This window comes from Vitis vinifera, chromosome 7, assembly GCF_030704535.1.
Source record: "Vitis vinifera cultivar Pinot Noir 40024 chromosome 7, ASM3070453v1".
In the NCBI taxonomy this organism is placed as follows: domain Eukaryota; kingdom Viridiplantae; phylum Streptophyta; class Magnoliopsida; order Vitales; family Vitaceae; genus Vitis; species Vitis vinifera.
This window is the reverse complement of record NC_081811.1, coordinates 7020370-7092458: the sequence shown is the minus strand read 5'-3', so window position 1 is coordinate 7092458 and position 72089 is coordinate 7020370. Positions and strand designations below refer to the sequence as shown.

At 34.9% G+C, this 72089-nt stretch overlaps 4 protein-coding genes across 10 annotated transcripts; 1 reads left to right on the top strand and 3 right to left on the bottom strand.

Moving 5' to 3' along the window:
- The first annotated feature begins 8324 nt into the window (after positions 1-8324).
- LOC100256658 (piriformospora indica-insensitive protein 2-like) lies at positions 8325-10175 on the top strand. The gene has a single exon (XM_002272279.4). The coding sequence runs from the start codon at positions 8584-8586 to the stop codon at positions 9979-9981; it is 1398 nt and encodes a 465-aa protein (XP_002272315.1). The 5' UTR covers positions 8325-8583; the 3' UTR covers positions 9982-10175.
- A 114-nt stretch (positions 10176-10289) lies between these two features.
- Positions 10290-11919, bottom strand: LOC104879817 (CRIB domain-containing protein RIC6). Its single transcript, XM_059738812.1, has 3 exons — positions 11871-11919; positions 11466-11569; positions 10290-11060 (listed from the first exon to the last, which is right to left on the bottom strand). Exons 1-3 carry the CDS (start codon positions 11914-11916, stop codon positions 10566-10568), a joined length of 645 nt encoding a protein of 214 aa, XP_059594795.1. The 5' UTR covers positions 11917-11919; the 3' UTR covers positions 10290-10565.
- A 6277-nt stretch (positions 11920-18196) lies between these two features.
- LOC100251529 (rab GTPase-activating protein 22) lies at positions 18197-32575 on the bottom strand. Of its 4 annotated transcripts, none has more exons than XM_059737969.1 (12): positions 32014-32575; positions 31576-31776; positions 30821-30916; positions 29267-29370; positions 24174-24433; positions 23407-23529; positions 23239-23327; positions 20748-20853; positions 19168-19265; positions 18745-18999; positions 18571-18654; positions 18197-18468 (listed from the first exon to the last, which is right to left on the bottom strand). In XM_059737969.1, exons 2-12 carry the CDS (start codon positions 31699-31701, stop codon positions 18454-18456), a joined length of 1356 nt encoding a protein of 451 aa, XP_059593952.1. In that variant the 5' UTR covers positions 31702-31776; positions 32014-32575; the 3' UTR covers positions 18197-18453. The 4 variants fall into 4 exon arrangements, with proteins under 4 accessions (XP_059593952.1, XP_010652388.1, XP_002272358.3 ...); XM_010654086.3 differs by having other exon boundaries at positions 31576-31737; positions 32014-32574; XM_002272322.5 differs by having other exon boundaries at positions 31576-31676; positions 32014-32573.
- Positions 32576-39225: 6650 nt separating this feature from the next.
- LOC100246385 (probable serine/threonine protein phosphatase 2A regulatory subunit B''delta) lies at positions 39226-67414 on the bottom strand. 4 transcript variants are annotated; one of them, XM_002272358.5, is made up of 13 exons: positions 66742-67414; positions 48445-48687; positions 48195-48300; positions 47926-48025; positions 47144-47249; positions 46969-47059; positions 43537-43678; positions 42672-42819; positions 42431-42540; positions 41371-41527; positions 41159-41284; positions 40902-41052; positions 39226-39966 (listed from the first exon to the last, which is right to left on the bottom strand). In XM_002272358.5, exons 1-12 carry the CDS (start codon positions 66889-66891, stop codon positions 40912-40914), a joined length of 1620 nt encoding a protein of 539 aa, XP_002272394.1. In that variant the 5' UTR covers positions 66892-67414; the 3' UTR covers positions 39226-39966; positions 40902-40911. The 4 variants fall into 4 exon arrangements, with proteins under 4 accessions (XP_002272394.1, XP_010652386.1, XP_010652387.1 ...); XM_010654084.3 differs by having other exon boundaries at positions 47926-48079; positions 66742-67401; XM_010654085.3 differs by having other exon boundaries at positions 47926-48076; positions 66742-67401.
- Positions 67415-72089: the final 4675 nt, after the last annotated feature.

The window sequence follows — 72089 nt, the reverse complement described above, 5'->3', positions numbered from 1 at the left end:
TTTATTAAGTCACACTTGCTTTTATGTCTTCTTGCAGTCGCATCATGAGTTTAGGAAGACATGATTGTTATTTATTTATTATTTCAAAATTATTTTCCAACATTTTAATACTTAAGTTATTTATTACCTATTAAAATCAAACCCAATCCAACATTTCAACGAGTTTAGACAATTATTTTTAATAATTAAGTTGAGTTTGAGTTAAGTTTTTCCAATTCGAACTTAATTTAGGTTGAGTTTAGGGATAAAGATATAAACAACCCAACTCTAATTCGAACTTGATCTCGATTATATATATATATATGTGTGTGTGTGTGTGTGTGTGTGTGTGTGTGTGTGTGTGTGTGTGTGTGAAATCAAGGTTTGGTTAATCTTGATTTTGATGATAACAAAACAAGGTTTAAAACTAATGATCATATTTCAAGTGTGATTAGGCAAGACGATTTCCAAAGTGGCAATCACAAAGACAAATCATGCCAAAGAGAAATCATGAAGAAGAAGACCACCTCAAAGAGAAGAGTTTTTCAAGATCCAAGCTTCATAAGATCTCTTTGTAAGGTTGTTGGTGCACTAGGACTTTCATGCATTTCATTCTTTATTTATGCACCAAAATCATTCAAGAGTAATATTGTTTTAAATGTCTTAAAGAATTGGATGATTTCATGTTTTCAACTAAAACCTTGTGTTAAATGATTTTCAAACTTGTGTTAAAAGGTTTTAAGTTGAAAAAGATTGGGTGTTGAGCCAAAAAATGGCTCAACCGGTTCAACTAGTCGATCGGTTGTGCTCGTCCGGTAGAAGATCGGTTGAGGGAGGCTAAAAAGTTTTTCTCTCTCCCAGTGGCCTTCTCTTCCTGGTCAAGGTTGAACCTCAACCAGTTGAGGTCCGGTCGAGGTCCGATTGAGGTCCGGTTGAGGCACAACGGTCACTTGCCAAGCATTAAATGCTAACGGCTAGTCAATCGATCGATCCCTAACTCGACCGGTCGAACCCCCAACGGCTAGTTTGACTTTTTTCTTCTATAAAAAGGCTACAATCTTCATTGTTTCATGAACTTAACCTTCCCAAATCTTTCTTGATTATATTTGAGTCTTGGAAAAGTATTTTTTAGTACACCATTATTTCAAAACTTGCATATCTTTAGTGCACCATTCAATCCTAGTTTTTCTTGTATCATTTGAGGTGGTCTTCTTCTTCACGATTTCTCCTTGGCATGATTTGTCTTTGTGATTGCCACTTTGGAAATCGTCTTGCCTAATCACACTTGAAATATGATCATTAGTTTTAAACCTTGTTTTGTTATCATCAAAATCAAGATTAACCAAACCTTGGTTTCACACACACACACACACACACACACACACACATATATATATATATATATATATATATATATATATATATATATATATATATATATATATATATATATATTATATCCTATAATTATAATTTAATATTTGTCCTTAATGTTTTAAATAAGTAAAATAAATATTATTATATAGGATAATATAAATTATAAATATTATAAAAATATTAAATCGAGATCAAGTTCAAATTAGAGTTGGGTTGTTTATATCTTTATCCCTAAACCCAACCTAAATTAAGTTTGAATTGGAAAAACTTAATTCAAACTCAACTCAATTATTAAAAATAATTGTCTAAACTCATTGAAATGTTGGAATGGGTTTGATTTTAATAGGTAATAAATGACTCAAGTATTAAAATGTTGGAAAATAATTTTGAAATAATAAATAAATAAATAAATAACAATCATGTCTTCCTAAACTCATGATGCGATTGTAAGAAGACATAAAAGCATATGTGACTTAATAAACAAGTCTACAATCTATAGGGAAAAAGGAACAAAAGAGAATAGGATGACGAGTGAGGTGACAATCAATCTCAATATACTTGGTATTTTCCTAAAAAACAAAGTTGTGAGCAATCTGAGTCGTACTCTTGTTGTCATAATTCATCAGAGTGAGATAAGAAAAAGAAATACCTATATCGATAAGTAACCAATGTAACCAAACTATCTCATTGGTGGTAGATGTTATAGCACGATACTCAACTTTTGTGGAAGATTAAGAAATGATAATGTATTTCTTACTATTTCAAGAAATCAAAGAATCCCAAAAAATGTATAAAATTCAGTAGTAGACTTGTAATCTTTGGGATCATTGGCCCAATTATCATTAGAACAGGCATGCAACTCTAAGAGGAAGTGAACAAAAGTAAAAGACTTTAAAATATAGTGCCTTGAAGATACTGTAGAATACAGAAAACGGCAATATAATGAACTATAGTAGAAGAAACAACAAATTGATTAACGATGTGAATAACATAACCAATGTTCGAATGTGTGATGGTGAGATAGACCAAGCTACCAACAACAATACAATATAAAGTAGGGCCTGGCAAGGGGTTACCATTAGAAGAATGTTGGGAACCCTAAATTTATCCATTTCCTGTTCTTAGATCTTGTATGGTGCATGCATCTATCTCTATACATCTCTAAATCTATTGTAGCATAATAAAATGGTAATGAATCGTTATTAACTATAGATCTAAAGATATAGTACTTATACTTACGTTTGGATGTTCCTAGATTAATTCCTCATGGTGAAGAACGTGCTTGAATAGTTTAGAGGTCTTGTTTACCCAAGATTTTTTGTCCAATGACTTGAACCATGATTTTGACACTCCAAATTGTAGGCTTTGGAATGGTGGAAATCTAGACTTCTTTTTTTTCTTTCTTTGGAGGTCGAAGACAACTATCTAAAGTCATGGAAATCCTAACCCTAACCCCTAAAGGGCATTTATAAGGTTCTCTCACCAGGTTTAAGTGACTTAAGCCTATCAAGGCTTGAGTCACTTAATCTAGTACAACTTGGGTCCTAATTAATTAATTAACCTAATAAGGTTGTCTAATTAATCAATTCGCTAAATTCAAATACCTTGTTCACTATCCTTGGTGTAACCTTGTGTAATTGTACAAGAGGAAACCTAGAGTCAATCTAACTCTTATAAACCATGTCAACATGGTATACGAGCTTAAAACAAGGACCACTAGGACCCATAGGAGTATTGGCTCCCTCAAAATCCAATTTTAAAGTTGATTCAACATCTCATTATAAAGAATTAACTACACTCTAGTACCCTATATAAATAACAATGAGATGAAGCTCAGGTTTGTAACCTACAATCCAATGCATGCAGACTCCCCATGAATTGATGTCTATAATTTAACAAAGTACTTCTATCACCTATCAAGATTACCTTTCTAATCCTTCAATTACATATTTCACTTATTATGTGATTAACTAAGATTCTTTAACTCCAAGGAACATAAGTCAAATTTCACTAAAAGAATTGTTGCAACCATAAATTTCATGATCAAATGTCCTTTGAATCACCCAATGTGACATATTGTCTTAATTTTATGAGATATCATGATGCTTTTATTGAGAATACTTGCTACCACCAATCTCCATTAAAGAGTTTATGCAGTATAGTAATTTGGTGAATTATGACAATTGATAATCTTACGTTATGCTTCACTATAGGTCATGTCCAGTGTGCATTACATATACTAGTGTATTCACCATAAAAAAACCCATCTCGACAACTAAGATAAGTCATCCCTCCAATTAGGCGGTGCACTATAGTCTCTATTAGATTACCCAAATCCATGAATTGATTGCAAACAACTTATCTACTTACAAGGAATCTATGACTCGTATCCTCTATACAACTCCTAATGTACATAATTTATGTACAATATAAGAGATATAGACTAAATGCTCAAATTAATGTCAATGCATAAAATGGATGGTTAGAGAACAATTAAGTTTAACCTTATTACATCATGTCTTACTTTTAAGGACTCAATTCTAACAAAGAATAATATTGAACATTAACCTTAAGAGGAGTATTAATTGTTGTGAGCACGATAGAAGATATCAACCATGTACTTAGATTGTGAGAGGAGGTAACCTTTCAGAGAAGAGACTACCTTAATACCTAAAAAATATCGTAGAAAGCCTAAATCATTCTTTTCAAAATGGGAAGCCAAATATGATTTCAACACTGTAATCTCATTGACATGATCACTTGTAATAATCATGTCATCAACATAAAGAGAAAGAAGAATACAACCAACAAAAGTGCATTTTATAAATTGGGTAGGATCATGATAACTGAGGCGAAAGCCAAGAGAAGTAACCAGATTAAAGAATTTTGCAAACCGAGTATGAGGTTTTTGTTTGGGACCATACAAAGATTTATTGAGCATGAAAACTTTTCCTCGGTTAATATAAACACTAAGAAGGGGGACCATGTAGACTTATTCCTAAATATCACTATTCAAAATGACATTTTTAACATCCAACTAAGATATATGTCATTGACGAACAAAAACAACTACAATAACAATGTATGAGACTAGGGATGGCAACGGGGCGGGTTTTTTCGGGTACCCGCCCCGCCCCGCCCCGCCCCTAATGGGATAGGATAAAAATGTATTAAACGGGTTTGGGACGGGTATGAGATTTTTTTTAAAACCCGGGGCGAGTTTGGAGCGACTTCGAGTATTCCCCCGTCCCGCCCCACCCCGTCCCGCCCCCGTTTACATATAAAGTAAACCAACAGCAAAGTGAAGAGCAGCTGCATGTTTTTCCCAATTTTGATCAGTTTTTCTGTCTTCGATCGAAATCTTTGGAGTTTCTGAAGACTTTCAGTGTTCAATTTCAACTCTGGTAAGTCCTCAAGCGTCATCGTTTTAGGCTCAGCTTTTCAAGATGCTATTAATTTCTCTTACTCGTTTGGAGCTCCGGATCGCCGATTTAGGGTTCGATCGATGTGTTTAGGTTCTTGTCTTTTGGGTTTTTGTTTGATTTTCTATTTTTGAGTGTTAATTTTTTTTTGTTTGCTTTTTTTATTTTCTCTAAATCTTTTGGGGTTTAAAGATTGGAATTTGAGGTGCGAGGTGTGAAAAAGAACTTATCTTTGTTGGGTTTGTGAGGTTTAGAGATTTGGATTTGTGTTGGGAGTCGATTGAAGTCGTTTTGTGATGATTTTAGTGAGGGTTTGGAGTGACAGGCCATCGAGATTCTGAACCCCTGTTCTGTATTAGGAGTTCGATTCGTTGATTGGTTGCCCTTTTGTAGAATGTTTGAAGCTTTACATGATCTAAAAACTCATCAATTGTACAGCGGTTCACTGAAGAAATCGCTGAGCTAGTCCAATTCTAGAATGTTCAGAATCAAAGCTTGTTGCTTGGTTTTGGTTTTGTTTGGCTTTCCTCTTGTGTTTGGTAACGCCCAACTCCGTATGCTCAAGCACAAAGCTTCCCCATTTCTTTTGGTGCACAACAAGGACTCTGGAGTTTCTGGCCTTGATTTTGGGTGTAAACTGCTTGATGGGATGAGGGAAATGTCAGGTTTTGCTCACTTTGTTGTGTAACTGGAAGTTTATTTGAATCTTGTGGTGTACTTGAGTGAGTGTTTGTAGATTGTTATTTTGGAAAGATGGTGCCATCCGGGCCACCCACTCCCATAGGTGGAGCCCAACCTGTTCCCCCTTCACTTTTGCGTTCGAATTCTGGTATGTTAGGAGCTCAGGCGGGTCCTGTGCCACCCCAAACAGGGTTCCCTTCGCTTGTGTCTCCAAGAACTCAGTACAATAATGTGAATTTACTTGGAAATGTACTCAGTACAAATTTTTTTAAAGTAATTAAAAAAAAAAAAAAAAAAAGAAGCTAAACGGGGCGGGGCGGGTATGGGAAATTCCCATAACCGCCCCGCCCTGCCCCGCCCCGCCCCGTTTAATTTTTTAAATGGGACGGGGATGGGAATTGATTTTGCTAAACGGGGCGGGGTTGGGATGGGAGCGACCCGTCCCGAACCCGCCCCATTGCCATTCCTATATGAGACTAAACTCTCTTCAATCATAAATCAAAAGTTCCATTAAAAATCAATTTTGCTCTAGTACCATGTGAAATCCAAAAAGAATGAAAGAAAGAAAAAAATGAAGAAAATAAAATATACAGTTTCTTATTATGAGCTTTCTTAAAAATAAGTATAATGCAAATAGAGTTTAAATAGACCTAATAAAATAAAATAAAATAAGAAAATAAAAAGACTAACTTATCCTCACTCTTAAAAAGAAAGATAATAATTTTAATATAGTAAATAAATAAATAGCTCAAATAAATAACTCTAACAATCCAAATATCAAAGACCATTTATACAAAAAATGAATTAATTTTCAAGTTGAAATATGTGAAGCATTATTTTTACCATATCAAGATTATTTCATATCTTTTAATTAAATAATTCTTAAAAATATGATTGAAACAATTATACTTGATAGGTATACTATGTGTGGCTTACTATCACTTCAACTTTTAGGCATTTGATAAGAGATTACAATATTAAAATCGAAATGTCTAACAATTTGAGTTGGATGAGATAGCTAAGACAATAATTCTTCATCATTATTGACGTTGTTAATAAAGAGAAAATTTTCTTTATTTAGTGAAGAGAAATTTGTTCTTGTAAGCTAGCTTGCATTTTTAGGAAAACATGTAGAACATGGTGTTATAACATCAAAACTCATCTACATTTATGGTCAAGTTATGAACCATAAATGTTGTTTAATATTAATTAATGTTGGAAAGCGTCTCAAATTTCAAATTAGTAAAGATTCATTTTTATAAAGAATATGGTATAAAACATTTTCTGATATATTATTATAATATTAGATTTTTTTATAGAATAAGAAAAATTGTTGGAAATATCTTTATATATATTTTAGATCATGAGAGGAAAAAGTCGTGAGATAGAAATGAGCTTGTAGAGATAATATGAGATGGATAAAAATATGAGAAATCAAGTGGAGCGAGAGAGCTTATGGTTAAAGATGTAGATTCAGTATATGATTTTATGGTTTGAAAAATCTAATAAAAGTCTACAGTGTATATAATTATTTTATCTTTATGTTCTCAAATTACCATATTTGCATCGGAGATCACAACAATTAATGATATTATAGCATGATGTTGCATCAATTCTTCACTTTTTCCCCCAATGTCCTCACCATGGTAAACTGTCCTAGCATCATTTTTCACTCCAAAGGAGAATTACTATTTTGATCCTATAAGTTAAATTTTTTCACTTACTCGTATGTAAATGTCAGACCTTCGATCGTGAAAACTCCCAAGTACAATTTCGGGAAAGCTAATTTTGACGGTTCTGTGATTAGTATTGTATATCAAATTCCTTTTTCTAATTATTTTCCCACCCTTTCTTTTCGGACAAGTAAGCCCCTGTACAACTCCCCCTTCTGCAACAAAAAGGTCAAAAAGTTAAAAGGGCATTTTTGACAAGGGACCACTCAACTTCTGGGCCCCTGATTGGACACAGAGACAAAGCTGTCCCCGGAAAATGGATTTCGCATGATCTGTCAAATCCCGGGAATCCTTTTTCCATGCTCCTGTATACGTGTCTACTGCAACCCACTTGATTGTCGACACGTGTCCCGTCATGCCCCTCCACACTTGAACAGTTGAACGTCGCTTTCGTTCCGGACCCTGCGACAAGTCGGCGGCTGCCGGCGCATCGCTGTCGGCTCTCGGCTGCGTTGTCCGCAGGTTTCTGTCGGCTCGGACGGCGCCTTTTTCTGCAACACAGAGCCATCTTTTTCGGGGAGGTTAAAGCTCGACCGGTTTTATGGGCGTTTTCAAAAAATATGGGACAGGTCTAGCTCTAGGGTGGCGCAGTAATGTGTTCGGGGGTTAAGCGAGGGTGGCTGATCATTGGTTGATGGTCCCAGACATCACTGTTTCAACGTGGGAATTGTGAAGCTCTGAGGTTTGTGAATGAAATGTCCTTAATACCCTTGTTATTTTTTTATAATTACCTCGTTTTATGCTGTATAAATAATGGAATGGTGTGGGAAGGATAAAAGGCATAAAATCTAACGCATAGAATGATTTATTTTTGAAAAATAAGTTTGTTTAAGCAAAACTTTTTGGATTAAATAAATTCTAATATTTTAAGGTGGTCTTACCTCTAATTTACATTATCAATTTATAAATCATAACAAGTGATATATGGAAAAATTATTTAAAAAATGAAAGTTAATATATCGCTATATAACCTTTTTTTTTTTTTTTTTTGGAAATTTGGCCAGCTCTTATCTTACAATAATAAGTGGGGTCGGGGTGGGGAAGACCGGAAGAGGTAGGTGAGGAGAAGATGGAAATGGGACTTCTGATGTTCCAAAGGGCCGCTACCCTACCCTCCAAAGACGAGGCCATTTTGGTAAGTGAGCCAAAAATGGTAGGAGAGGCAGGCAATGAAAGTGGAAAGGCAAAACAAAATCGACTCATGCTTCATCCATTTTGTACTAAAATCTTTTGTTTCACCCTTTCAGCCATACTTCCCCCACTGTCTCCTCCTCTGCTCCTTCCTTCCCCTATTCTCTCTCTCTTTATCTCTCTCTCTCTAACCCCTTTTGGATCTTCTGGGTTCTTCATAAATATCCACATACATTCCACTAAGCAAAGAGGCTTCTCCAATGGCTCTCTCTTCTTCTGTTTTTGTTTGTGGTCTTGGGTTCTTGTTAACCCTCATTTCCAGTTTCGCCGTTTCGCAGTCCCAACTCGCTCTCAACTCGGAGGAGCAAGACTCGGTCTACCAGGTCCTGGACTCCATCAACTCCGACTTTCCTTGGCGCTCTATCTTCCCCGATGATCTCTGTTCCTCCGCCCCGCACGGCGTCGTCTGCGACTACTTCTCCGGCGATGCCGATAACGAAACTGAAACGCCGCACATTACCGAGCTCAATTTCGGCTACGTTTCGGACTACTCCCCCAACCCACCTTGCTCGCCCTACTCCACCCTCAACCCACGCATCTTCTCCTCCTTCAAGTACCTTCGCAAGCTCTTCTTCTACAAATGCTTCACCCAGACCAACGTTTCGGTCCCCGAAATTCCGGACAGTTTCGGCTCTTCGTTAGAAGAACTCGTGTTCGTCGAGAACCCATCTCTGGTCGGCTCTCTCAGTAGCATGATCCGAAATTTCACCCGTCTGAGGAGGCTGGTTCTGACGGGAACGGGGGTTTATGGCAAAATCCCAGATGAGGTTGCCAACCTGACCAGCCTCGAAGAGCTCACACTTTCCCAAAACAAATTCAGCGGCGAACTCACCCTCAACCTAGCGAACTTGAAGGAGCTGAAGATTCTCGATCTCAGTCACAACCATTTTCAAGGCAACGTCTCTGATACAATAGGGCGGCTGTCGCAGCTTCTGAAGCTGGACTTAAGTTGGAATCGATTCACCGGAAAAATCCCAGAAAATATAAAGCATTTACAGAGGTTAGCGTTTTTGGACTTGAGCTATAATGAGTTCTCCAGTCCTGGGTTGCCTTTATTTTTAGGGCAAATGCCCATGTTGAGGGAGGTATACCTGAGTGGGAACAAGCTTGGAGGGCAGATCCCGGAAATATGGGAAAAGCTGGGGGGCATTTTGGGAATAGGGTTGTCTCGGATGGGACTAATTGGTAAAATCCCAGCTTCAATGGGGATATTTCTGAGAAACGTGAGTTACTTAGGCCTTGACAACAACAAGCTTGAAGGGACAGTGCCTGAGGAGTTTGGGTTTTTGGAGAAAGTGAATGAATTGAATTTGGAGAACAATGGGCTCAGCGGCAGGCTCCCATTTTCTTCCAAATTTGCCTCTAGAATTGGGGGGAAGCTAAGGCTAAAGGGGAACATTGGGCTTTGTGTGGATGAGGGGCAGAGTACCCTCACTTTTAAGGGCAGTAGGGGTAGTTTGGGGACTTTGAAAATTTGCAGCAAGCCAGATCTTCCCAGCCCTGTCCTGGTTCATGGGGGTTCTTCTACAATTCACTTGTATTGTTTTTATCAGTTGATGCTTTTAGGGGTTTTAGGGTTTTTGTTTGTGTTGGCATGATTGCTTGCTAGAATTAGGGTGTTCAGAGTAGGGTTCCAAGGTTTTAGGTCTAGCAGAAATGACAATATTATATACGGATTTTTGGGATTTGTAAGTCATTTGAGTTGGGATGGGGGGCAAATGTGTAATTATGCAATCTGTTAATGGCAACTGCATATATATGACATGAATATTGAATGGTGTGCATGGTTTTAGATTTGTAATTTTTTAAAGTTCTATAGAAAGAATTATGGGGCATGTTGGTAGAGAAAATTGAGACGTAAAAAGAAGCATGCCAAAAATGAGAGAATTCCAACCATTGATGATACAAGACTTTGAAGAACAAGCATTAATAATTGACGCCTAACAAAAAGTGATGGGCCAAAATTGAAAATACCATGAAATATACACAGAGTGGCTAAGGATTGAAACTATGAACAAAGCCCAGAGGAATTCTGAACTGCAGGCTGTAACCCAGTCGAGGAAAACACCTTTCTGTACATTTGATTTTATCCAAAGCTTCTCCCATGGCATCCAAACAAACCCTCCTTCACCTCAAGCATTCGGGCTTCTTCTTCTTCTTCTTGCACTGCATGAAGATTTCATCAAACTTCATTACATTTTTTCCCTTCTTCTCCAACTTCTTCTAAACCAGCTGACGTTTCATTGCTCAGGAATCTAGACTCGGTTCCACACCCTGGATCCGAGAAGGGTGATGGGGCGTAAGTGTTAGAAGTTTGAGATCTCGCTCTCGCTCTCGATCTCGACGACCCCCCACCGTCCTTGGACGAGTCCTTTGATTTCTTTTGTCGGTTTTTCCTGGGTATATCAGTTGGGTTACGGGAGGGCGACTCACTGCCTTGGCTTCCCTCTCGGGGCTGCCTGGGTTTGGTTTTACCGGTTGCTTCCCTTGGTAGGGAACTAGTTGAAGAGCTAGAATGATGTCTCCTCGATCGCCTCTGTACGTCTGATTGCTCGGAGGTGACGGAGGCGGAAGCGCCTGTGGATGATTGGCGTCTCGATGACCTGGGCATGTCCGGTAAGCGTGAAGCCTGAGAATTTTGAGGTTGGCCGTCTTTCAATCCAGGATCTACGCTCATACGTCAAAACATTCAAAAAACGGTGTTGCCACCTAAACTTCCATAACTACTTTTCCAAAAATACTAATCGGTGCAAATAAATAGGAGCAAAAAGTAGGAGCATTAAACCTTCGGGATTTGGCTCATGGTTTTCCGCTTCCGATGTGGGTTTGAATTCATTCATCTGCACAATTTAGAGTATGGCACAAGCATGAGGCTGTGATTCAAACTACAAAGGGGGCATTTTTGTATTTTCCAGCCCAATCATGGAGTCAAGCAATTTTCACCTCATGGCTATATTGTAAGACTCGTTTAAACTATCACTTATAACAAACCAAAAAAAAGAAGTGAAATTGATGATATTGTTTGCTTAAAATGTTATGATCTCCAAAGGGCTTGATAAATTGAGCTTAAACAAATATTTACCCAACTAGGTGTATTTACCGATGGACCGCCATCCCAGCCTATATGAGCCACATGCTTTACGTCTGTGGGATATCCGATCTCCATTTCTTGTTCCTTTTCATTATCTGCAACATAATTACAAACTTTAGTCTTGATTTTGCACTAAAACTTCGATTATGTCATGATAGTTTTATATTTGAATTGAAAAACTGAAGTTGAAGTCAAAGTCATAATATTGGTACTGTAAAAATTTTATTAAATATTAAAGAACTTCAAAATATAATTTTTATAAAAGTTCTTATTAAATTTAAAAAATAGTTTTAAATTTTTATAAATCACCAAATATGACCGTTTCACCCTCTATGAAATGGTTCCAGAGAGAAAAGTAGAAGCAAGGAAGAGGAAGAGTAAAGAGAAGTTACACACCAAATATTTGTGAAATGTATCTTAGGCCTTTCAAGAGGCCTTTCATCTTTGTGCTCATGATATGTGAAGATTTAAATCTGAAACCCAGAAAGAAAAATAAGAGAAAAAAAAAATAGTACAGAAAATAATCTCCATTTTCTATTATTTTCCCATCTAAGAAAGTATCAAAAAAGGAAAAAAAAAAAAAAAATCACACCTGCAGAAGAAAATTGGGTCCAAAACGAATCCATGAGATGCAGAAGAGAAGTTCAGATTAAGTTCAATGAGAAGGATCACAAAGCAAGTTGAGGTCAACAAACATGCTCATCTTTTGGGTTTACTATGGGAGAACGACTCCAGAAGGGGAAGAAAAAAAGGAAATAGAAAAAGAATTACATTAGTGTGATTGGATGCTAGGAAAAAAGATGATGATGATGAGAAAAGGAATGGAATAGCAAAGAGAAATGGTGTTTAAAGCAAAGCTTTCGATTGTTTGGAGGCGATGAATTGTTAGTCGGTAATGCCCGTTAATCAAAACCAGAAGTTTTACGAAATTTCAGGTGTGATAATGAAGGAAAATATCTTTAAAAGACAAGTTTAGAAAAGTTTTAACAGGTCTTCAATTTGTTTGGGAGGTATAGATTGTTTGACTCTTGTTGGTGGATGTTTGGTTTTGGTTTGTTGGTGTTTTTTTTTTTTTTTTTAAACTAACATGAAAAATAAGTTCATTAATTAGGATCAAATTCCATGCCAATAAACCAAAAAAAAAAAAAAAAAACAAAAACAAAAAGAACAAAAGGAAAAAACATATATTAATGGAATAAAAAAATTTGAAAACATGAGTACTTTTTTTTAGTTTTTAAATATAAAAGACTAAAATTTATTTTATTTAAGATAAATGAGTTTTTTCATTAAAAAAAAATTATATTTATGACCTAATTAAATAACAAGAATTTTTTTTATATAAAATCAAACTTTTTATTTATTTTATTAAATAATCTTACAATTAATTTTTGGGGTTCAAATTTTATTTTTTTAATTCATAACTCTTTTTTCATCTAATCTATTTTAACTTATTTTTTACATCAATTTATTTATTTATTTATTTTTTGTTGGGGGTGTTAATTTTGTTTGTTTGGTTTTTATATGGAGCCTTTTAATATTTTTAAATCAAAATAATTTTTTTTTTCACTAAAAATTACATTTATCGCCTTTTATTAAATAGTAAGAAAAATTTTCATTTTATAAAATCAAAATGTTAATTACAAGTCTTCTCTTCATCTTAAATTGCTTTTTTAATTCATAACTCTTCTTTTCATCTCAATATTATTTTTTGGAGAGTTTAATTTTATTTTTATTTTTTAATTCATAACCCGTCTCTTTAATTTATCCATTTTGACTCTTTTATATCAAAATTATTTTTTTAAGGAGGTGTTAATTTTTATTTTTAATTGGGGGAGGGGTGACTCATCTTTTATATCAAAATTATTTTTTTGAGGGTGTTAATTTTTGGGGAGAGGTGACTTATCTTTTACATCAAAATATTTTTAGTGTTGTACATCCTTCATTTTGTCCTCATAACACATATTTTCGATCTTACCTGGTGTCCACTTACTTTGTGCCCTTGCTTAGTATGCATGTAGGATTCCATTTTTTTTGCATGTTTGTTCTTGTACTCTTTAGTGGTCTAATTGTTACTTGGCCTTGACACTAATTTTTTGAGTCACTTTTAGAGACCTTTTGGAGGAAGTTTTGGATCCATAGTGTGATTTTAGTGGCATCCTATGAGTCCCCATAGTTTCAACGTGTTTGGAGCTTAGATAGGGCTTCATTTGTTTGAAATGGGTCCTTTAACCCTTTTTGGGGGAATTTTTGAAGGTCTAAACCTAAGGCTTTGGGTTTCCTTGGTTGGGTTTTACTTTGAAAAAGTTTTAAAGATAAATTTCAGCTTGGGTAGAGAAAATGACATGTGTCAAGGTCTCTACCCTCCTTTGACTTATAAATATGAGCTTGGGGGTCATTTTCAACATCTCTTTTTCTTTTAAGGGGAAACTCTACCCATTTTAAGAGAGAAAAGAAAGATAAGAGAGTATTGAAAGATTTAGAGGTGAGCTTGGCTTGAAGAAAAAGATTTGTGCATACTAGAAGCCAAGTATCGTACTTAGGGGGAGTTTCTTTGGTAAGTCTTTTTTAATTCCGACTTCATTTTTGGTTTGTCTATTGATTCTTTAGATGATAGTTACATGGGTTGTGGGTGTTGAAAGATCATATGGTTAATTTTGGGTATTTTCTCTTCATCTTAGGGTCCAATATGATTTTCTCCATTCTTTTCACTTTAGGTGCTCATTAAATGTTTGTTTATTTGCTTAAATTGATATTTGGATGTTCTTCATGCCTTGCCTAGTTTTGATTTATTTATTTCTTGGACTAATTTTCTATTTGGAGCCCATTAAGTTTAAGAACATGATGTGAGTGTTGTCTTGATTTGTAACCTATGGATTTTCTTTGTTTACCCATTGCGAATTTCATTTTCTCTAATTTTAAAGATTTTTGGAGATGTCTCAACTGATTTTAAAAGGAAGATTGAGAGGCTCATGTGTTTGATGTTTTGTCAAAATTATTTTCCTTAGAAAATGTTCTATAGAGCTTTTTTGCATTTTTTTTTGTTTGTTTCCATTTTAAAGTTGATTGCCAACTCTTGTTTTCAACTTATTTTTTAATTGAATTTCAAGCTCTCTTTGATAGCTATTTTTATGGCCAAAGGTTAGGTCTATAGCCATAGATTTTAGCCTTACCATTTTACTTGAAAGCATAACTAGTTGCTCTCAATCTTTTGGGTTTTTTCAAAGCTTTTTAAGCTTGATTTTTCTGAGTCATTTTTCAGCCCTTGTGAATATCCTTTCATGATCATTAAGAGCTTGAATCCATATGAGAGCATGCCTTCCCACAAATGCTTTTATGTGCATTTTAGCTACTTTTCTCAAATATGAGTACAGGCATTCCACGCCTCTTATGAACTTAATTCCATGTTCATTTAAGGGTTAAAAGGAATGAGGGCCCTATAGTTGAACAATGGCCGGTGTCTTTAGCCAACATCACTTGTTTTTCTAAACTTTTGATTTTCAATATTTCTTGTTTATGGAAACATTGATCATCCTTGCAATCTGAAATGAATGAGATTATTCCTAGCCCTTATGAGCCTTTTGCTATGCTCATTAGAGGATTGGAATGTTGGATTGTCAATGGAAAATAATTTAGGCTGGTGTCAAAGCCCACATATTTTGATTGCCAAGTGTTGGCTACTGACTTCCTATTTTTGAGTCCTAAAATGTTTTTATAAATCTAGATTATTTGACACAAGTGTTGATTGTTGCCTTATTATTGCATACTAAAATGTTTTTGTGAATTAGTCACAATTCTTTCATTGTTAATTATGTTTTAGGCTTGAACTTTAATCTAGACATCTTAAATAAACTTGGGAGCTTTAGCATTGTTGAAAAATCATTTCTATGGTTGTGGAATAAATTAATCTTTGGAGTATTTGTACATTGCCCTGTTTTTGAGTTATGGAATGTTTATTGAAATTTATACCCTTCGATGTTTAGTTAGACCCCTTTGACTTTTCATATGTATTTCAGACATCTTGTACATGTTAGAGAATTTTTGCCTTAATTTTTATCTTACCTCTAACCTTGTCAAATAAATCAATCTCTTACACATTAATATGTTGTCATGTCTTGCACCTTTTGCATGTTTTGTGAAATCAATCTTATTTGGTATACTTTTAGCCTTCCTTGATTCTTGATTTGTGTAGTATACATCTTGAGCATCATAAATAAGCTCTCCCCTATAGCATGACCACCCTTTAACTCTTTGAAATGAATTTATTTTGTAAGTGCATGTATGTTGTCCTGTTTTAACTCCTTAACATCTTTTTCAATACCATATGATGTTAGCTTAGCTACTTTTGACCTTTGATTTAAGTTCTAGACATCTTGTGCATATTGAGTGATCCTTGGTTTGATGATAGTTCTCTTCTTTTATTTCTAAATTATCTTTTCTTTCTTCTATAAGCTCATTGCCCTTATTTTAGGCATTATTGAGGTACGTTCCTTTCTCCCTTTAATTGTTGAATTCTTTTGCTAAGTATGTTGTGCTCTTTAGTGATCTTTATTTGGATTCATGTGATTTTCTGATTTACAGAGCTCATATAGTCATCATTAGTTTCTTATTCTTTATTACCATGCCTTGTATATTTATGCTTTTATGGTTTCTTAGTATTTATGATCTACTAGTTAACGATCATAATTTCCTCCACTTGTTTAATAGAGACATTTTTAGGGCTTAGATGGGCGTTTCCCCATGGTAAGTAACTTGACTCGAGACTTAGACTTTATTTTTTCATAAACATGTTTTTCTTCAAAAATGAATCAGTTTAGGATTTTATTTCTTATTTTTTCCTTTTAAAAATAAACAAAAATAAGTGGTGACTCCATTTTTCAAAAATCAATTTTTTCACAATAAAAATGAGTCTTGTTATCGAGTGAGGATGCACGTGAAAAATGCGGGTCCATAGGTGTTAATTTTTAATTTTTTTTATTTGGTTTGTTTAGATCATAGTTGTGAAAGGTACATTTTAGGCACGCCTAAGCGTAAGGTGGCGTGATGCAAACTGTCGACGCCTCGCCTTACTCCAAGCAACACTTGTTGAAAGAGGCGCAACTTAAACACACAAGGCGCCCACTTTTGGCTAAACACAAAGTCCCAAAAAGGTACGCTTTTTCTTCTCCCTTTTTCCTTCTTATTCTTATTCTCCTTTTGTTCTTTTTCTTCCAAAAACCTCGAACGAGTTGCAGAGGAGGAGCAGAGAACCCTAATCTAGGCTTTTTTTTTTAATCGGGTCAAAACGCAGTGGTTTGAGCTATAGCTTATTTTAAAGAAAAAAAAAGGCCAAAATGACGTCATTTTGACCCCTTTCTCTTTAAAACATCTACAACCCAAAATGCTGCATTTTGGTCGAACAAAATTAAACAAAAAAAAAAACCAACCTAGAATGGGGTTTTGACCCAATTTTTTTTTTTTTTTTTTTTAAAAAGGTCCAACCCATATTAGGGCTTCAAAAAAGGCCCAACTAGTTTTGACCCAACAAAAATTTGAAAAGAAAAAACGCAACCTAGATTAGGGCTCCCTGACTCATGCTTGCAGAAAAAGAAGAGAAAGAAACCATTGAGTAGAGGAAGAAAAGAAGAAAAAGAAGCAACAACGTACCTTTTTAGACGTACTATATAAAATTATATATGTAAACTAGGGTGCGCCTTACTTTACTAAAGCCTACGCCTTAGTTGCGCCTTAAGCTCCAGGAGGACTTTGCCCTTTAGTGCGCTTTAAGCCTTTTAAAACTATGGTTTAGATAGTGCCTTTTAATATTTTTATATCAAAATAATTTTTTATTGTTAAAAATTACTGTAGACTCTCCATTTTGTCCTAATAGCATACATTATTCTATGTGTTTTCCTCCACTTCTTGTTGCCTTATAGTCATCCCTTGGTGGTTCATTGTTACTCATTTGGTTTACTATTTTTGAGCCCCATTTGGAAATTCATTGTCGATGGATTTTTATGGATCCCAATTATGACCTTAGTCACATCTTAGTTTGGTTCATTTAGATGCATTTTTAGGTTTAGCTCACATTTTAGGTTTAGTTCACTTAGCTACATTTTTAGTTTAGTTCACTTAGTTGTACCTTAAGTTCAGCTCACTTAGTTATACTTTAGTTCAACTTAATCATATTTTAGTTTAGTTCACTTAGTGGCACATTTGGTTTATCTTACTTAGTTGCACCTTAGGTTCAACTCACTTAGTTACACTTTAGATCAGCTCACTTAATTAGACTTTAAATCAACTATCTTAATTACACTTTAGCTTAGTTTACGTGGTGACACCTTAGGTTCAACTCACTTAATGACACTTTAGCCTAGTTCACTTAGTGGCACCTTAGATTCAACTCACTTAATTACACTTCAACCCAACTCACTTGGTTACACTTTAGCTTAACTCATTTGATGACACCTTAACTTAGTTCATTTAATGGCACTTTAGGTTCAACTCACTTAATTGCACTTTAACTTAACTCACTAAGTGGTGCCTTGGCTTAGTTCACTTAGTGACATTTTAGGAAATTTCTTAGTTGCACTTTAAGATAATTCATCTAGATGTATTTTAGGTTGTTTTTAGTTGCACGTTAAAAATTGATGCCTTGTTTTGGCAAGGTCAATCAGCCAAAAAAAAAAAATGAATGAATGAATGAAAAATGGTATATTACAAAGACCAAATAATGTAAAAAAAAGAAAAAAAAAAAAAGGTTCTGATTCTATTGTTTCTTGTTCTTCAAAGATACCAATAGGCTCTACAGATACAATTCGTGACAAAATCTTATGCAGAAGGTTTTTACAGCTAAAATCAACAAATCCTTGGAGAAGAAATGGTAATAAATGTGGGAAAAAGTTCTAAAAATTAAAGCCAAAACCTCAGTAACATGCCAAATGCTCCCAATGCCACCATCAGTTGGGTTAACCTAAAACAGATCAATGCTCTCCACCAACATCTATGATTTCTTTGCCTGCATGGGAAAACAATAGTTAAGAAGCTTGGGTATCTATTTAAATGTTATTTTCATGCCCAGATAGAAGTTTAGGACTGATAAAAAGATGGAGCTTATTACCTTGCTCAGGTACTTTTTGTGAAGTTTCAAAGCCTCGTTGCATGCTTTTTTTGCATCTAAATTTCCAGTAATGTCACCCAAGATCTGGATATGTAGTTCTACCGTTCTTAAGATCAATGTAGACAGAAAAAAAAAAAAAAAACAAAAGGCCATCACACACACAGAGAAAGAGACCTTTACAACGTCATCCAGACCCTTGGCCTCCTTCAAGAATCGCTTGTTCTTGGTTGCAAGGACGCTTGCAACAAGAAAAACAGCAAGAGAACTGTGTTGGTTCTTATATCCGGTCTTCACATTTTTTCTCTCAAATTTCCCACACTTCTTCAGCATCTTGCCATTTGTGTTTTGTGTAGAACTTTTATCTGCAGAAGCACTTGACTCCTCATATGATGAGAAAATGTTTGGGTTGTATTCCATGGCCCACATCAACTGAAATCAAATTTTGTTTGGTCTAAAGATAAGCCAATCAACAGAAAATACTAGAATAGAACCCAGACAAATTCGAAGAAAAATTTTCAATTACAGTGGCTTGTCATTTATAAAAGATAGCCCATGAATGGGAAGGATTCAAACATTGTATTGGTTCTTACTTCTTACCTCCCATAGGTACAATGCATCCACAAAAGAGAACTCCCTACGGAAAAGTACCATCAGCATCCGAAATGCAAATAGATATTCCCCCCCATCTAGATCCTCTGCCAAACAGAACAAAACAAGTATGACCATGAAGGGCCTATTTTGAAGTATATGCACATATATGATCATCTCTACATTACCATGCATCTCTGGCCTCTCTAAGGACCTGTTTTTAAGTCTGCACAGATACATGTGTCCTACGTCACAAGCATCTAGATTCTCTCTGAAATATAACAAATTGAGAATGATCAAGAAGGGCCTTTTTGAAGTGTGTGCACATATGCATCTGTCCATCCATTACCATACATCTATTGGCCTCTCTCTCAGGCCCTGTTTTTTAAGTGTGAGTGCACATACATACATCTTACATTACAGGCCTCTCTCTGTAACAGCAGAAATAGCTTTTGGCATATTTTAGGGAGTTGGGATAGGACCGAATTTTCATGGGTTCTTTTTCATACTTTTCTCATCTTTCGCCATCTCAACAACTTAAGCACAATAAGCAAACTATATCAAGTCAAAGATGTTATTCAAAATTGTCAATGTAACGAAGAAAATATAGTGCTCATGTAAAAAATAGTAACTAACGTACCTGCAATAATATTTAAAAATAAAAATACATGGAAACGCTTGAAACTATAAAATAAGGCCAATTTGGATATCCAACAACACAGCTAAGTGTAATATATGAATTCTGTGAAGACTTCCACACCCACCCCCAAGACAATAGTGCGAAGCCGAAGAAAAAACCGATATCAAGCAAATTTTGACAATACAATGAGCAGACATACATATCAAAAAGAAAAGGAAAAACAAAAACCGTATAAAGACAACATGTATGAATGACATTCAAATATTGGAAGTTCTTTGTTTATATGGTATACCATTGTCACATATCTGTGCATGCACAAAACAGAAAATAGTACATAATCAATCAAATTCTCACAGAAAATTTGTGCAGATTACCACAGCTAAGAAAATATAATTATAGCATAGCAATAGCATTCCCCCCCAGAAAATTTAGGTTACTACATGAAGTTGCATATTTACACCAATTATACATATAAATTTGTCTAGTTGATCTGTCAGTTTATTTTTTGTCAATAGTAATGTTAAAAGGTTTTAATCTTAACTGGTATTGAAAATTGATGAGTAAAAATAAATTAAACAATCAAAATTATCTCTAATGAATATAATTTCTTTTTTGGATCAGAAGCAAACAGATTTATAATTTTAAATACAAGCATAGGACAAGTAATACTTCCAAGATATACAAAAGGAGATTTGAAGAAGGAAGAAGAAGACCAAAAAGAACAACTTGAAAATAGCAGCAAAACTGTCATTCATCTCAAGGATATGACCAGAACTCTAATAAAGATAAAATATACCCAATGTCTTTGTTTTCCTAGAACAATAAAATTTGGAAGTGGACTTCTCAGTAAAACAAGCATTATGGCGAGGATTAAAACTAAGTGTGAATACAACTAACCTGACAAAAAAGCTAAATAAATAAATAAATTTTAAAGGAATGGTCAGCATACCAAGGTGTTGATGGAGCTGAGGATCAACCGCTTTAATTATTTCTGAAAGTGTACCCAGCTGAGATTGCACACCTATAGAATTGGTACTAACCCTGAAATTTTCTCTCTTTTTTGGCACACAAAAAAAAAAAAACAAAGTAAAAAAGGGAAGAAGAGGGATATGAGTTTTAAACTCAAGTAGCCTGAAACATTAAAAAGATTAAATAATGTGAAATGCCATACAAGCCTAAATTGAGGCATAATTCTGAGACAAAAAGCAACAGCAAATAAAGTCACTTCCAATTTTATGATAGGCGAATATAAAACAGTTGCACAATGATGAATCCTAATTATCAAGTAGAATCAAGATCTGTCATAATTAAGATTGAAACAAATACCACACACTGTGACAATCCATATACATGTGCGTGTGTGTATGTGTTTGACTTGTGAAAAGAAATTTTTAGGCACCTGATAATTTAAAGAGAAGGTGGAATTCTCCAATTCTGTTTAAAACTTAATTCCAGCTGCAGTTGGTGTCAGTGCATGTTTGTGCGTGCGTGCGTGCATGTATGTGTGATTCCCACTCTATCTAAGGCAACTGTTTAACCATTTTGATTTAAAAGAAAAGATTTGAAAAAATGAAACAAATTAACAAATTGTGCATGCATTTTCATGATTCAAGAGAAATAAATCTGGATACTTCTTAAAAGCATCATTGCATAAGAAAATGAACAGTCAGTGCATTAAAGAACCATCTTATCAGGTTTAAGGAACCCAATTCAGCACAAATAATTTATATTTGATAGGCATAACAACTCTGAAATACTAGAAACAAGAGATGCCAGATTTTTTGCTTAAAAGTGTCAAAACTAGGATAGCTGTAGAAATTCGAAATGAGCAAAAATAACGAGAAGTACTGGCAACAAATCTATTTAAATCAGGAGTTCCTATAAAGTAACTATTTAAAACAGAAGTTCTAGACACATTTGTTTCTCTCTCAAAAATGCCAAACTTGCTAAGTCTAGTTAAATGACTCCATAGTTTAAAAAATCTAGTTTTCCACAGGTCCAAACTTGGGGACATACTTTTGATAAAAAGAATGATATGATGAATAAATACATGGGAGAAAAGAGGGTTTAGCATGAGCATAGCTCAAGGTCTCCAGTGTTAACGTATTCAATGATTCAAATTTGTTCCATATCCTTTGAAGGGGTTACTTCATATGTAACCCTTCTCTATTAATTGCAGTTGATAAACTGTTAAGCAACCGCCTAGAACCCCTTCCACACTGGTGGGCACAAAACCCCACACCTAAAAACATACATAAGGAGAAGAAAAAAGAAAGGAAAATGTGAAAGATAATAATACCTAAGGGAGGCTAGGAAAAATGATGCTAGTATTCCTGACAGCAGGGGAAAAAACATTTCTTTAAGTATTTCATTTTCACGCAGAATATGAAAAAGCAAGCTTGCACTTTGTAATTGGTTTTAACTTCTAACGTCACTTGTTAAATAGTAACAAATATCAATATCAGTTAAAAACAATATAATGATCTTTTGTTAACTACTGATCACAAGCAAGAATCCAACTCAACTCAACACTCAACTAAGCCTTAATTCCAGTTATTCAGGGTCGGTTATATGCATCTGCCTTTTCAGTATTCCACACTACCTACTGCCATATCAGGTGTCGACTTGTATTATACTATTACATCTTTTTTTCCAATTTTGGCATCTCCTTGTAATTCCTTGATGAATATTGACTTTCTTACAGGTGCGGTCATTGATTTTCACATAACATGAGCAAACCAACTCAATGAACTTTTTCATAAAATTGCTACCTACTGTAGCTACCTCTAATTTATCTTACAGTCATTTGTTTCCATTGTACTTTTCTTGTCTTTCCAACCATCCATCACAGAACCCTAATTTCAACTACACTCACTCTCAAGACATAGGAACCCTTTATCATAGTCTCATCACTAGCAGGAGTTAAACCAAAGTTTGCTTCATGTCATTGAGAGGCTAAATGCCAACAATAAGATCTGAAATTAGATTCATGATTACATGGTAGAAGATTTATGTATTCACCAAGCAACAAAACATAGGAAAAGTAGAAGAAATGAAAAAATCCAAGGAAAATGAATCTTTGGAAGAAAACAAATGGTCTCTTCATTTAATAATGATTTAAGTCAACATAAAAAATGTGTTCAAATAGTTCTTCCATTATTCTTGAAGCAGAAGAACGGGATTGGAGAATAGGACTCCAGTTAAAAGTTGAAGACAGTTTTTAAAGAAAGACCTTTAACTAGACTTCTGAATCACAAAGAATAGAATCAGCTAGACAGTTGATCCCTTTTGATATCACTCAAAAGGTTGGCTACCAGGTATGCAATAATACTGGTATGTCCAAATTATGGAACAGTACCTTGTCAGAATAGTTTGATGAACAAGGAATACTCAATCACATTTGTGAACATCACCTTCAAGGAGAAAAAATAGATGCATACCAATCTACGCATTGCTCGCTCAAAGCACCAAAATGCATCCGCTTCATTTTCAATGAGAATTACCATAGGAGAGCAAATATCATTCATTCCTGCTCAAGAAAGATTAAGCTACCAATGTTAAATCTTTAATTTTTTCAGTCAAAAATTTGGAAATTTACAGTAAATTACCTTGGCAGTAACCAATATCATTGTCCATCCAGGCATAGACTGCAAGAACATCCCAGAGCTTCGCCTGATTGGCTTCACTCTCATAAAACACAAGTGTTCGATCTGTGCGAACAACATCTAAACCTACAGGCCAAATTTCATAGGTCATGTTAAGGATTATTGGACATTGAAAGGATTTAATAGAAAAAAGGGCTTAATTTCAAGGATACAATGGAGAACATATCTGTAGACAAAGCTGAATGGAGAAAAAGAACTGATATAGGCAACTCAAAGTAGTTAGAATTAAGGGCTTTATTGAGTTTGGTATGTCATGATTTATAGGAGACCAATAAACTGTACCAACAATCACAAGATAAGCCCAGTACAATTTGAATGGAAATACAGAAGCCTTTTCTTTTTCTTTTTCTGATAGGCAGAAAAAGAGACGGTATATCCCTATGTAACAAGTTCACTCTCAGTTTGGCATATTCTACTGGGTTAAATGTTTTGTTTGGCACTTCCAACCCAGGTGTAACTCATTGGCGATGAGATATCCATGTTGGGCACTAACACAATGGTCAATATCCTTGTTGCATTGGTGTGTCTAAGTAAGTACAAGTTATTAGCACGAAGATGTTTAATAAGCTAGAATGGAGCTGCATGAAATCGCGTTGAGAGTCACTGTGGCAGGGGCAAAAGCAAATAAAGGAGTAAAAACAATGCAGCAAACCGAAGCAAAATTAACTTCAAAACTCTATTTTAAACGAAGTTTTGCACAATTTGCATACCAATTTGGTGCAACATGAGCTTCCACTGAATCACTTTCTTGTCTGGCACAGCATCATCTACATGTCCCCCATCATCTAAAGGTGAATCGAGAGGAGAGGGTGTTGACGTGGCTCTGTTATCATCCTGTGAATTGTCATTGGTGGAAAGATCTTGTACTGGTCGACCATCTACAGTGACAATCGGTGTTGTAATAAACTTTCCACTGCCAATAACAGGCGCCATCTTTTGACACTCAGCCTTCAGTGCACCATACTGCTGCCTAAAAAGATCAATATAACATATTCAATCGAAATTCAATTTATGCATATACATATGGTTTTCAGTTCTCACTGCAAAATTATGAAGGTCAAAGACAAATAAATCAACAAGAACATAGAGGATAGCATGGCAAGCCACTCACATGACCTCTGTTGATAATTATTTGTGAGGGTATACTGTAATCTGAGTACTAGGGTTATTATTGGGGTGCAGTATATAAAATTTACAAATTCAATTTATTCTTTTCTAGTTAATAACACTTACTCTTCTCCTATTCCTATGGTTTTCTCACCTAGTAATGCTAGCCTTCCCATCATGCTTACACAAGAAGAGTATAATCTTCTTCTCAACCAATGTCTTCAATCAGTGAGTCAGTCATCTAGTTCCACACAGACTGCTATTTTGGGTCATTCATATACTACCACTGTTTTATTTTCTTCTACCTCCCATTCTTCCACTTGAATTATAGATTCAATAGCCTCTTCCCAAATGACTGGTAAGTCTTCAATTTTTTCAAACATTCATAATTTGTCCATAAATTCATTTGTTATTCTTGCTAACGATTCTAAATCCCAAGTATTGGGACAAGGAACCGTCTGTCCTGTTCGTAACTGATAAAAATTAAACCAAGACGATATTCTGACTTATATCTCTTGTGATTTTTAATTGTTCAATGTTGGATGAATTTTTTTTTATATTTATTACTATGTACACTGTGTTAACTTTATTAAAGTAATTCAATGATATCAAGCTATGATCAACTAAATTTTTAAATGCATTCATTATATTTTGGCATAGAAATTTAAATGTATTTTAAATTTCAAACTCAAGTTGACTTTAAAAACCAATTGGACAGACCTAAATTAAATTCCATCCAACCTATCATCTAAACCGAACCAAACCAACCTTAAACAAGCTTAGTTTGGTTAGATTTATCCATTACTAAAAAGTCGGTTCAATTGATTCAAGCATAAACTGACCATGTCGGTTCAATTAATTTTTCTTCAAAAACTGATCAAATCACACCTTTTTACACCCTTAGTTTCTTCAATGTAGTGGCATTCTCAATTGGGTCACCCTCCACTTCATATTCTTCAGTTTATGGAATTTCCAGATGTATCAAAGTCCAAGTTAGAATGCCAAGCCTGCGAGTTCTAGTCCTTTTCATCTAATTTCATTCAGGCATTTAGGGTTCATATCGTGTTCCTACTTCCTAGTATTTTAGTATTTAAGTATTTCTTAAGTTTTATTAATGATTATTCAAGAGTTACTTTGTTACATTTGTTAAAAAGATAAATCAGAAATTGCTTCTATATTTTAGTCCTTTTTTCATACAACAAAAATTCAGTTTAATGTGTCCATTAAAACATTTTTGTTCAGATAATGCTTTGGAATTCTTATATTCTTCTATCACTAATTTTGTAAGAATAATAAGATTATTCATTAGACACCTATCAAAAAAAAAGATTATTCATTAGATATCCAGCTCTTACACTCCCCAACAAGATGGAGAGGCGAAGAGAAAAAAACACATTTTGGAAGTCTTTTCTTCACTTCCTTTTTTCATATGTAAATTCCATAAAAGTGTTGAAGCGATGTTATTTTTACTGTTTGTTTTCTCATTAATAATTTCCTATCCAGTGTACTTGGTAATCAATCCTCATTTTCTGTTTTATATTCAAACCTTTCATTGTTTTCTCTTCATCCATGGCTCAGATGTGTTTGCTTTGTGCATTATAGCGCTTTAGGTTCAGATAAATTCTCCTCGGGCCACAAAGTGCCGTCCTTGGGTATTCCAGAACTAAAAAAGGTTACAAATGCTTTATCTCACTACAGGTGGATACTTGTGTAGATGTAATATCTTTTTAGTTTACCCCTTTTTTTCTTCTGAAGGGTTGATTCTTGATGAATAACTCGTCTTTACCTAATAATCTTCCTCTTCTTATTACTCCTATGTCTGAACTGGTTACATCATCAGTTTCCAAAGTTCACTGGTCTAAGAAACTTTTGTAGGTCTACATGAGCATGAAAGTGACCAAGACTGAGATTGCTCCTCTAGTTGAACAACCTGTCATTCAATAGTCAACTTCTGACAAAGGTTTATCTCCTATTATTGATCCTTTGATTTCATCTAATCTTGATCTCCCTATTGCTGTTCAGAAAAATAAGAGAACTACTAGTCAGTATCCTATTTATAAATGCCTTGATTTTGCGCATTTTTCTTCTCCTTTTCAATCCTTTGCTTTATTTTTGTCAATTATTGTTATTTCCAAGAATTACCAGGAAGCTTTCTATCATCCTGGTCGGAAAGCTACTATGGAAGAGGAGATGAATGCTTTGTATAACCATGACACATGGAATTTAACTACTTTACCAGAGAAAAAAGAAATCATTGGTTGCAGGTGGGTTTTTGTTTTCAAATACCACCCAGAAGGTATTATTGAGAGGTTGAAAGCAAGACTGGTTGCCAAAGGATATACGCAAACATATAGTGTTAATTATTATGAGATTTTTTTCACCTATGGCTAGAGTCAACTCAGCGCACTTGTTAGTTTCCTTGATTGTTCATTTTGACTAGTCTTTATACCAACTTGATGTCAAAAATACGTTTGTATACAGTGACTTGTAGGGAGAAATCGATATGGAGCAACCAGCAGCTTAGGGGTAGTCAAGAAAGGTATGTAGGTTGAAAAAAGTTATATATGGGTTGAAACAATCCCCTTAGGCGTGGTTTGATAAGCTTAATGGAGTACTAATCTCTCGTTGTTGTTCTTTAAAGTTTACTAAGATCACTCACTCTTTGTAAAGAGTATACGGTTAGGTATGGTGGTTTTAATTGTTTATGTTGACGATACATTTGTATATGATAGTTATATATGTGGGATTGAATAGGTGAAAGTACAATAGCATAGATATTTCCTGGGCATTGAGGTTGCTTGCAGCAAGAAAAGATTGGTTTTGTCTCAAAGAAAATATGTGCAAGATTAATGGAGACCGGTAGGTTAGGACCTAAACCCATAAATTGTATGTATGGATCCTAATGCATAGTTAGACAAAGTAAATAGTGTGGATTTTGTTAATACAATAACGCATAAAAGTTCTGTTGGAAAACTTATATATTTGACTACATTTCTTCTTGATATTTCATTTGATTTAGGTGTTGTTAATCAACATATGGAGTCCTAAACAAGTGCATTGAGATGCAGTTTATGCACTTTGCCCTATTCTTAGAAATTTGAAAGGAATAATTAGGATGGGTATTTTATGTAAGATGAACATTGAACTTGGCATTGTCACTTATTCATATATTGATTAGGTCAGTTTCGATGCAACAAGCAATCTACTAGTGGTTATGACACTATCGTGAGACATAATCGGGTAACTTGGAGAAGTAAGAAGCAAAATATTGTGGTCAGAGTATAGTGATATGGCTCATGCTACTTGTAAGCTCATGTGGATACAAAACCTTATGAAAAAACTAGATGTTGAAACTAAGAAGCCAATAGTTATGTGTTGCTACAATAAGTCACTACATACATTGCTAGTAATCCTATGTTTCATGAGCACACTAAATATATTGAGGTGGATGGGTACCAAGTTGAAGGATGGAGAGCCATCAGGATGGTGTGGGACCTCGTTAATAGTAGGGTTGCTTTTGAAGTGGATAATGGAACAAGGTGAAAGTTTTGGAAGGATAGGTGGTATGGGAAGGAGCCTTAGGTGTGTCCTTTTCCTTCTTGTATACTCTTGATTTGTCCAAAGATGCTCGAGTGGTAGATTTATGGGATGAGATAGTGGGGGATCATTAGAATCCGTGTTTCTACCTTGTATTAGAGATGGGAAGGACAATACCCTTCCCATCAGGCATTTTTTGGAATTCATAGGTGTTGACTAAAGCAAGCTTTTTTGCTTAGGAAGCCTGTTAGGGAGAAGTTTTGACATTAGATCAGCTTCAAAGAAGACAGTGGTATTAGAGAATAGATGTGATTTTTATACAAATAAAGGGAACTCAATCAATCACATTCTTCTTCACTATGCCAAATTAATGATTTTATGGCAGTTATTGCTCTCCTTATTTGGTGAAGCTTAGGTGCTCCCTTCTACAGTCAAAGAAATTCTATTAAGCTAGCACAGCTTGTTTGTAGGAAGAAAATGGAAGAAGGTATTTTTTAGACAAAAAAAACCGAAGAGCTTTTAAAAATGAGGAGCAGTCTGATTTGCAATTTTTGTTCTTAAGTAACTTGTTAGTTTGGGATGTGATATACATTAAAGAAAGCTCAATGCCTTTGATTGATTTTGTAGACTAGTTGAGATCATGTTGAGAGATGGCGAGTTGTTTTTTGTGTTCTCCCTTTTGTGGTTTTGTCATTATTTAACAACCTTAGCAACCATGATTTCAAACTCAAACTGGAGGCCACAATTTAAGGTAACCAGTTCACAGGGTCCAACTAGCTGGTCTGTGACAAAAATAAAGCAATAACAAACCAGATGGTCTGTGACAAAAAATAAAAGGAAATCTAATGCATATCATTTTGGTAATTACCTAAAGCAATTTAGTACCACAAACCCATCAAGTAAACATAGCTTACACCCCAAAATATATTTCTCTTAATATATTTTAATGCCATCATACCCCCCAAGAGCAGGACTGCTTGATCATCCAGTAGTTCAATTGTCAAGCCCAAATTGCAGTTGGAAACTTATATGAGCATATACTTTTCAAGCTGAAACCTAAGAGGAAAAATAATAACCTGACAGAATAAAATGATTCCCAACAGTGCTGAACTTGAGCTATGTCCAATATTTACAGTCATAATTTGCATGAAAATATTACCTCCTCTGTTGCCTGAGCTCATTTCGTTCATCAAAGGTGCTGTTGGGATCAAAACAACCCAACAAGAACTCCCAAACTACCCCTTTGATTGATGGATGAACACCCTGGAATGAGCACCAAATTTAATTGAATGTTTTATGTAAAAATATATCGATCTGATACATGAAAAAGCATCAAACATATAGTCCACAAGCATACTGCAAATGGCAAAATCAACAGTTACCATCAGATATTAGCTTATGAGTATGGCAATATGAGTACAATAAGAAGTTAAAACAGAAAAGGGTAATCCCCAAACAGGACAGGATTTAAGATGTTAGGAGGAAAGAAAAAAGATGTAGAGATCCAAATTTCAAAAGAATGTTTATCCATCAGGATCCATTAAGCTCTCCCCTCAATATCAGAATCCGCTAACTCATTCACTAACCTTAGCAATTACAAGAATGTCAGAAGTTTTTCAATGCTTTGTGAATTACAAGAAAACTACATGGACCTTTAAACTGCTACAAAATTAAGAGATAATGCCTCAGATATTGACTCCATCAGCTGCATTAGGATTTTTTATGGTTTATCTGTGGTTTGTAAATTAATGACATGGACCTCAAATTCCGTGCAGATGTTCTTAAAAACTGCTGGTTTGTTGGATAGTTTTACAAATTTTGAGATAAAGGATAAAGGTTGATGCAGATACCTTTTGTTTCCTTGGTCTATTTTCCGGAACACTTCTATGTTTCTTCTTCCCTTATACCCAAGATCCAAGAAGATAAACATCAATGCTCCAATAAACACAAGTTCAAGTTCTAGAAGAAAAAAAATCAAAGACATGGAACCAGCTATAGAACAATAATCATAATGATTTATTAAAATCTCTATCATTTTCTTCAATAGAAAGGGTACTTTAATCGGTGAGTAAAATGATGACTATGTGAAAATAGCCATTTAATGGATATAGTCAGAATACAATTACTAATGTGGAAATCAAATAAATTAGAAGTCCTGTATCGCCCTAACGTACAAGGCACAGGATTTTTTTTCACTGAATTCAGAATCAAAAGAAATTGGTTATCAACTAGAGGCCAATTAGATGATACATGTCCAACTAGAGTGAATTACATTTTTTGCAATAATCTTTGTGATTCAGCAACTCTTTCATAGTTATTACTTATTACCAGTTAAATAAGTCCAACAGTAATTCTGCTCCATAAGTTCAGAAAGAAGCTTCAAATATCATAATAGTAGTAACATTTTGACAAGCTTACGTCCAAATGATGTATAATTGGGAATGCCTTTTATTTTTTTCCTTTAATCACACTGGTATTCAAATTTTAAAGCAAGTCTCTATAATTTATGTGAATATAGATTATGAGAGATACAAATGAGTCACAAAAGTTGTAATATTAAATAAGGGAAAGAGAAACTCATCAACAACTTGTCCTAAAGATTGTATCTCAAGTTTGCAGGTTTGTACATGGAGCACTACGAGAACATTGTGAATTACAAGTGTTTACCCCTTGTTGGAGCACTACAACAACATTATGAATTAAAAGTGTTTACCCCTCGTTGGATCCGTCTAAGCACTTTTTCTATATCTAAATGACCATCTTGAGAGAAAGCAGCATGCCATCTTCTTGCACTAAGTGTTTTCCCTGCCTGTGAAAACAGAAAAAGAGGGTGCAAAATGCTTTTAGAGAACAAGTCCCATATAAGCATGTCATAGTGAAATGGCAAAAGAGGACTATAAACACAACCATGCAAACCCAACTCTTTAATTCAAAATTGTGGCAAGATGATATCTTGGGAAGTTACAGCATGCACTCAATAAGCCAATGATAACAAGAGACATAATTTCCAATTTAGGACAACAAGGCCTTCAAGAGGTGTTATTGCCACATTTTTTAGCACAGATTTTCAGTGTGAACACACTCATCTCTGACAGCATATGCAATGCTGTAAACCATCCTTTGGCACAATTCTGAATTCAAGACTACAAGAGATGTGGAATAGTATTGAAAATTTGAGATGGTATATGACAGGGAGAGAAAGACATGAAAAAGGTTTATTGTAATTGATTCCATCAACTTTAAATAAATTATCAATATGCCCTTAATCCTTCTTCCAAGTTCCTGTAAGGTGCAATGTGTTTTGGCATTGTTTTTAGGACATCAATTTCTCAGATACAAAAAAGAAACTACAGCCATTCCAGAAGACACCAAAGGATGCAAGAAGAACTTGGCTTTCTGTGATAGTATAGATGACAGATGAAATAAACGTGACCCAAACAATTAAAAAAAAAATGCAGATATGCTTACCCTCGGCTTAAATCGGATTTTCGGAACGTCACTTTGGCATTCAGGTCTGATTGCATAAAATGAGTCCACCTCTCCATTTGCCGAATTCTTCATGAGGATCCCTGTCAATCCCTCACAGCAAACCATCCAATTAATCTCCCACTGCCACTTTCAACAAAATATCTAGAAGAAATAAACAATGTATCTCAATGTTCATTCAATCTGCAAATTCCCATTCCCAATTCAACAAAGATGTCATATTCCAGAACCAACTATGTGCCTATCATAGCTCAAGAAATTCAATTCCCCATCCAAGTTAAAATTTTCAATAATATTAAATCAACATTCTCCAAACTACTGACAAAAACCATAAGCATTTGATACAAAAACCCCAATTCAAGAAAACCCAAAACAGAAAAAACAAAGTTGCACTGTATCTACAAGCAACCATTATTATACCTTTTTTGGAGCCAAAGAAAACAGAAAACCCAGATTCTGTATCAATGTATGACGGAGTAGACACTGAAACAAGGGGAAATATGATTAGGGTTTTGTTGGAATGAGACAAAGAGAGGGAGGGAGGCCTTGAAAATTGAGGAAAAAGACTGTTATGGCTTCAACGGTTGTGTGTTATTAGCAATTATATCCTCTTCTTTCCCTTTGAAGTATCTGAATTGACTATTGAGGACATTCAAAGGGTAAACAGCCGATCATCCAATAGAAAACTCCAAATAAGGGTTGGGATTTGACCTCTGTCAACTATTGACCTCATCTACCCTCGATTTTCTCCCGCTTTCTCTCTCTTTTTCTCAGCATCTCCAGAGTCCCACTGTCGTTATTTTGTGAGGTGCTTTAATTTAAAATTTGAAAGTAACCAATGAACTTACATTAAAGTTTGTATTTGCATTTTGGAAAATATGTGAAAAGAAAATATCAATAGAAACTGATAATCACTTCAATATAAAGGCCATGTTTGGTTAGGCGGTCCGAAAATTTTGAGAGAAAATGGGAAGGGAAGATAATCACTTCAATATAAAGGCCATGTTTGGTTAGGCGGTCCGAAAAACTTGAGAGAAAAGGGAGGGGGAAGAAAATAAGGTGGAAAAGTGAAAGAAATGAAAAAAAAAAAAAATTTAATTTAATAAATTATTTTTATATGTTTCTTTAAACTCATTTTACTTATTTTTTTATTATATAAATATTAAATTATTTTAAAATAAATAAATTTGTAATTAATTTTAATTATATTAATTTTTTTTTTCATAATAAAACCAAACAGAAAAAAACAACTTTTTTTAATATTTGTTTTTCCTTTTTTTAATACCTTTCCAAAACCAAACATAGCAAAAATATGAGTTTGAAGTTTGCCTTAAAAAAATAATGACTTTTAACTAAAAAAAATGTTACTTAAATAAAAAATTCTTACTTAAAAGAACATAAGATTTTACGTAGAAGTTATAACTTTTACCCGATCTAAGTCTTATTATTACTCATCATGAAAGGATTATATAGGTGTAAGAGGGTAAAAAAAAATTGTTCTTATTTAATTTTATAACATCAATTTCTTTCATTAATCAATGAGTCCCCTTGTCTATGATTTTTTTTTTTATTAATGATAAAAAGAAGAAAAAGTTATATAGGCTACTAGTACTAAAAAGATAATTTTGTTTTAACAATCTTCAATATTAGTGCTATATGTTTATATACTTAATTGGTTATATCTTTATGCATCTTGTCTAGTATCGTTATCTTACCGATTGTTAATTGTTTTTTGTGTTATTTATATTAATTATTGTATTTTTGGGTGCCCTCGATATGTTCTTTAATGTTCTTAAACTTGACTATTTTCTTATATAACACAGAGTACATATTGAGGGAGCATATTTTAGTAACCTTGATTTGTTATCATTAAAAAAATAGGAGATTTTCGTATCAATGTTTAGTTAATCTCAATTTTGATAATAATAAAACAAATTTTGAATATAATATTTTATATTTCAATATGTTAGGTGAGAAGATTTTCAAATACGCAATCAAAAAAATATATCAAGTCGAGAAAATCAAGAACCAAAATAATACTTTAAAAGGATGGTATTCTAAATTCAGTATTTTAGAATTTTTTTTTTATAAGGTTGTTGGTGTACTATGATCGTATTACATGTCATATTTTATTAAAACATCTTATTTCATCCATAGGTTCTAAATCAACTTTGTATTTTTACAATTTGGATGAAAATCTTTTTAAATAAAAGCCACTTTTTGTTCATTTTTATTCTTGATTAAAAGGTTTTTAAAAACCAAATAGATGAATATGTCTAGTTGTTGATCTTTAAAAACTAAGCCTCTTTGAACCAAAAAGGATAAACTCTTTAAAGGTTGGGTTTACATATATATATATATATAACTCCTTTATGCAATTTTAATGATTTTTATGAAAAATGATAATGATTATTTTAATAATAAAAACTCATATCTAACATGATTTTTTGTCATTAAAAAGGGTTTTTCAATCTTAAGTTTTCATTTTGATCCAATTGGGGTCGTTAAGGGTAATTTACGCATCAATTTTTTATATGTTTTATATATTTGATCAATGGTTGACCAAAGTGGTTAAATTATTAACCGATTGGCCAAAAAAGCGACAATTTGGCAAAAGCATATTCCAACTAGTTGAGGTAGAACCTTGATTAGTCGAGGACTAGTCAAATTGTTGTTTAATCAAATGAGCTTTTGGATCTAACACTCACCCATCAGTGCATTAATTCCACCATGGCTAGTAGCCAGTTTGACCGGTCAAGTCCCTTGGTGACTAACAACTAGTTTAGATCTCTAATTTGTCTTTGAAGACTTTAAGCTTCATATATTGAAAAGATGAAAATTCCAAATCTATTTCAACCTTAAAACAGAGCTTTTAAGCAAACTTTATTCTTAAATTTGCATTTCACTTTAATACACCTCTCAATACTATTTTATTTGTATCCATTCAAGCCAAAACTCTAAACTAGGAATTTTTTTTTTTTCCCTTAATGTGTAATCCTTGAGAGGTTTGCTAAGTGTGGGATTCGCTTAGGGAGTTCGGGAGTATTGAGATCTCTTAAAAGGATTCATTGAAACCATAATCCAATTTGAAATTTTAGAGACTTTGTCTTTAAAAGTCTTGTTGTGAGGGTATTTGAAACTATAATCCAAGTATAAAAAGCAATGAAACTCTCAATAGATTTGAGTTCAAGGAAAATTGATGTAAATTGGGTTGCATTGAACTATTATAAAAATAGTTATATTATTACTTATATTTGTCTTTGCACTCGTAATTGTAAAATTTATAAAAAGTGACTATCACCTTATTCAACCCCGTTTAGGAGATTAGCTTGGATTACTTAGCACATAAAACCTAACAACTTTTACCTTAATAACAAAACACAAAGTGCTGAGGTGGCAAGACAACAAGAAGATGTGTTCCCAAAAAAGGAAATTAAAAAAAAAAAAAAAATCTAACCCGTTGTGATCATTTGGATATCCTTCTTGATTTCTATTTTTAAAAATAAAAATTAGTAGTAATTTTTATATAAAATTTAGCAACTCTTATATATATATATAAAAAAAATATATATATATATATATATATGAACTTACCTTATATCCTTAAATATGAACCATTATCTTTCTAAGAGAAGTCCGGAAAAAGTTCATACATTTTATATAAGAGTTACTACCATTTTCTATTTTTAAAAACATAAAATAAAAAATGCCTCCAATCAACACCTCAGTTATTAGATTTGTAAACTGAGATAATGCATCAATTGCTCAACTAGTTCTTTGCCTAAGTGTGTGATGTTTCTTTGTTTCCTATCAAGTTTCAGCTAGATCTTTGCCTCAGTATGTGACATTTCTTTGTTTCCTATCAAGTTTTATGGCTTGATTTGTTCATAATTTGTTGCTTCTCTTTCATAGAAAAAATATTAAAAAGTTTAAACTTCCTTGATAATAATTTAAAAAAAAAAGAAAAAAAAAAAAAAGAAGGGTCACAATGAAATAGACTTATTTTCTAATAAGTTAAACATACCTTCAATATTTTTTTTTTATCTATAGAATTTATGAGCCTTAATAGAATTATTTGTTATGGTTCCAATGTCTACCCATAAAAGTATCTTGAAAAATTCTACCAACTCCTCTCCAAGTTAAAAAGGTATGCTACTATTTTTTTTCCCTTTCTTTGGATAGAGATTTTGATGATACAATTAGTCTTCCTATGAACATATTCATTAAAAAGACATTATTGAGAACCATGAGGATTGTACTTTAGAGTGACTATCAACCATCGTTACCCACATGTAAGAAGGTGATGGCAACTCTAGAATACATATGCCTCTCCAAAAACATGCCAACTTTCTTGAACTCCATCTTAAGGATATAAACTTCAAAATGAAGGATGTGAACGAAGCTTCTTATATTATTAGTATAGATATTCATAGTGGTAGATCACAAAGAACATTAGGATTGTCTCAAAAAGCTTGTATTATTAGAAAGGTTCTTGAGAGATTTAGAATGAAAAAGTATAGTTCTACAATAGCACTTATTGATAAAGGGGAGAAATTCAATCAATGTCTATAAAATGCATTAGTGCAGGAAGATGAATAACATATCATATGCATCTATAGTAGGCAGTCCAATGCATGCTCTAATCCACATAAGACATGATATGTGATTTGCAATATGTGTAATAAGAAGATACCAAAATAATTCTAGTATAGAGCATTGGAAGGTTACGAGGTGCTTACAAGGAACCAAGGACTACATGTGAACCTATAAACATATTGATCGTCTAGAAGTTGTTAGTTATTCAAACTAAAATTTTGTTGGATGTGTAGGCACAAGAAATTCAACTTCATGGTATGTTTTCCACTTTACTAGAGGTGTGATATCTTGAAGAAGTATTAAGCAAACTATTATTGCTTCATCTACTATGAAAGTAAAGTTTTGCATGCTATGAAACTATTAGATAGGCCTTATGGTTAAAGAATTTTATTAAAGGCCTCGAGAGTGTTGATTCTATAAAGACCCATGAGGATTTATTGTGATCATTTGCCTATAATTTTTTTTTTTTTTATCTAAAAATAATAAAAGTATAAACTAAAAGCAAACACATCAATGTAAAGTACTTTATTGCTAGAGAAAAAATAAAAAGAGATGAGTGTTCATTGAATAGGTGAATATTGTGCTAATGGTTGCAGATCCTATGACCAAAGGATTGTCTCCAAAACAATATGAGGATCATGTGAAGCATATGAGTACTTCATAAGATAAAATTATGACTAAATATAACTTTTATTTAATTTATAATTTGTGTTTCACTTTGATGCCTAAGATAAAATGCAGTCTTTTTTAATACAACATCAACCAATTTCATTAATATGATTATACATCCATGTCCCAATATATTTTGTTGTCTAAAAGAATAACACTAGTTTTCACTATCACATTTAAATTTGAAAAAAAAAAAAGATCTAGAACTTTAGTCCTTGTTTTACAATGCGTTTTATATTCTCTAAATAAAAAAATATTAGAAAACATATTTGACAACTAAAAAATTATTTTTCATTTTTTGTTCTTAAAAATGGAAAATATGGTGTTTTCATAAAATATTTTTTAATTGTTTTCATTGATTTTTTTAAGGTTGTTCTAAAACATAACCATACAAACATGTGAAATAATTAAAAATAAAGAATAAGATATAAAAATAAATAAATAAATATATTTTAAAAAAATTAAAAATAAGTTAAAAATATTTTAGGTTATCAAATAAATTTTTGTTCTACAAAATATCATTAAACGATTTTAAAAAACTATTCTAAAAAAAAAAATTTTAGAACTATTTTCAAAAATAGTTATCAAACAAGACCTTAGTAACGCTTGTTTGTAAACTAGTCAAGAATGGTGCCCTCTATGGTGGCCATCGTGAATTAGTTTTCAATAACCACAAATGGTGCTTGATATTTTTTTTCTTCAAGTTGATTTTAGCAACCAAATTGATACTTATTAGAGCCTATTTGGAAGTGCTTTTAAAAAACACTTCTAGCATAAAAAGTGTTTTTGGAGCAAAATTAAGCATTTAATAAAATTTAGAAAGTACTTCTACAAAGTTGAAAAATCCTTATAGTGTTTCATAGAGAAGCATTTAATAGATGATTCTTCAAACAAAAGCTTTTTGAGAAAATATTTTAACTAAAAACACTTTAAATAAAAATACTTCCAAACACATTCTCAAAATCCCTTTTGTAGTACTTTTAGAAAAAACTTTTAGCATTGGAAAACATTTATGGAGAAAAATAAGGCATTTGATAAAATTTTAAAAACCGTTTTAAAAAGTTAAAAGTCACTTGCAATGCTTTTAGAGAAGACATTTTAATTAAAAACACTTCAAATAATATATAAATTATTATTTTTATTTTTTATAATTAGTTTAAATTTTAATAATATGTAAATTATATATTTATTACTTCACCGATTTCACCATTGTTTCAACCAAAAATCCGTAAAACAATAACTTTTCTAATTAAATAACTAACTAATCCGGTTTTAAAAACAATGGCTTTTTGTTTTTACTTTTAACTAGAAGTTGAAATTGAAGACCAAGTGGAAGACATGATTTTATAAAAATAATATTGGTATTGTAAAAATTATTAATCTTGAAATAACCTTGTACATGATCAAAACTAAAATTTTAAAAGTAATATTTTCTGGACTTTTATATTAATTGCTTTTTAAGACAGATTTTTTGTTACTTTTATTTTTTTAACAAAATTGGTTAGCATATAACCCATCAAACGATGATTTTTTGCTTTGTTTGTTAATGATAATATTAATTTTAAGTAAATAATTAAAAACTATAAATTAGAAGAAGAATAAATAATTCAATTCAAAGCAATGGGATGTTCAATCGGAGAATATATTAAATAATAGAATTTCGGGTTTAGACGGGTTGTTCGTACCTCTACCCCATGTCAATAATAATATCATTGGATTGATATTTTACTCATCCAAACTCAATCCTACCTCATTAACCTTGCCCATACCAACCCCATCGAGCCTGTATGGAACAATTGCAGTGAATGTAAACTAGTTACCTCAACTTTCTGCAAAGAATTCACTCCTAGGAGCCTGTATGGAATTTGATTATGATAGGAATGTTTTTAGCCCATAGCATTTACATTGGTATCACTTCTACTAAGAGTAATTTTATACAAAATAAACTAGCGTTTGAATATGAAAATTCAAAAATAAAAAATAAAAAAATCTTAGGTGATGTATTAAGCAAATAAAGAGAAAATATAATTTTTGACAAAAACACCAAACTTCACAAACAGGGTTGGGTTCCACCCCTTTTGATATGAAATGGAAATGCCTCTTACAAGTTACATCTGCTTGCATTTCCAAATGAAACGCTATTCTTGGTTTGCATCATAACACAACACTTGGTGGTGTTTGTTTTTCTTGACTTATTTCTAAATTAAATTCAAGACTAAATAATATTAAGTATTTAAAAAATCAAAAGATTTATGGTGGTTCACTTTTAACAGAAAAGCTATATCTAAAGTGATTGATACTGGGTCCTTACAACTGAAAGGTCACAGGCAATTTTTTTTCCCCCTAAAGGGTCCTTAGGCTGCCTTCTTGTCAAATTCGTAAGTATATTATAAGGAAGCACTTTTCTGAACACAACTCATGGATGTTATCATGACTTACATAGAAATTTTGGAATTCAGCAGCCACATATTTTTCTACAACAAATTGCAGTAACATTTTTCTTTTGTTGTCTCTTTCTCGTCTTCTTGCAACCAACCCAAAGAATTTCCCCCCAATTTCTTTTCCATCATAAATCCAATAAAACAACATATAAACACAATCCAGATACCACATGCAGAAGGGGGGGAGGGGGGTGAAAGGACAAGCTAAAACAAAGGAAAAAAGGACTAAAATATACCTACCATCATAGCAGGGAAGACAAACATGCCATGCCAGCCACATTCCACCTTTCGCCGCTGCTAGGAGGAAAGAAAGCAACGGACATGAAGCTGATTCCTAAAAAAAATTTGAATAACAATAGTCTTGACTATTGTTCTGGATGGTGAATAATCACCAGTCAGCAACTCAGCCACCCTTTGCAATGAAGCAACTGGCATTCTCTTTGTAGACAGATTTCACTGTAGCAAGCCAGAGTGCAGCTTTGCATTAATTGCAAAAATGCAATTATATTACCTTCCAGATGAAAGCATACTTGAGGATTACATGACCAAGTTCGGATGATGTATGCAGACCATGCTGAGTTTTCATTCAAGGAGTATTTCCAGGTAACTGTTGTTTCTTCATTCGATGCCCAAGCTCAAGAAGCATTAGCAGCGTTCGTGTAGGCAACTGTGAACACAGAAAAAGAGGCTCAAACCACTTCAGTTTTCTGCAAGACAATCTACATATTGCATAAAATAAGTTATATATCATTGAGTCTTTGAATACTCAAAAACTTGCATAAACAGATTGTATCTGGTTTAAATGGCTCACGGGTAGAAGACTGAGACCTTTTGAGACTCAACCTCCAATTGAACTACAGTAAAATCAGGATGTGATGAATTAAATTAGGTAGATTTAACATGTCTTTTAAATCATGTCATATAAGATCAACAAATCATGATTGGTTTGCTTTGTTGCATGATCAATCTCTTAAGTGGGGCTTCTTTGGTAACAAGCCCATTGACAAACATGTACCAAGTGCCCAATTTTGACATTTACCACTCAGTTCTGAAGCTTAGGTGTGAAACTTTCTTCTTCTGATATGTCATACAAACATAGATATTTGCACATGTTGAGCTTCCAATTTTGTTTCACAATCCCTAAAGGAAAAAACAAATTACTAAGGTGGTGTTTTGATACAGTTCTTTTTTTTTATATATAGATATTCCTATAGAAAATATAAAAATTCTTATACAAAAAAAATAGAAATTTACCTTGTGCTCTTAAAAACTCTTTCAAAATTTTTAAAATTTGAGGAAGTGAAAATTCTTTACTTAAATTTTAAAAGTGTTTTCAAGTACATAAGGTAACTACCTACTTTTTCTATATGAATTCCTATATTTTATATAAAACTTTCTATTTCAAAAACAAAAAAATAGGAAATATACACAAACATGCATTGAAGTTTTATATTTTAATAACTCCTAAATTAACAGGAACAACAACATTCCCAAGTCTTGGCTTATCCAATTCAATTATTCAAATAAAACGGAAAACTTTGTTCTTGAAAGGAACTCTGGTATGCTTACTCTCCCTGAGGCCCCCCCATATAGTAAACTCACCTCATCAAACTCAAAATGGAGCTTCAAGTGATTCATCCCAAACTTCTGCACTTCCATTTGAGACATCTTCACCATCTTCTTCCATTGAAAGCCTAATGTATTCTCTATGTGCAAAGCGGTCCCACTCTGTCAAAGTTGGATCCTCTCGTTCCTGCTTGCCAAATAAATGCCAATGGGAATACTATAATGCTAAAGGAATAAAATACAACTTGGCAATGATTGATTACTAGGAGCACCTATAAAAATGTTGAATTTACCTGGCGTATTAGAAATGGATCACGAGTTTCAAAAGCCATGAACTTATTAAGATTGAAAAGAATATTGAAAACATTTCCAGAAAGTTTGCATCCCTTCAAGTCACGTAGGGTGATATATTCTTCCCTCTGCAAGCAAAAATCATGCCCTGAAAATGAGTTATTGCTAACTACTAGAACACGGGAGATGATCTGGGTACGAAAAAAGCCGTGACCTCTGGTGCAATCATGTCAACTATCTGACATAAGATATCCTCAAATAGTACAGGCTCTTGGGCCATGCATTCCATTCGATGCAATTGCTCCTCATAAAAGAACTGCATTTCATTCAGTGTAAGCACTCCATTTCCATCCAAATCTATGCACTTGAACCTGGAAAATAAAAATTCACAAAGTGAGTGATGCACATTGATTACATAACAAATAAATTTAGAGCATCAAATTAAGCTACTGCCTCAAACCTAATCCCATATACAAACTCTAGGAGAATACTTCAAACCCTATTCATTGAGACTTGAAAGAATGAGATGCTAAGGCACATGCTCATACCCAGGTTCACCTTAATTTTCTGGCTCATTCCTCCTAAACTAACTAAATGAGGAACTGTCCATAGAGTTTCTTTTTGCACACAAAAGTGGGGATCCCTTTTCTTTCTTATTTGACAGATCATGGAAATTTGTCTTCCCAGTATTTGTACAGAAGCAGAGACCAGGTGTCCACAAACAGGATAAGCCCCTAATCGGTATCTCAGCAAGACACAGTCCAAAAGAATGCATGACATGAGCCATACTAGAGTAAGGTCATGTTCTAAACATTATAGGTCTATGCCAATGCAACATTTTTTATAATAGTCCAACAGATCTACCATTTCAGCAAATACAATCATTTTCTTCACATTTTCTAATTTAGAACATATTTTCCAAGAAATGTGAGCATTACTTGAATCAATCCTTCCACATGAAACAAGACCACAAAATTTAATGGTTATTCACCACAAGCTAGATGTTTCTTTTCCATTTTTTTCCACAAATATGCACTTAAAAATATAGATTGATAGTTCTAAGCTAAAAGCCTAAAACCACGACCTGAAGGTTGCCACAGCCTTCAGTACCCTTAAGCGGGGATAAATAAGCCAAGAAGTTGAAGTATAGGAAGACTTCCCTTATTGTAAAATATGCAATCACTAAAGAGCTCTTCTAAAATTAAATCAACAGCTTAGTAGAAAAATAAAAAGTGATTAAAAGAAAAAGGAAAAAAAAAAAAAGCAAGGTATACCAATATTCAAGACCAGGCTCTGATGACTTATCCTCCTCTGACAGCATGAAGTAAACAAAATCTTCATAACCCATCTTCCCCTCAATCTTGCTAGTAAACTTTCTTGGAACCTGAGAAGATAATTGAAGCACAAAAAACCAAAAGGTGGAAAAAGTCATTTTACATAGCATGTTGCTTCTACTTTAAAGCAGTTATTAATTTAATCTGAATCTTTTGGAAATATTCCAAGATAAAAGCAAACCTGTGAAAATATTCTATCAACGATCCTGTAGGTAAGAGCATGATTACCATATCTGATGAGATTCTCTTTGTCAATCAAGAAATCATGATCTGTGTCCAGCTCCCAGAACTTGCAGTATATAACATAGAAGTGTTCATAAGAAAAGTACCTGCAGTTGAAGTGAAGACATGGGGCCTAGCAATTCATCATCATAAATAACTAGTTAATCTAATAATAAAACAAATATATGCATGTGTCTCTCTGTTGTTAAGAGCAAATCTCAACAATATCTCTAAAACTATAAGGGAAGAATACATAATAAAAAAACATTTCACCCCTTTGTTATAAATGAATACAAATGAACACCTATCTAAATGGGAGCATGTTGTAGTACGACTAAGATACTCTTTTAAGAATACATGATATGAATTGTATCAAGAATGTGTTAGGTTAGCCTAAATAAAGAAAAATTTGCCAAAACATAATACAGTTTGTTTTTTAAAGTCAGTCAAAAAATTGGCCCACCTTCTAGCAAAGCCAAAACTGCTTTAACAAAGGAGAAGAAGTTTTATTTCTTTTTTTAAGGTTTTCAGATTGAGCGAGTTAACAAATTAACTATAATCAGCCACCTTGCAAATCAGGTTTATGAGCTTAGAGCTCCAATAAACTAAAAGTTTGAGATTACATGTTCCAAAAGAAACACTATCAAAGAGAATCTTTCTTAGTCTGTGAAACCTCTATGCACCACAATTTTTTCTCTCTTTCTTTCTTTTTTTGGGTACAGAGCTCATATACATCAAATTTTCCTGCTTTCAACAATTTAAGTCACAGTTCCTGATTACTGTTCTAATGTAAACAATGCATAAAGTACCACCAGCATACCAACCTCAGAACTTTGTTAATATCCTCTTCCTCATCTGCATGTTGCATTGCAGCAATTAAATTTCCACGTTTCAGCTCCCTGAGAGTAAGACGACCATTTCCTGATCTATTGATGTAGTAAAATATTCTGTATATGACAGTTTCAGCTGGACCATTACCACACAAATTTATTTTGAAAGCATATCAGTAGCAGAATGTTAAATATCTAGTTGTTTACAGAAAATAATTATAATAGTAATAACAACAATAATCATACTATGTTGGAAATATCCAAAATAAAACTGAAACTCTGTGTCCAAGGTCCAACCTACAGCATAGTATGTCTCAGTCAACCTAAATAATGATAAAATCATATCCAAGAAATAACAATAAAGAGCGTGTCAACCATAATTAATGACCAAATCATATCCAAGATATAATAGAAAAGAACACCTCAAGCATAATAATGAAGAGATCATATCGAAAAAAGAAAACAAAAAGAAGAAAGCGCACACACACACACACATTGTCGAAATGGTTTTGTTTAAAAGAATCAAACGCATATAGCACAGAGAGCAATAAACAGAATCCAATATCTAACAAATTAAAGAAACAGCACAGACTACACTTCTAGGATGCATCATATGAACCTGTTAGTTGTGCCGCATTTGTTAATCACGAGCCTTTTTCCTTATAGATTATTACTGGTCCCATGAACTATACATCCCTATCAACTTTAAAGGTCTTTCCAGCTTTCTGACATTCTAGAAGTAGGAGGAAAGTACTCTTTGCTGTTCAGGCTTACTCAGATTCGCAACTCAAAAGGTTGCAAAAATAATATGATTCTCTAACTTCAATATAATTTTTTCTTCTTTTCAAACATTTTCATAAAAAGAAATGTCTTGACTAGAAAGTAGCTCAAAAAGCTTTTTCAAATTATACGTACTACCAAGGAGTCACAATGCATAAGGCTCAAAGTGGATTGATGATGTTATCAAGAAAATGGATGTATTATGAAAACAAAAAATTCTGACCCATCTCTACCAGGCCCAACCATGACCTTGGGAGTGATCAGGCTAGTATTGTGATAGCTCGAGTTAATGTTGGATTAAGGGGTTGAAACAACTCAATCAACCTCTACCAGGGTACAGATAGATTGAGGTCTTGGACAAGCCAAACCCAACTTCTACCATACTATACATGATAGGTAGGATAGGCCACCTCATGAAATTCTACTCAGAAAACATCACAGAGAGAGAGAGAGCACGTACTTCATACTATTTGTGCTCCATTTCTCACACTCCATCTAGAAAGAATGGACATGGTAAGAACCATATGAACTTTACTAATGACATGCTCCAACAGAGAAAACCATACAATGTGCTTAGCCCAAACTGGTGTGCCATGTGTAGGGCGTAAGAACCATATGAACTTTACTAATGACATGCTCCAACAGAGAAAACCATACAATGTGCTTAGCCCAAACTGGTGTGTCATGTGTAGGGCGAGTGGGGACCCTACAAATCAGGTTTTTTTACATAGCCCTACGTCATTAACATTATGAAGTAGATTATTGACTTTTGGGGATTGATTGAGTTCTACTCAGAAGAGTGGAAGAGATTTTGATAATATCATTTACAGGTTTTGGGGGACTTCCTTGAGGCAAGATTTTTTAGCTGTCTCACTGTGATTTGGACAATTTGGTGGGAAAGGAATGCAAGGAGATTTTAGGATAGGTTGAGGACTCTAGAAGCAGCTTGGAACTTGTTTAACTTCTCTCCTTCACTATGAGCTTCTACTAGTGAAGTTTTTGCAAGTATCCTTTTGAACCTCATTATGCTAGATTGGAACATAGTTTGTACAACCACTAGATTGACTAAGGAGACACTTTGTGAATGGGCATCACCTCCAGTGGGTTTTGTTAAAGCTAAATTTTGATGAATGCTCTTTGGGCAACTCGAGGAAATTAGTGATTGAAGGGTTGCATAGAGATCACTATGGCAAAGTATTAAGAGCATTCTCTAAACCTACAAGTCAGGGTTTAGCCATTGGGGAAGAAATTCTTGCCCTTTTGGAAGGGTTGTTACTGGCAAATGCTTCCAGTCTTTCCAATTTTCTAGTAAAAGATGATTCTACTATTGTCATACCATGGACAAATAAGAAAGAGAGAGGACCATGGAAGTTTGATGGATGGTTGAGCCAAATTATTGACATTTCTTATAAGTAAGGATGTTCCATCTCTTGGGCTCCTCGCTTAAGCAATCAAGCAGCAGATGCATAAGCTACATGTGGAGCTAGACATATGGTTTCTTTTATAGGAGATTTTATACTTCCCTGAATTGTAGCTAGATATAACTTTTTGAACTAGTATACATTTATCTACCTTTTTATCAGACTTCATATAGAGCATTGTGCACTTTTTGGAAGAACTTCTCATCCTTCTTTGTATATTATATTTCAATGCAATGAAATCATTATTTCTTATCAAATAACAATAATAACACTTTACATAAGGGAATTTTATAGAAACAAACACAACGTAAATCTTTCTATTACAATACAACAATATTTTTTTTTTTTTTTGTTATTAAACGAGAGATATATATATTTATATTAATGAAAGCATGAGAAGGATGAGGAATCCTCCCCCCAATTACAAAAAAAACTTGATCATAATATGATTGACCTCTACTATAAAAGGAGTCTACACAAAAGGTTTAAAACTACAAACGTCTTTTCTCTCAAGGATCTCCAAACCCTTTTGATTTACACATCGAAAGCCAATTGAGTTGGATAACATTGAGAAGAATGCATTTAAAAGCATCAATGCACGAGGCCCTAAAGAGGAATAGAAGTGAAGTAAATCTCACAACCCCTCTATCGTCCTCCAATTATCCTAACAAATTCTACCATTTCTCTCTCACCACACAATCCAAAGCAATGTGTGATTAGCTATTTGCCAAAGGATGATGCCTTTACTAGAGCTCCATATCACATATACTCCTGGGTGGAACCCAATCAATCCCAACTTGTCTAAATAGACAATGCCAAAGCCTTAGAGCTATCGAACACTACAGAAAGAGATTATCAATAGATTCTCCACTCTGCTTACATAAAACGCACCAATCAAGCCTAAGGGATTTGAAAGGTCTTCTCAACTATAGCATATTGTTGGTATTTACCTTTTTGTGTGCCACTAACCAAACAAAAACCTTAACCTTAAATGGGACTTTAGATTTCCATATAAATTTGGCTGGGCAGAATAGAACAATATAAACTCCAACTCAACCCCTGATGAAGCCTTTTACACGTCAAAGTATGTGAACCATGGCAATAAAATACCCATAAAGGTACGAAAAAAACAGAATGGGGTGACAGACAAGGAAGTATGCAGATAAAATTGCATCCATTTAGAAGAAAAAATCATAATGAACTAGCCAACTGATCCGGTACATACCATATCTTTCCTGAAATTCAGGTGTGCTTTGTAAGAATTCCAAACCAGGATGGGTAGCCAAAAGATCTTGCAGAACAGGTTTAAAGTCGGCCTGTACCCAGGTTCCACATGTAAGCATGGAATGAAAAACAGAGTCAAGTAATCAGCCTACAACTTTTGCAGTCTGACAACAAACCTGAGTAAGGTATTTGCAATCTGGTTGCTTTAGAATTCTAAATATTTGTGTTGCAGCATCTGCAGTGAGCATATTGCCATCAACCCAATATTTGATGAATGCATCCCTACAAACATAAGAGCAAACTTAGCACACATGATATAAGTAAATGCGATTAAAAGAGTACAATCACACATCATCTAAGGAGGAATGATTGATTAAGTCAGAATATCAATCCACAAACATATTATTCCCTCCATAGCACAGATTACCATTTTAGGTCAAAAAGAGAACCACAATACCTGACACCTTGACAAACTCAATTGCAAAATGCAACCAATTCTCTAGAGGTGCGGTGTGATGGAGGAGAGATCTCACAAAGACCAAATGACATTGCAACATGCAAGTCAAACAGAACTCCAAAGATGAAATTTTTTTTCCAGTGAACATTTTAGAGAAGAAAAGGAAAAAAAAAAAAAGGAGAGAGAAGAGGGATACACATGGGTTATACAAGCCAATAACCATAACTAACTTACCAAAAAGCAGAAAAAGAATTCTATTGTGATTCTGATTGCCAACGCAGTATAATTGGCAGAAAAAGAAATAATAGTAACCCACTGAAAAGGGGAGGGAGGGGGGAAGAAGAATATACTTGCCAAACAACTGAAGTAGCAAGAAAAAAAGGTCTAAAAGAGCTATTTTCTCTCATAGAAATCAATTAACAAAGAGATGATGTGGGAGCAAATAAACTGTAAAAGTAATCATAACAGAGGAAAAATAAAGATATGTGTAAAATTGCCTACTTTGTCACTATTCCAATGCAATCGGTATCAATCTTTCTGAAAAGAGCCGAGGAGAAAAATGATGGTAGTCTGCATATGTCCTTTGTGACCGATTTAAATTCTGCATCACCAAAGAAAAAACACTTATTCCATCCAAGAGAAGAAGATTTTTCTTCTTTTCCAGTGTAATGGTGGGTTAGGTTAGGTTAGGTTAGGTTTTGGCATGGAGCTACAAGAACATATCTACAAAAATATTAATGAGAGTATCATAAATCAGACATGCATCTCACCATTTATTTGCAATCCATCCAAATGGTCATCAAAAATGTGATTGACTCTAGAAAGACATTGTTCTTTTAGCTCTTTTGGAGGTGGACGACCATTTTGAAAGTAAAACTGCACACAAATAAAAACATACAACATCGAAAGAATTGGTTTCTTTAGCCCTGAGCAAATAATGGAAACCAGCATATTCAAATTCAGGAAGTAAAAGCCCTTATTCCTGTAGGTGACACAAAAGACATTAGAAGTGAATCAAACCTGAGGTATGGGTTCTCGAACTGGTTCAGTGACCAATTTTAGTGGAGAGCCTAGTGAAGAAGGGCTGGTTCTCTGCTTTGAAACACGTGGAGAAGAGGACGCGCTTCTTGGTGAAATGGGAGGAGCACTGCCAGCAGGAAACAGGGAAGGCAATGGATTATTTGCAGCAGAATTTGCACTGGAACAGTTCACAGAAGCATTGAAGGAAGCACCAGCTTTTGCATCATTAATTAAAGATTTCACCTGCAATTATGTCAGAGCAATAAGGAACATTTTTAGAAAACACAGATTCCACATATTGCCTATAAAGGAGTAAAATAAGGAGAAGAACAAAGAAAGATATTGAAATAGAATAAAACATAGGGTACATATTAAAGTGACACAAAAATAATAAATATTTCATCTAATTATCTAAAAGTAACAAAATTTTATTAAAAACTTTTAGCAATAAGAACATTTTTTTTGATAGACAAAGAGAACCATTAGATTAAAAAAAGGCCAGAAAACAGGGGGCGCTCCCTAAGTACACAGGCTGTATACAAAGAAGGCCCAAAACAAGGCAACAAGAGAAAAATAAAGTCTAAAAAGGATTAGCTAAGCAACAACCCTATCACCCATCAAATTCCGAAAAGATAGATAGTCCAAGTCCAAGTCCACAAATTGTTGAGACCATTCAAGCAGGGACCGAAGAAAAAGTTTCCTCAAGCTCGTATTTGTCATCTCTTCCTCTAGGAAAGTTCTTCGATTTCGCTCTCCCCAAATACACCAAAACAGACAAATAGGCGCCATTTTCCAAACTACACTCCTTTTCTTCCCCATGCCTTTCATTTTCCACTCAAGAAGCAAATTTCTCACGGAATCCGGGAGCACCCACACCACCCCAAACGAAGAAAACAATAAGTTCCAAAGATCCCTTGTCTTACCACAATGAATTAGGATGTGGTTTGCCGTTTCCTCATTTTCTTTGCACAGGTTGCATCTATTAGCCATAGACCAACCCCTCCTCATCAGCATATCTATAGTGGAAATTTTACCCCAAACTGCTTCCCAAGCAAAAAAACGAGTTCTTAAAGGGGCATACGAACCCCAAACCTCCTTTTCTGGAAATAAAGGGCTATTGTCTTCCTTCAAAGACCTATAATAATAGTTTACCTTAAACGTTCCTTTTCTCTCAATTTTCCAAACCAGAAAATCCTCCCCTTCTTGCACCCTTACTGCAGAAATGTAACCCAAAAAGCGGTTCACCTCCTCTAACTCCCAATCTTGAAAGGGTCTTCTAAAGTGCACCTCCCAACCCCCACCTCCACCTTCTTGTCTTCCCCACAGATCAGCCACTATTGCAGAATTATTAGCTGCAATTCTAAACAGCAAAGGGAAGAGATCCTTTAGCTTAGAATCTCCTACCCACATGTCCCACCAAAATCTGGTTCGTCTCCCATTTCCAATATGAATCCTAGTTCTGAGAAAGAATTCCTCCCAACCCTTCCTAATGTCTTTCCAAAGGCCCGTCCCGTAAGACTCTCTCACCTCTCTAGTGGTCCACCCACCTTGTACCTCCCCAAATTTACCAACAATGACTCTTCTCCAAAAACTCTCCCTTTCTATAGGAAATCTCCATAGCCATTTCCCGAGCAAAGCATGATTGAAATCCTTCAAGTACCTTAACCCCAACCCTCCATGCCTCATATCTTTACAAATAACCTCCCATCTCACCAAGTGGATCTTCCTTCTTTCCTCCATATCTCCCCACAAGAACTCCCTTTGAATTTTTTCCAATCTAAGTCTCACTTTCCTTGGGATGACAAAAAGAGACATGAAGTAGATAAGGAGATTTGAGAGTGTGCTCTTTATGAGGGTAAGACGACCTCCCTTAGAGAGATATTGTTTTTTCCACATAGCCAACTTTCTCTTGAATCTTTCTTCTACCCCATCCCAAACTCTACACGACTTGTGGGATGCTCCAAGAGGTAGGCCTAGATAATTTGTAGGGAGATTCCCCACTTTACACCCGAAAACTGCAGCAGCTCTATCCACCTCTTCCACTCCCCCAATTGGAATAATTTCGCTTTTCTGCAAATTAATTTTTAGACCTGAAACTACTTCAAAGCAAATAACAACCCACTTCCAAAATATCAGCTGATCCCTATCATCCTCACAAAAAAGGAGAGTATCATCAGCAAACAATAGGTGGGAGACTGACATAAGAACATAATAATATGATACATTAACAAAAAGCAACAAAAAGAAGTAGTTTGTGTTTCATATTAAAACTCTCCCAGCTTTTAGTCTCTGTTTCATTTGCTATAAGAGTTGCATGCAAAATTTTTCTATCCTCCACAAAGCATGCAGATAAGCCAAAAGTTTGCATAACCTCACCACCAAACTTATTGGTTTGAAGTCTTTCAAATCCTCTAGTCTCTACTCCCCCTTTCTTAGGGACTAACACTAAAAAAGTTGCATTTAAGCTTCTTTTAAGAGGGTCTTGCTTGTAGAACTCCCTAAACAATCCCATCACCTCATATTTTGCAAAGTCCCAACAAAATTGTCAAAAGGTTGTGGAGACACCATGGCCCAGTGGCTTTATCCCCACACAGGCTACAAAGGGCTACATAAACTCAGAAAACAAGGTCTCAAGGTACTCTAAATCATAGTTTTAAAAGGTGTGCTTTAACACCTTGTTTGCCAAGGCATGTGCCTTGTTGGAGAAGCATGCATGGTCCACTTTACTTTTTCTTTTTAAAACACTTTTATTATTGAAATTTATATAATTTCTTTACTTTTTGTTGAATGCTTCTTTTAAATGTTTGAAATCATAATTTTTTATTGATTGGATTAGAATTTGGGTCATATTTTTTTTTTTGATAAGTGCGCGCATATATAAAAAAGGCAAAAAGCCACAAGGCATACAGGACGTATACACAGTAGCCAAACCAACAACCAATACTCACCACCCCTTAAGGAGTAGCGAGCCATTCCAAAAAACCTATAAGCGAAGAGGACTCCTCTCCCATATACACCCTAGCCCAACTCCACAAGTTACAAACAAAAGAATTCTTTAGCTTCTGAATAGCTAGAGAGCCCCCCCTAAACGCTAATCTATTTCTCTCCTTCCAAACCGTCCAAAAAATACACAGCGGAATGGAAGTCCAAATCCTTTTCCTCTTTCTCCCCACAAAAGGGCCCCTCCAACTGACAAGCATATCTTTGACTTTCTCTGGGAACACCCAATTAGCCCCAAACAAGGCCAAGACAATCTCCCAGAGAGCCCTTACAACTGTACAATGTAAAAGTATATGATTTACATTTTCCTCTTCACAACCACATAAAAAACATCTGTTAGGAAACTGCCATCCCCTTCTTTGAAGCTTGTCCAAAGTTAAAACTTTCTCCCAAGACGCCTCCCAAGCAAAAAAAGCAACTTTGGTTGGAACCTTATCCACCCAAATGCCCTTTTTCGGGAAGCTAATGACATTAGACCCTGCCAAAGCTTGTAGGCATCTTTAATCCGAAAGAGGCCATGACTCTCTCCTTTCCAAATCACTGCATCCTCTTCAAGAGAAGTCCTCAGATCCCTTAACAACTGTAGCAACTCTCCCAAAGCGTCCAGCTCCCAATCATTAAGGTTTCTGGAGAGTCTTATATTCCAACCTCCTTGGCCGAGGCTAGAATCCCACATCTCATTTACCGAGGCGTTCCTTTGGACTGCCAATTCAAACAACTGAGGAAAAGTTTGCGCCAGCTCCTCATTACCACACCAATGGTCAGTCCAGAAACTCACCTTAGTCCCCTTTCCCACTTTGAATTCAATATTATCCCAACACCAAGACGACTCCTTCAAGATATCCCTCCAAACCCCCACCCCAAACGTTCCGCGGGCCTCCTTTGTTCTCCAACCAAAACCCAATCGACCATACTTCACCCCAACCACCTTTCTCCAAAAGGAGTCTTCCTCAATGGCGAACCGCCAAATCCATTTCCCCAAAAGAGCCTTATTCAAAAGATCAATTTTCCGAATACCTAGGCCCCCACTCTCCTTATGGGTACACACCACCGCCCAGTTGATAAGATGAATCTTTCTTTCCAAACTTCCCCCTCCCCAAAGAAAGTCCCTTTGAAGCTTTTCAAGCCTTTTAACAACCAGCTTAGGCATGCGAAAAAGAGACAATTGGTAAATCGGCATGCTGGCCAAAGTGCTTTTGATGAGGGTAATCCTCCCACCCTTTGACAAATATTGTCTTTTCCACAGTGCAAGCCTTCTTCTCATTCTTGCTTCAACCCCATCCCACATAGCCGTGGCCTTATGCTTGGCTCCCAAAGGCAGCCCCAAATAAACCGAAGGGAGGGTCCCCACTTTACACCCTAACTCCACCGCCAACATCTCAATGTCTTCCACCTCTCCAACCGGGATTACTTCACTTTTAGCAAGATTTATTCTAAGACCAGAGGCTGCCTCAAACCATACCAAAATCCAGCTTAGGTAAGTAATGTGATCTTGCCTTGCTTCACAGAAAATAATCGTATCATCAGCAAAAAGTAAATGGGACACATTTAACTCCATTCCCCCCCTCCCTTGGATGCTACAACCTGAAATGAAGCCCCCATCAACAGCCCTTCTCAACATAGCGCTTAGAACTTCCATGCCCAGCACAAAAAGGTAGGGGGAGAGTGGATCACCTTGGCGTAACCCCCTAGAGTTGGAGAAATAACCAGCCGGCACCCCATTGACCAGAATAGAAAAGCTTGCCGTTGAAATACACCACCAAATCCATTTCAACCACCGGTCCCCAAAGCCCATCTTCCGCATGACCTTCATGAGGAAGTTCCAATTGATACTATCATAGGCTTTTTCAATGTCCAGTTTACATATCACCCCTTTCTCCTTGCGTTTAAGCCAATAGTCAATTACCTCATTGGCTATGAGTGAAGCATCTAAAATCTGTCTTCCCTTCACAAAGGCATTTTGGTCCGGCGAAACCACCTTGTCTAGCACCCCCTTAATTCTATTGGACAGCACTTTGGCCAAGAGCTTATACACACCCCCAAGCAAGCTGATTGGTCTGAAATCCCCCAAATCCTCAGCCCCCCCTTTCTTAGGAATGAGGACCAGAAAAGTAGAGTTGAGGCTCTTAGCAAACGACTTGTCTTCATAGAACTCTTTGAACACGTCCACAATTTCCTCCTTCACGAACTCCCAACAGAACTGCCAAAAGGCCACTGTGAACCCATCCGGGCCTGGGGCCTTATCGCCATTCATACCCATCAGAGCCAAATGAATCTCTGCCTCAGTAAAGGGCTGCTCCAGACCTTCAGCTTCAGCATGGTTTAAACTTTTGAGCTGCAGCCCTTCTATATCAGATTTCCATGATTGATCCTCTGACAACAACTGCTGAAAGGCATTCACAATCCCCTCTCTCACCTCCCTCTCCTCCTCCAACCACCTCCCATTGATTTTAATCTTATCCATGGAGTTATTTCTTCTATGAGCATTAGCCATCCGGTGAAAGAAACCCGTGTTCTTATCACCTTCCCTCAGCCACAACTCCCTAGAAGATTGTCTCCAATGCGTTTCTTCCAGAAGAACCCAATTTTTGAAGGCCTCCTTAGCCTCAGTTTTCAGTTCTGACTCCCTTTCAGTTAGGCTCCTGCCACTCTCCACCCTATCCCAAAACTCTACTTGTTGCAAGGCTAGATTTTTGTTGACTTCCACCCTCCCAAACACTTCCCTGTTCCAAGATTTAATTTTATCCTTCAGAAACTTCAATTTTGAAGCCACTCTGAAGCTAGCCCTCCCCCTCCCCCCCGCCTCCTGCCACCACCCCCGAAGGAGGTCCTTAAACCCCTCAACTTTGAGCCACATGTTTTCAAACCTAAAAGGGGAGGGGCCCTTTCTTACCCCCCCACCTTTCAGTATGATGGGGAAATGATCAGAAACGGGTCTGGGCAGCCTGCACTGAAGGACCCCACTGAAGCAGTCCAGCCAATCTTGGGTCACTAGAAACCGGTCCAGTCTAGCCCATGCTTGGTTATTCCTTCCCCCACTCCAGGAAGCCACCCCCCCATGCAACGGAATATCCAAAAGCTCTAACTCATCAGTCACCTGGGCAAATCTTCTCATGGCGCCAGTCAGCCTCCCCTGATTACTCCTTTCCCCAAGGTTTAGAGTGACGTTAAAATCACCCCCAACACACCAAGGATCATCCCAGATTCCCCTAATCGCCCCAAGCTCCCCCCAGAAGGTGTCCCTGTCATCCTTGGAAAACGGCCCATACACACCCGTAAAAATCCAGGTCTTCCCATCCTCAACATTCCTAAGTCTGCAGGAAATTGTGAATTGGCCCATTTCCATCTCAAGGATTTCTAGGGTTCTTTTGTCCCAGCAAATTAGAATCCCTCCTGCTGTTCCTTGAGCTTCCAAGGCACCCCAATCCAGAAACCTCCCTGCCCCCAAACTCCTAACCATACCCTCATTCATGGATTGAATTTTCGTTTCCTGGATGCAAAACAAGTCAACTTTTTGCTTTCTAATCAGAGCTTTAATCACTTTCCTCCTGGAACTATCATTGACCCCGCGTACATTCCAGCTCAAAAGCCTTATTTTCATTGGACTTCCATAATTTGACACCCTCTTCCTTGCACAGTACCCTTTCTCTTCTTCCCCCCCTCATAGTTGACTGAGCATTCTAATCTTCTCAACTCCCTTTCAAATTTCGATTTCTCCAACATAGCTTTGCTGTGAATTCTTTCTCTTCTCTTTCTAATTTTAACCATGAACTCCAGAATGTCTTTCTCTAGGCCCTCTGTTGAAAATCCCAGGAAATGACTGAACCTAGCCAACTCACTTTCTTCCCATCCTTCATCCACCCATGCACCCTCTTCTTGAGAAATAGGCCGGGCTAGGCACAGAGCCTTTCTATCATCCTCCATGCTATCGTTACTGATCTCTACCAAGTCCCAACACTTCCCCGCAAACTGCTGTGAATGCCCAATTTCTTTGCATAGGCAATCCTCCTTGATTGACTCCACTAAAGTTCCAGAACGGTCGAAAGACTCCTTCCTTGGGGTCCGACCAAAAGAAGAAAAGAAAGGAGGAGAAGGGTCCAAAGTCACCATTCCAGAGGAGGACGGAACATACCTTGCGTCTTCCTCCAACAGAGCGCTATCGGTGCTGGAGATCCCCCCCCACTCTGTCTCGTCTCCACATCTTAGCCCCCACTGGTCATCCTTCCCCCAGCAGTTGGAAATGCCCACGCCTGGGCTCCTCAGAGGGCCTCGACTGCGCACCATAGCAGAGAAGCCCTTCTCCGTCTGGGCCTTAGAAGAAGCAGGAGGAGATGAGCTTCGAAAGGCAAGCCCATCCCTTTTTAGTAAACCCAAAGGCCCGGCCTTTTCCTTGGGCTTCCCATTTCCATTCCCATAAAACACCAGCCCAAACGAACTTGGCCCAGTGGAAGTGAAATCTTTAGGCCCACTAGAAGATGAAGCTTGGCCCAACAAACCCAGCCCGTCCTCGCTCCGATTTGGATCCGGGTTCTGACCCGACCCACTGACCTGACTCTGTGTCCCATCCTCAGACATCAGGCAGTCCTCGAGCCTTGAACCCTCCATCGCCCCCAATACGCGCCCCCCCGCGCGTGCACTCGCGTCACCCCCTTCCTTCGCATCTGTCACGACGGTCTTCCCTCTCTTTCCAGTCGCCGGAACTTTGATGACTGGCCTGATTTCCCACCATAAGGTAACCTCGTAACAAAACCCCTCAATCCAAACCTCCACTAAGCTGGGAGGAGACCCACCATTCCGCTTCACCAAGAGGCGTGCCCACTGTAAATCCTCCATTTTTTCCGTTTGATGATCAATCGCAAGGAAGCCCCCACACGCGTCCCCAATTTTCCTCAGAATATCCCGATCCCACATGGAGACAGGCAGCCCAACTACCCGCACCCACGCTTCGTTGCTCCTTTCCCCTTCCTTCAAACATCCCGTCTCCGGATTCCACTTCTCTAAACGGAGATCTACCCCCCCCAAGAAAAATACTTCCCATCTTTGAAACTTGCTCCGCCTCTGCCGGGATCTCAAACTCCAATAACACCTTTCCCCTCTCCATTTTAGCCAACCCTAAACTCCCTTTTAACCTCCATATTCTCGTTAGCTGGGATCCCCATCCTCTAAGATCATCACCCTTCGCTGCATTGTGATTCCAAGTCCCAACAATACAATGACCAAGTTTGGATAAATTCCTTCCCACCTCTTCCGTAGTAATATCTACCCTAGCTGCTGCTCTCTCCTTTTCCTTCGCCACTTTGGTCGCCTCCACAAAAGACTTCACCATGTTCGGCTTCGTCCGGGACACAACTGCCTTCTGGTTTTTAGGGCAACTTTCTTCGCAGCCCAAACTCCTCAGTGTGTCCGCCATTGAAGCCCATCCGCCCTTTTCTCCTTTTCCTCTAGGGATATAGACACTAAACCTCTTTCCCTCCAAATCCACAACTCCCAAACGAAGAAAGCAGCCCCCTCTGTTGTAATCGCGTGACAGAGAATACATCCTCCCGTTTTCCTTCCACTCTCTTGCCCACCTACCCATTCGTCGGTCCTCAATACTCAGATTCAAACATTCAAAGACTATCCCGAGGCTCATCGGACCTATTCTGACCCACGACGAGATCCCACCTTTCCTCTCCACAATCGTAGCATGCAATCTACCTCTCCTCTCCTCCACCTCGACCTCGAATCTTTTCGATTCCACGCCGAATCCACCCCTCTTGACATTATTCCCAGGCCTCGCATGGCTCGCGCCTTCTGCGAATTCCGTCGACCCCTCATCGCCACCGCTCTCCCCCTCTCTCGCGATCTTTCTCTCTCTAGCCCTCTCTCTCTCCTTCTCTCTCTCCTCCATTTTTTTTGAAATTTGGGTCATATTTTATAAAATTGATATGCGTTCTATATCACATTTCACTTCACTCAAGCACTTGCCTTATATTGCACCTTACGCTTAAACTATAGGAGATTTTTGCACCTTAGATGTGCCTTTAATCTCATTAAGAAAACTATGGAAAGCATTAAACCACCCCTTCTTTATATTTGCATCCTTTATATGAAGAAGTCAAGGCATGACCCTTCAATGTAAGAAGTAGCATTCACGAAATGCCAAAATAGAGGATGCTAAATGCCTCTAAAAATTCAATGAACTTGCAATGCAGGAATACATGATTGCTACTTCCTAAGCAAAAAAAATGTTTCTTAGTTTCACACCACAACACTGCACCAAGATGAATGGGAATGAAAACATGGTACCAAAGGAGAGTGCTCCAAAAAAAGATTTAACAGATAAGCCCCTTTCTAGACGCCTTCCACCAAAAGGAATCAATTCCATCCACTTTTTTTTTTCCTGATAGGCAAATCAAACCTATCCATTCCGATGTTATAAGTTTGAAGACCACCACCATCCCATACATCCAATCCTAGCAACCTCTCATGAAACAAGGATTCTAATGACCATGAAAACCTTTGAGCTCCAACACTCAAAAATTATAGTTCATATAAACACAGTAACTTCAATACTTCAAAGCTATCACTATACATATAAATATTTTAGCTACAAAGTTCTTGCAATCGTGTTTTATAGAAATGAAGTGTTTGTCCTAGTGTTTTGTAGAAGTGGAGTGTTTCTTGTAGTGTTTTCTAAAAGCAAAGTGTGTCATTATAAACAAATTTTGGTCCATGGAAGAATCCTCTCTTAGGTCCCATAAGAGCATTTTCTAGTGTAATGATATATAAGCCAATAAAATTTTCCACTAATAATTTTTTTTTTATCAAAAACAAAAGATATATTAATTAAAGTGAATAAAAACATAAGAAGATGAGAAATACTCCCCATGATATAAAAACTTGATCAATTATAATATATGATTTTCCACTAATCATATATTAAGCTTGTTTACTTTTGCCTTTTTTTTCTTGTCTAAAAAGGTTACTATTCATATTTCTAAATATCCTCCTATGTTCTTAGTTTTTTTTTTTTTTTTTTGATCAGTAAGTGATATATGTATTGAAAAAGAGACGCTAAAGAAGCGACACAAATAGTTACAGTATAGAAAAAAACGACTCACCCCCTTACAAAAGAACCCACCCCTCTATGAAAGCACAAAAAACCCTCCTCTTCCTTAATACATGCACACCCAATCTATAAAATCTAATAAGGTCGAAGGACCATCTTTTATCCACACTTTGGTTTCCGACCATAGCAAATACACAAAGGAAATTTTCAGCTTTTGTATAGATAGCACCCCGTCCTCAAAAGCAATTGAATTTCTAGCCTTCCAAATGACCCAAAACAAGCATAACGGTCCCAAAAGCCACGTCACCTTCCTCTTCTTGCCCATTAAGGAACCTCTCCAACCTATTAGAGTTTCCTTAACCGAATGCGGAAAAACCCAAGAGACTCCAAAAAAAGAGAGGAGCAAGGTCCACACCTCCCTTGTTCTTTCACGATGAAGGAGGAGGTGGTCAATCAACTCCCCGCACTTTTGGCAAAGAAAGCACCTATTTGCCAAAGCCCAACCTCTCTTTTGCAGACGGTCCAAAGTTAGGACTCTACCCCACGACGCCTCCCACGCAAAGAAGCTTATCTTGGGTTGAGCATAAGACATCCAAATAATCTTTGAAGGAAACCAAGCTGACGACACCGGCTGCATTGCCCTATACAAGGACTTTACCGAAAAAACCCATCCTTTGATTCCACCCATCTCACCCTATCCTCCTCATCGACCCTTACCATCTTTCCTTCCAAACACCTAAGTAACCTTCCCACTTCTTCCAATTCCCAATCATTAAACGGCCTATTGAAAGTAGGAGTCCAACTTCCCCTCCTATCCCCCTCGGCTGTCCACAATTCATTTACCCATGCCTCTTTTGACGTTGCTATGGAAAATAAAGAAGGGAAAGCCTCGCTTAAAGGGCTGGTACCACACCACTTATCTTTCCAAAACCTCACATTCTTACCATCCCCCACCTCATAGCCAAAAAAAGGGGTTACAAATTGTCCCACCTTATTTATAGCTTTCCACAAACCAACCCCATAAGCCTCCCTAATCTCACAAGATCTCCATCCTCCTTTCTCCTCCCCATACTTCCTTCTAATCACCTGATTCCATAAGGCCGCTTTCTCGTTAGCAAAACGCCATGCCCACTTTCCTAGGAGAGCCTTATTGAACAACCCAAGACTCTTTACCCCCAACCCTCCTTTACCTTTATCATCACACACAATCGACCACCTTACTAAGTGAGGTTTCTGCTCAAGAGCGCCTCCTCCCCACAGAAAATCTCTTTGTATCTTTTCCAGTCTTATCCTATGTTCTTAGTTTTACATTGTTACTATAACCAACATATGATTTCATACTTTGCTTGACCAAATGCAAAGTTCACCTAATAACAAGATAAATCTCTTCCCTTCATGGTATCTTCAAATCTATAACATGAGTCTAAAACTAAACTTTTTTCCATGTAAAGAAATTAATGGGAAAAAAAAAGTCTACTTCCTTAAATTTCTTTTATCATAAACACACTAGATCTTTTTATTAATTAAATAAATCGAAAGACAAGACACCCTTCCATAATATACAAATCTGATCAAAATAAGAGAAAAACCTCCTTAACAAAAGGCCATACAAGTTGATCAACGAAAAAAGGTTACAAAACTCTATGGGCCAAAAAAAGAAAAGAAAAAAACACTAATTACATTCTAAAAACGCAAAAAAAAAAAAAAAAAAAAAAAAGCATCTAAGAAAAGACATCAAATGCTTTGCTCCTATGTTAGCAAAAAAGCCCGCCACTTGATTGGTTAACCAAGGAACCCAACAAATGAAGCATCCAACTATATAACAATATCAAATATTTGGTGTAGCAACTTGTCAAACCTCCATAAACATCTTTCATTCTTAGCCACCAAAGAAATGACAATAACAAAATCTCCCTTCACAACAAGAATGGACAAGTCCAAAGCTTTAGCCTGAACAAGACCTTATAGCAAAACCAAAATCTTAGCCTCAATAGCAAAAACCTTACCTACAGGTTTAGAATAAGCTTATATCATGCACCCTAACAATCTCTAATCACCCCATAAATTCCAAGTTGCCCCAAGGTACCCAAAGAACATCCATAAATGTTTAACTTGATGAACACTTCAACTAGTAATGACCATACTTGAGGTCTTCTTAGCTAACCTCTTCGACTTGTGTACAAGACGCCAATTTAGTAATATAAGGCTCAAGAAAGTGGTTGTGAAGGCTTCAATGACAAAGGCCCAAAGAGAGGAAAAAGAGTTAAACAAGTCACAAATTGCATATGTTGCCCTCAAAACATCCTAAAAATCCTTGCATTTTTTCTTGTCATATCATCCAAATAAAATTAAGGCTACTAATACTCCATAAAAACTTGTCTTCAAAGCACTAAAAGCTTGTGAAAGAAATGATCATCATCTACGTCACCATAAAGGGCGTGACCTAGTTAATCAAGTAAGGATGAACAATTCATGCCACAAACCCAAAGCTATTGTGCAATCAATTGATATATGACACACCACTCCCAATAAAGAGCTTTGAAGGACTCCACTTTTGAAGCATATTATTGGTATTAAGCCTCTTACTAGCCACAAGCCACATAAAAGCCTTTACTTTAGGAGATGCCTTAGATTTCCAAATTAAGTTAGTCAAAGCAAAAGGCACAAAAGTGTATGAATGAGACAAGGTTTTAGAGAATAAACTCACTGAGAACAAGTTTGAAGAAGTCAAGGACTAAACCATCACATCAAGGTAAAAAGGTAATAAATACTCAAGAGTTTTGAAAAATTTAAAACTCCAAGACAGGGAAAGGGAAAAGATACAAAATAGAATAGATAGAAGAATCTCTTGTCCTTACCACCCTAACAAGATTTGGGTATTGAAGATGAAAGGGTAGATCACCACACCAAATGTCTTCCCAAAAACAAATTCTTATACCATTACCCACGAAAAAGGGAATGAAACAAGAGAGATTAGAAAGATCTGAGCAATAGCTTTCCAAGAACAATAGAAAAAAAAAATGTAACTAACTGACAATAGTGTTGATATCCCAACATTAAAATGTGGCCCATAAGTACTTAGAATGACCTTCCCTTTATATAAGATCTGGGTGCTCTGGCACACATTCAGTTAGCACATTTAATTTATTTATTTTGTTCAACTATAAAAAAAAAATACTTAGAATGACCTTGTGCCATATAGCATTGTTCTCCTTAGGAAAACCTCTACAATTCTTTTTATAGAAAATGAAAACAAAAGTACAAGAAAGATGATTTATCTTTCAAAAGAACTATAACAATGCAAAACATGAATCAAGAGAGGTAGCATATCAAAACAAAAGCTATAAACTCAAGCATCACTTTGCAAGCTAATATCAAGTCAATCAATACGGCAATAAAGGAACTAAAGGTTGATCTTGAAAAAGATGAGCCAAAGGCCTTACTTTCCTATGATTCTTAGGCCTTATTTAGGTTGGCTTTTTGCTTCAATTCAAATTTGAAGCCCTAGTTATGATTTTAAAGGACTAATTTTTCTATTAAGAAAATTCCATTAAATATGAAACAAATTCCAACATTAGTTTAAAAAATAATAAATAATAATAATAATAATAAAGGTCTCTTCACTCTGAGAATATTTGGTTAGGTATTCCATGTATAGTGCAAGATGATAGTATACGTGCTTCCTTTTTAATTCAACCACTAGTTTGATCATGAGGCAATTATGATAAGCCTCTTATACTTATGTCTAAACACCCAACCCTTTTTTATATGCAAGGGAAATAGATTAATGATCAACTACCTAACCCAGACAAATGGAAAGTATATAGCAAGTGCCAAAACATGAAAAAGGAAAGAGAACTAGAAAGGAAAAATCACATGGCTACAATCCCCATCCCTTAGCCAAGATATCAATTAAAAACAATAGATTTGTTCCTTTGAAAGGTGGGAGAGTACCAGAGAAAAGTGTGAGTTATATAAAACCAACAGTTTAAGATCATCTAATCATGCCAATATTTTATACAAACAACCTCTATATTTGGCTTCATCAATCATCACAACCGTGAATATAGCATGTGTCTAACTACCATATATTCAATGATCTTTTCATGTTATAATGCACCCAATTAGGAAATGCTTTTGTATGGTTGATAGTCACCAAGGGAAAATACTAATTAGCAACAACTTAGAAAAGGACCATTATCTTCTAGATGATGTTTATTTAGGTGATGATGAAAGGTTATCAAATCATCCACTTAATGTCTAAGTCTTCACTTTTCAAACTAAGTGAACAAGTGCATTTTTTTTATATATAAGAAAATGAGAATATATTCAAAAAAGTCCATAACAAAAAGGGGGGCATCACCCAAGAACACAAGTACACAAAGTGAGTCAAAAGATAAGAAAAGAAAACTAGAAAGAGTTCAAAAGATCGATGAAATTTAATAAGGACAAAACACCATCATGCAATGAGTTTCTTGACTAAAAAAGAGAACAAATAGACTCTTCAAGTGATTGATCCAAGTATACCAAATCTTCAAATATTCTACAATTTTGCTCTTGCCAAACAATCTAAAATAAGCACATTAGAAACATCGTTCAAATATTCTCCTCTACTTAACTTTTCCTTTTTAAACACTTTTATTGTTGAAATTTTTAATAGCAAATTGAAATCTATATAATTTCATTACTTTTTTGTTTAATGCTTCTTTTAAATGTTTGGAATCTTAAACTTTTTATTGATTGAATTAGATTTTAGATCATTTTTTAAAAAATCGAAATGCATGCTAGGTTAGTTTTCACTTCACCCGAGCATGCACCTAGTGTTGCGCCTTACACCTAAGCTATAGGAGACTTTTGCACCTTAGGTGCACCTTTTAAAACTGTCCATCAAAGTTCACATGATGCATACAATAAGCACCAACTGAAAAGCAAAAAGGAAGACAATAAGGTAAAAAACAACCTCCGTCCCCTTATTACCCAACCAATCTACAAAGCCTATCATGGTTAAGGAATAGTCATCTATATACACTCTGACCTGATCCAAAAAGATACACATAAAAGAAGATTTGATAACTTGACTCAATTGTTCTATATTTTCAAACAGCCTCTTATTTTTCTCCTTCCATAATGTCCAAAACAGCAATGTATTCAAAGGCGTTGGTAAGACACACTTCAAGGCACACCTTAAGGCTAAGCTTTTCTAAAATGCCTTGAAGCATTCACAAAAGTGCTAGACTCCCAAAGGGCGTACACCTCTAGAGTCAGAGTGTATCTAAGGCGCGCTTCCAGTGCATGTTCAATGTGTTAGTGCTTAAGGCATAAGCCTGTGGTTTTTTTGTTGTTGCGACTAGAAAAAAAAAACAAAAAAGGGTTGTCATTTAACCAAAAGAGCCTGTAGAAAGTGCAACTAAAGGAGAAAACACAAAGAACCCTAACTCTTAACTCACTGTTGATGGATTGTCAGCAGCAACTCACTCTGGTGTAGGTAGCTTCAACATCTTCCCGTTACTCCAACAAGATATCCAAGTATGGTCCTCAGCTCTTCCTTCTTCTCTCTCTTCATTCTCCTTTATTTTCTTCTCTCTCATTCTAATTTCTTTTATTCTCCCAAATCGATTTTATATCTTATTTTTTCATTTTATATTTTTCCCTTTTCTTTTCTTTTTCAATCTTAAATAATGTTTTATTTCACACCTATTAGTTTTTTTCCTTATCTTTTTCTTTTTTCTTTTTTTTCAAAAGGCGTATCGATCTCCTTGTTTTATGAGGCCGACCTCCTTTTTTCCCCCTTTTTCTATATAGGAAAATAGCAAACTAGATAAAATTGAATTTCTTTTTCTATAATTAATTTTATAGAAAATCCTAAAAAATTTAAATGATTGAATTTTTCAAATAGGAAAAAAAAATCAGATAATTGATTTTATTTTGATTTGTAAATTTCTTTAGTTATTATTTTTTTTCAAATAGAAAAAAAATTAGACAATTGATTTAATTTTTAAATTATTTAGAATATGAACTTGTAGAATTTGAACTTCATTATATAATTGAAATTTTATTCTTTTATGTTCTAAATAAAGGTTATGTAATTGATTTAATATTTATTCCAAAAATTTATATAATTCAATTATCTTTTAAATATTTTACACATTTTTAAATTATATTTTAATATTTAATTATTATAAAAATGATAATCTCAAAAGGCTTACGCCTTAACACTTTGAGGTTTACGCCTTGCCTCAAAGGCATAAAAACACCTCACCTTATGCTTTCGCCTTTGAAAACTTTGCAAAATAAATACAAAGGAGCGATCATCCATGCTTTCTTTTGCTTCTTCCCCACAAATGAACAATGCCAACTCAAGAAATTTCCTCTTACTAAAGAGTGCACCATGCTAACTCAAGAAAGAAAAACCCAACAACGGCTCCATGATAAAATACAAATATTTAATATATAACTCATCATACCTAGCATAGCACATTATTTATTATTACTCACCATTCTTAGCATAGCACGTTTTTTAAATAATTAATGTATTGAATTTACTAACAAAGAAAAAAAATAAAAAAAGGAATGACAAGACAACTCAATTGCCTTTAAAAACCTTACTCTCTTCTAAGATGTTTGATCCTCCAACAACATGGAATATGGAAGGAAAAAGCCAACTTATCACAAATAAGAAGTCCCTTTCAACATATCTTAACTCTAATTATTGCTTTCTCTAATTCGTTCAAGAAGGCAATAAGCTCCCACTTTAATGACACTACCACACGCTACTGGCATCAAAGAAACAAAACACTACTTCGGAGAATGGTATCTAAATATGCCACATGGATCAATTTGTCTTTTGAGGAGCAACAATCAAATTCAATTCACCCATTTGTAGGTGTAGGTGTAGGTGTCCATTAGGAAATGGTAGACAAATGACATCTTCCAAACTCACAAGTCGTGACTGCAACTCTTAAGACCAATTTAAGAAGCACTCCTTCAAATCTTTAGGATTAAAAGACCAGTGGAAAGGTAAGAACCCACTTATCGTCTTATCCAAAGCCTCTTCCTCTTATTTGGGGTTTTCCTAAAAAAGAATATTCAACCATTTCTTTCCATCCACACAAGTGAAAGCAATGCAAGTGAACATTTTGATTCCACCTCCTCTTTTGAAACTCCTATATGGGCAATAACAACTATAGAATCTTTCATATAGGAAAATAAATAAATATAAGATTCAATTTTTGTTATTGGTGCCCAACAACAAGGAGGTGCACCCAAGTAAACAAACAGAGAACCAGCATTTCAAGATGCTATCCACAATAAACCCACTCTAGTGAAAATCCTTTGCCATAAAGAATCAGAAAAGGGTCAAAGCAAAAACAGTCTTTAATGCTCAACTCCTCCTTTCCACTGTAAATTGGGAGGAAGTAACAACATTATTTGCAACATTAGGAATGTATCTACAACTTGCTCACATCTCGACAAGGCGTTAAGCAACTAATATTAAATCCGTGGTGAGATGAAAAGCAGGAACATGTTCAATTCCATTATTATGTTAACCAGCAGAATGCTTTCATTATATTTATGCAAACGTATATTTTCACCATGATAACCCCAATGTTCATATAAGAAGCACAAAACAAAAGGAAATTAAATGTTACCCAGTCAATTATCACATGGCTTCTTTATTTGTACTATTCCACATCTGTCTTTACCATTTGATAGCAACATCCTACCTTCACAACAGAACTGTCCCTTCCTCAGAACTACAAAGCAATTTTCCCTTCCACTTTTCCATTTTCAGTGCCACTACAATCTATATCATATATCACATACTTGTTAGAAAATCACATCAGTTATAATTTGTGCAACCTCAACAACCGCTTATAGAAATGATATACAATAGACTGTCCTGTCACAATAAAACACATCCCAACCCAACTGTAAAACCAGCCAATTCAAGCCAAAGTGGAAACCAAACCGCCAACAAATTCAAGTCAACGTGGAAAGGAAATCTTCCAGATAAAATATTTACCGAGTTTCCTTAAACTTTCTACTGGAACTACAGGACTAGTTAAATGGACAAAACTGAAATTCCACAACACCGAATCTAGTGGAACTACTGGCCATAATTCAGATAATTATCTAAGTTTTGTCTCGTTTTTTTTTCTTTCAACAATTTTTTCTTCAACCACAAGAGTGTATTACGAAGCAGTACAGAAGAGAAGAAGAGAAAGGAAGAAAAAAAAAACACATACCAGTCGTCCAGTGTCCGGAAGCGAAAGCCACTGAGCAAACAACTCGTCAGCCAGTTGTGGACTCGCTTTCACCGCAAACGACGACACCTCTTGGAGTTGTAACAATTCAGGGTCTAAAGTCGCAGCATCCACCATCTCTCTGTCATCCATCGCAAGACCCAATACCCAAATCAACGCCCAGGCCTGTAAACCCTAGATCTCCAATTCTTCACATTAATCTAACCACCCCGCTCCTCCCGCCACCAAAAACACCACCACACCCAAATCACACAAAACAACAACACTCCACTCTCCTCCCCATTCTCTCCTGCTTCAGCTCCAATTCAAACCGACAAAACCCTGACTTCTCAACCGACGGGTCCCACAAAACTCCAACTCTCAAAATCACGTCCTTCGTTTCCGCCTCGAATGTTCCGCCTGATCTATAACCACTAAAGTCCAACTCCAACGGCGCCTGAGCGATGCCGCGGTAGAGATCGCGAAGGAACCAGGGGAAACTGTAGAGTGGAGAATCGGAGAACGGTAGCGAAGTGTAGAAAAGATTCGGGGTGGAATTGTACGAACCGGATGGTAAAGAAACCCTTAAAAAGGAACAAGCAGCGAATTAGATGAAACCCTTGCTCAGAAAGCACTGAAACTGCCCAGCGCAAAAGGCTCTGTAGAAGTAGACGTATTTTTATACGGTGGGTGGATGTCACGTGACTTATGGGGCTCCATTTTTATTTTTATTTTGTTTGACAACTTTTTCTCGGTCAACCGGACGGTTTAAACAAGGCGAGAGGGGGAAGATTAAAAGCTTTTATTTTTTGGTATTAGATGATAATTGATTTTTTAAAATTATTTACGTCTCTTTGTTTACACAATTTTTTTTGCTAAACTTGCATGATGGTATATATTAATTGATTTTTTGAAATTATTTATATTTATTTATTTATATTATTTTCTATTTAACTTGCATGAATTAATTCAAGTTGAAAGTTAATCCATATTTAACTCAATAATAAATCATATGTGCTCAAAGTCCAACCTATCCCAATTTATAACCGGAGTTGGCTCAAACTCAATTCAAGCCTTTTTTTTAAGATCTAATTAAAATCGGGTTTGGCTCAAGTTAGAGAAAAATATGAGTTAAGCTCAAGTTAGATGAGTTACACAAATCAATAAGGTCAAAATTCTGGATCGGGTTGTGTTCAGTCACACATAGGAATAAACAAAAATTTATATAAAAATTTGTTAGTAGTTCAAAAAAAAAGCTTGTAAGAAGTTTACATTTTAATTTGTGCAAGAATTAACCATATATGCTACAAGAAGGGTTTGATTTTAATATAAGAAGATAATTTATCTATTTTATATAAGATAAACTATTTAAATGTAATTAAATTCTTTACATTAATTAAAGTTTAAATATCACTATAAATGATATAATATGAAATTTATCACCATAAATGTATACGGTGTTGGACCATCAATAGTAATTTTTCTTTAGAGTTCAGTTACTATTCTAGTTCATCCTAACATTTTCCATCTATCCGATTGTTGTTGAATAGTTTTTTTAATATCAATCGAACCTCATCATAAGATAATTTTAATGTGGTTGATTTTCTCCCTTAGTAAGCCCTTTGAATGTTAAACTTAAATAAACATGATAAAATAAGCTACTTATATATATATTTTTAATTAAAAATATTAAACTCTTCATTTCTTTACATCGAGTTCAGGTTGGTTGGCATCCTTAACCAAGCCCAACCTAAATTTAATTTGAGTTAACTTTTTTTTACCAAAAATCCAACCAAAGTTGCAAAAAAGACTACTCAATTCCTACTAAGTTGTACCTTTAGTAATTTTTTTCATTTTCATTTTTCAAAAAATAAGAAAAAGAAAATGAAAACATCAATTTAATGTTTTCATTTTTTCCTAAGAAAAATGAAAATTATTTTCTCAAAAGTTAAAAGAAATAAAATTACACAAAATACTTTATGTGATGCATGATATAAAAGGAATATATACTTATATGAACAAAGTATTGTGTTTTATATTTTGTTATTAATAAAACAATAAATTATTATAAGTGAATATATTTTTATATTACAAACTAATTCATTTTAGTAGATTTATTAAAGTAATTATGAATTATTATAAGTGAATATATTTTTTATTGTACAAACTAATTCGTTTTAATAGACTTATTGTAAGTATATTTTAATATTTCATTACAACATTTTCAAATAAAAATAAGATAAAGAAAATAAATTGTCTACCAATACAAAATTTGACCCAATTTTCTAGTAGAACTCAAATACTTAAGTCGACTATCATAGATATGACAATCTTTTATGTCAAAGAGGAAAACGTGAAGATTGTTTAAAAGAAATAAAAAAAATGACTCTTTAAGAATAGGAGCATATAATTTTCTACCAATATAATAGGAAATGTATAAGGTGTCTAGAATGAAGAGTCTTTCCAATCTTATAACTTGTCCTAATTTGCTCCCTTATTTAATTATCTTACACCGTACAACCAAAGGAAGAAAAAATAATATCAAGACCTCGATCATAGGAATGATCAACAAAAATTAAATTCATTGAAAGTTTTAGAATAAACATCACATTGAAAATAGACAAATTAAAATGAATCACAAAACCCATATAACTTGCAATAATCACATGATCATCACTATACGAATGGAAGAAGAATAAATCATAGGATTAGATGAAGCATATAGTTTGCAATTGAAAGTCATGATTAGATGTGCCATCATAAGTGACACAACAATTAAAGTGACTACTTGATAAGATCGATAAAATAAATGCATTAAAATTATTACCCATGTTTGAAATAGTTTGTCTTATCATCTTCTAAACTTGATCAAAGGAATGTTGATTGGTAGTGGTGGTCAAATTTTGCATATGTGGATCACATTCAAATGATATGCAGTATCTATGTGGGCCTTTCAAAGTGCAAATTTCTCTTATATTGGACAAAATTATACCTTATATAAGTTGATAATAGTACTAACGATGAATCTTGGACATGTTTGTGCATTATCGCTTGGTGGAAGTTGGGTTGTATTTGTTAGTACATTAAACTATGTAATTTAAGTTGAGTTGTATGTCTTTCTTTCCATTAAAGACTTAAGGTTGTTGCACGATCAATCGAAGTGACGCAAGTATAAAAAGGTATGGGAAAGGCTTCTAGGATTTATGTAAGACTTGTAGTGGATTAAAGGTCTTTTAAATTGAACAAAAATGTTTTAAAAACTTTTGAGGTTGTTAAAGCACTAGTGGCAAAATTCCAATTTTACATAATTAGATTTATTTTACAATTATAATTGGATTTGTTTTGGAAATCTTAATTTGAATCAACTAGGTATTTATATCTATAAATACCATGCTAAAAATGGATTTGAGCTCTTGATGAGAATATTGAAATAACCTTATTAGTCTTCTACAAGCTCTAAACTCAAGATGTTTGTCTTCACATTCTTTGGGTTGAGAATGAGATCCACATCCCCTCACATGTTGAGGTAAGATCCACTAAGAGTATGTGTGGTGTTACATTGCAGATGTGAAGTATAGTGTAAGTGTTGATGAGTAAGGCTTAGAGATAACTTCCAGTAGGTAAAATTGCATACTATAGTTTCAAACAATAGATTTATGATTAAAGGCCTCTTACCTTATGGTTTTTATATCTGCACGTTGTGTGAGTGATTTCTACGTAAAAATCTTATCTTTTTGTGTTGATTATTTTTTGGGTTTTCCTTAATTAAAAAAAATATATAGTTAAATAATTGAATATATTAATTTTTGGGTTAAAAAAGTCCAAACACCTATTCACCCCTTCTAAGTGTTACCTAAACTAGATCTAATAACTTTTGATATTGTTAAGAACTAAGCTTTGTTACAAAAGCAAAATCTTTATTTATCCTTTGTTATGTTGCACCAAACATAGATTAATCTTTCTCTACTTTGATTTTAACAAAAGTGCCTTTTTGAGTCTTTTGACCTTCAATTATTAAATATATTACTAAGATTAGGAAAAAGAATACAATGAAGTATGGAAACACTAATTGACTCAAAATCATCCCGAAGAGACATTAGTTTTTTTTCTACATTGATAGTACAAATATCAACTTTGGCTCCATAAGAGACAATTCACCTAAAAAAATTGACATGTCATCATGAAAGTCATAAATTGATTGGCTTTTCTTTTATTTAAAATCATAGGAATTTTATTGTAAGTTTGTATTTTTATTTTTTTTGGACATTATGGTAAAAAAAAAAAAAAAAACGTTCTTTTAATGTAATGGGTAGATTTATTAGAAACCTCACATATTATGGTGTACCACACACAAATACACACAAAACTACTATGCATGACATGTGATTTCATGTATATATGGCCTTTTGTATTTTTCAATATTAGTTATTGATTTTTACTAAGTCACTCAGATGGAGGTTTGGTTTTGAAGATTATAAAACTAGTAAAGCCATGTTTGATATTATTTTTGTAGCTTATGGAATTGCTTTTGAATCACATGTTCAATAGCTTATAGAAATATAATGGAGCTAAAATGAAACTGTTAGATTTTATAATTGAGCATGTTAATAAGATGATTATGCTTGTTAAGGAAGTTTTTGCACATGATAATCTCATTCCTAACAAGTAAAGATGAAAAAAATCTTGAAATATCATCAAAATTTTAAGTGTCGGTTGTCTCTAAAGTGACACATGGTGGAAAATATTGAACTATTGATTTTTCGATTATTTATCGGAAATTTTGGTGATTTATCGGTTTTTTTTACCATTTTTTCAACGAAAAGGGCTCGGTCAAAGTGTGGTCAAACCCTAAAAAATTGGCTTATTGTCGTCTTGGGGACTCAAACTCGATACAAAAGTTTCAAACAAAACCTTGGGCGACCACTAGGCAAGTTCGCCTTTAATGACATAAATGCACCAAAATAAATATATATTAAAACTCATCATAAAAACAAAATAAAGAATATTTTAATAAACAAATTAATTCTAATTATGTTATTTTTAAATTTCATTTAATTGATCACCAAAAATATAAAAAATTATCGTGATAATTTTTTTAACAAATTTTTTTATATCATTTATATATTAATTAAGTATAAAAACATAAATATTTAAAAAAAATTATACATATGCATGTTATCATTTATTTTATATCACTAACTACAAATGAGTTAAATTATATTTTAAAATTAGACATACTATAATCAAATATCACAATATTATTGTCTAATAATATTTAATATAACTTAATAATGAATGTATACTTACAAAATTTATACTTTTTATCGACACACACAATATTATTATTGAAT

Bases quoted from the DNA above. Each gene is read 5' to 3' on its own strand.
- LOC100251529 (XM_059737969.1), bottom strand. From the start codon at position 31,701: ATGGTTTGCTGTGAGGGATTGACAGGGATCCTCATGAAGAATTCGGCA. The intron at 30,917-31,575 runs GTAAGCATATCT...CTGTTTTCACAG, and splicing joins AAATCCGATTTAAGCCGAGG to GCAGGGAAAACACTTAGTGC. The intron at 18,655-18,744 runs GTCTCTTTCTCT...CTACATATCCAG, and splicing joins GTCTGGATGACGTTGTAAAG to ATCTTGGGTGACATTACTGG.
- LOC100246385 (XM_010654084.3), bottom strand. From the start codon at position 66,891: ATGGATGACAGAGAGATGGTGGATGCTGCGACTTTAGACCCTGAATTG. The intron at 48,688-66,741 runs GTATGTGTTTTT...ACATAATTGCAG, and splicing joins TTCCGGACACTGGACGACTG to GTGAAATCTTTAATTAATGA. The intron at 42,541-42,671 runs GTTTGCTTTTAT...TTATCTTCTCAG, and splicing joins TTGATAGAATATTTTCACAG to GTTCCAAGAAAGTTTACTAG.
- LOC104879817 (XM_059738812.1), bottom strand. From the start codon at position 11,916: ATGAAAGGCCTCTTGAAAGGCCTAAGATACATTTCACAAATATTTG. The intron at 11,570-11,870 runs GTGTGTAACTTC...ATTATGTTGCAG, and splicing joins ATACATTTCACAAATATTTG to ATAATGAAAAGGAACAAGAA. The intron at 11,061-11,465 runs GTAAATATTTGT...ATGTTTTGACGT, and splicing joins CGGTAAATACACCTAGTTGG to ATGAGCGTAGATCCTGGATT.
- LOC100256658 (XM_002272279.4), top strand. From the start codon at position 8,584: ATGGCTCTCTCTTCTTCTGTTTTTGTTTGTGGTCTTGGGTTCTTGTTA.